The sequence below is a fragment of the Diadema setosum genome, chromosome 5 (assembly GCF_964275005.1).
Source record: "Diadema setosum chromosome 5, eeDiaSeto1, whole genome shotgun sequence".
Taxonomy (NCBI): Eukaryota; Metazoa; Echinodermata; class Echinoidea; order Diadematoida; family Diadematidae; genus Diadema; species Diadema setosum.
In genome coordinates, this window is record NC_092689.1 from 2,606,918 (window position 1) to 2,665,631 (window position 58,714).

The following is a 58,714-nucleotide window of genomic DNA, read 5'->3' on the forward strand; positions in this document are numbered from 1 at the left end:
TGAAAAATCGAAGGCTCACTCTCGATAGCGTAAAGTCTCAGCTACAACATATTAAAATCTGGGAGAAATTCACTGAAGGGTAAGTGAGCTAGTGCTCGATAAAGACAATCATGTCAGGATTCTTTCATCAAATTTGATGATCGAGTATGAGCACCGCCGCTAACATAATTTTAAGACACAAAGATTGTGAGATTATTCATCTTCTTTTTTCTTTGAGGGAGGTGGTATAGTCCAAGTAGATATGAGCTCAACAAAGTACCAAAAGAAAACGAAAAAGTATCTTGTAATATTATCAAAACAGTTTATTGCAAATTTAGGTACAACAAACTATGTTTTCTTCTTCCACGTTATTTGCGTTTTGCATATAAATGAACTTCGTTGCATCATAATCACCCGAACATAATGACATATCTGACTGGTTTTTGTATACGCCCTGTTCCACATTTTGGTGAAGGAGTGGCATATCTCTTATCTACTATGATCAGGGTGACCGGTGTAGGAACCGTTCAGGGTTTGACCCAACAGCGAGCGCTACCTTTGCCCCTTCCCCTCCCCTTCCCACCCACTCCTCTTCCCTCCCCTCGCCTCCCCCCCCCCCCCCACGCACACTCTAAACGACCCCTGCACAGTGAGTACCGTAGAAACTTTAGTCATTGATATCGATTGCGATAATGAACTACGAACTCGTTCGGCATGTGAGCTGGTTTCTAGTCACGTGATGTAACATCGGATCAGCTCGGTAAAAATGTGTCAGTCGATTAGATGCTGCTGACGTCCTGAAAACAAGGTATGTATGCAGCTTGTATGTACGTACTTCACGAGAGACATTGAAAAACATCAATTCTGTAGGTTCTTTCTGATAATAATCATCATTTCTAATCCAACACCTCCATCGGCACGTGATGATGTGTATGCCATATCATAATGTCATGCTTTCTCTCTTCTTTTTATATGTTATAATATCTAAATGATTATATAGTACTGTCACTATGTAACGAGATCCCTGTGATCTTTTTAGTATAATATCACAATGCCAATCACGTAAGTGAAAAGATGATGGTTATTATGAATGATTTTGGGCCGTGAATTCCATAGCCATTGTAGACGTGAATAATAGCATAGATACCCGCCTCAGAGGAATAGCATAGATACCCGCCTCAGAGGAGTGATGGGTAAAAAAATAACTAGAATACTCCCATACCGATTTGGCTTTGGCCATTATTTTGCCCACGCTCATCTGAACTCTCATAGATGCGTTATGAACCCGGTCAACTGAATGAAGTACAATGTAGGTCAATTCTCGTCCCACAAATATCTTGGCCTGTGAACTGTCCTTGCACGCACCGACAGGCCCGAAACCGCAAATTGACTGAAGTTCACGTACACCCCTCACGCCTGTTTTCCTGTAAACATTTCAGTTTTGTTTGTGCGATATCGAAGTAAGTGCAGTTATGGCTGGCTCGAACGTGTATGCTGATCTACCAAACGAAGCGAAGATCCCCCTCCTCGGTCTCGGGACATGGCGGGTAAGTTAAAGGGATCGTATAGTTTTGGTTGAGACCCAATTTAAGGTTTCTAACATTTTTTGGTGAGATAATGAGAAACCTCTTATGAAATATGAAAGAGCATGTAATTCTTTGAGGAATTCAACATTTATTTGATGAAAATTGGTTTTGAAATGGCTAAGATATCCAAAAAAGAGCGATTCTAATAAAGTGTGGGACCCACACTTTATTATGATCGCTTTTTTTTACTTTGTGTTTGGATGTTTCAGTCATTCCAAACCTTATTTTCGTCAAATAAACTTTGAATTCCTCTTAAAATGGTATGCTCTGTGATATATCATAAGTGTTTTCTTGGTATCTCGCAAAAAGTTAAAAACCCAATTTTCATCTCCACCAATACTGTACCATCCCTTTAAGGTATAATACGTGACCTGTTTTTACGGATGTTGCTGCTCCACGGAGCCCCAGTGTCATCTGGTGTTCAGGATCGAACACAATGTGATGCACATGCAAACGTCTCGGGAGTCATGCTTAGAATGTCAAGGGCCATATTTTTGAAAGAGCATAGTCTCCGCCAAACCTTTAGGAATCGCTTGATGGATACCTGATAGGTTTAATCTGTAGAAGAAATACTAGTAAAGGGGAAACATTCGAAGAGACTTAAACGCCCTTGTTATATACATGTAGGTCTTACAGTAACTATATATTTACACGGTCGTGGCGGATCAAGGAATTCCGTAAAAAGGGGGGGGCGGAAAAATATTCCACTTCTGGCACTTTCAGCTGACAAGAAAAAAAAAGAAAACCAGGCTCCCGTGCATTTTTTTGCATGTGTAGCTCAGTTGTATCGTTATGATATATATGTATTATATATCATAATATATAAATAATGCATGTATAAACATATAATGTTTGATATATCTAAATACAAAGATATAAACATGTGTATGTGCGTGTGTGTGTGTGTGTGTGTGTGTGTGTGTGTGTGTGTGTGTGTGTAGGATAGAGTTTAATAGCAACAAATAAAAGAACATGTAAAGCCATCGCAAACTTCATCACCATAGCTGCACTTGCCTGTATAACATGCCACTTTCTCTCATCAGCCGAGAGACGGTGACGCCTGTCGTGCCGTGGAGGCCGCGATAGATTGCGGCTACCGCCACATCGACACGGCCTTCATCTACGGGAATGAGACAGAGGTCGGCAAGGCGATCAAGACAAAGATCGACGACGGCACCATCAAGCGCGAAGACCTGTTCGTCACCACCAAGGTGAGTTGATGTCAATGTTATACTCATAAAAGTTAGATTCTAATTAAACATCGACTGCATGCATGCCAATCTTTTTCTGTCTACGAACAACGAACAACCTCATCTTCTTGCCCTGATTGACAGATTGCCTGTCATTGACGTAAACAGACACAACTTATTCAGTGTTTTAGTTTTGTTAAATCATTGGCATCACATTCTGGGCTTGACCTCAAACCATGGAGCTACTCTGTTAGTAGCTCCATGCTCAAACCAGCGACCTTCTGATTGGTATGTGAGACGTCATATCCACTAGCGATGACCCGGCGGATGACTAGACCAACGTTGCCGTCAAGCTCCGTCACCCATGGCACATTGCTCATAGCGTTGTACAGTAGACCTCCATATAGTTATACATTATAACATCCTTGTATTGTCACCTTTTACCTTGGCATTTGCCCTGGCATTTTTACTTATGGCATTTCTAACCCAATAGATAAGAGCTAGGCTCGTGTATGACATAGGGAAGGTGAAAATAAATGTTATTTTAAACTTACAGATAGCAAATTAAGGCACGGAGTGTACCTTTCCAAGTAAGAACTGATTCGGCATTCTGTGTAACAAGAAATGTTTCTAAGTATACCTGCATTTATATCTGCTCCTTCTTCTTCTTCTTCTTCTTCTTCTTTTTTTTTTGGGGGGGGGGGAACGTTACTCTGTTATCATCATGGGAAATCTATTCCTACACGGTGTTATTGTTATATAAAAGTCTCGATTCATCGTCAGAGGATGTTAATGAATTATAGTGACTTTTATAGTTTCCTTTCTTCCGCTTTCGGTTGTATGGCAGTCCTCCCTACCCACTTTGTCAAAAAAAAAAAAAAAATCCTTCGTTATTGTTGTGAACAAATTAATATCACATGATCTGTCAGCTTGATTTGCTCGTTATGATCTCATTAAGATTAGATGAAGGAAAGACATGACAAAATGTATTGGTTAAAACACGATTTATGTCATCATGCATGGAGATTGTATCTATGTCCATGCTTATAATCAAAATTATCCCTCTTTCCCCTTCTCTCTCTCTTTCTCTCATCCCACTAGCTGCATATTATATACAGTATGTCCCCCCCCCCCAAAAAAAAAAAAATACAATCAGATTTTTGCATTGAAAACTTCCAATATGATTAGACTGTCTAAATGCTACTTCAGGGTCTTAAAATGTAACATCTGAGCTATATTTTACAGAAAACCCCATTCAATTTGGTTAAGTTGTCACTGAGAAATGTGGATCTTTGGAAAGCATGTCATGGGTCTGATTCTTTCAAATTCAGCACTCATGGATGCTCTTAGCAGTGTATAATGTGTGAACACAATGGACAGAGCTTGGAGGGAAGGGATTCCTGACGTGCTCTACAAAACTCCTCATTTCTCTTTGACCACTGAAGCAAATCGGCTGGGGTTTTCAGTAAGATGTTGGTAATGAGTTATAGTTTCATACCCTATAATTTTATCATTGCGGAGGTTCCCTGTGTATTTTTTTTTTTGGGGGGGGCCATACTGTATATATATATATATATATATATATATATATATATATATATTACCAAACGGATATATTATATATATATATATATATATATATATATATATATATATATATATATAATATTTATTTATTTATTTATTTATTTATTTATTTATGCGTGTGTGTGTGTGCGGGCGTGCATGGATGGGTGTAGTGTGTATGTATAAATCTCATAATGTAACTTTCCATGTTTTTAGGTTGTTCGAAGACACATCGTATATCCTTTGCCATCTATAAAAATTTCATTTGCGTTTTGCTTCACACCAGGCAGTCCAAACTGTTTCCAAACTTGTATTTGTAAGCAATCAATATAAATAATCCCTTAGGTTTGCCTCCCGTATACTTTAAACATGATATAGGCCTACTAGTATTGTATACTTCTTACATTTTTTTTTTTAAATTCCATTTGTGCAATTTGAACGAGAATGACCACAACGTTATCGGAAGGATCCATTTGATGTTACTTGAACAGTACCAAGTGTTAATTTGAATGCGCTTGTGCATTAGGCATATACGTTACGTGATTTTGAAATTGTATGTAAATGTATGAAGTTGCTTTGTGAACAAATGATTTGATTATGACCTAGAGAAAACGAGTTATAGGACTGAATTAAATTAGATGGAATTAAAGTGTTTCTTTCTGTCCTTTCCCCCAGCTGTGGTTGACCAACTTCCATCCAGATCACGTGGAAGAGAACGTGAGAGAATCTCTGACCTCTCTTGGCCTGGACTATGTTGACCTGTATCTAATGCACTGGCCAGTTGCTCTGGTGGTAAGCACATACGATTCTTAATTCTATCACATTTGTTATATTCAAGTTTATTGCATATACGGTATGATTTCTTCACATTCATTCAATTTCATTTCAATTTAATTCAGTCAGTTCATCCGATTTTACTTGAGTTTGTTTCACTTTATTCAAGTTCATTTTATTTCATTTATGTTTGATTCATGTTGATTCATTCCTTTTGGTTTCTCTTTTCAAAATCACACATGCAAGGGTTCATAATGGAAAGGAATGATACAAGGTATAAGTCCTTTATATTTGGATCAATGACTTTGTAAACTACCTATTTCCTGATCTTGAAACAGTGAGTGTGATAAAACTTTTATTTCACAAGTCTCAGAGAAATACTAAAGGTGGCATTCATTATTGTTTAAATCTGGCAGCATTAACACGGTTTTACACTGCATTGTAATCTTACGGTTCTGAAGGTGTATTTATTACTATATTAGTATAGTAGTTTGGTCTGCTGGTAAAACTCATAAATATCTACAGCTATTTCACTTTTTTCAAGGAGAAATGGTCAGACAAAGTCTTGGGTTAAACTATTGTCGTGGGTGGAAAAAAAAAGAAAAATGAAAAGGCAAATTAGAAAAATGTATGTTTTTAAGTTCTCTATTTATACACTTTGTTTCGACTGATGTCATGTTTTCAACGTGTATAGGCCTACTTACACAATACGGATCACCGACTTGTACAACCTCCAATGAACACACAGAGAATATTGTTAAGCATGCGTGGGCCGCGGGGCGATTGAGCTGCCTAGTGATTGGAACCTTGTTTTTCCGCTGTTATCAGTGGTATTCGTAGCAAAATGAAGATCATCTTTTCAAAGTACATGTACAACCATAATAAAATGGGCCATCAATTGTACTACCACGAACAAAGCTTGTATTCACTCTCTAGTAAAAAAAAAAAAAGATACCGGCAAAGGAAGTTTTTCTGGAGCAAAGCTCCGGAAGAATGACACTATATTGTTAGATGAAGGTCATCAAACAGAAAGGAATTAGTGAAGATAGAACGGAGTTTTTAAAAAATATACATTTTATAAATATCATGGATATATATATATATATACATACATATATATATATATATATACATATATATATATATATATATATATATATATATATATACATACATATATATATATATATATATATATATATATATATATATATATATATATGTGTGTGTGTGTGTGTGTGTGTATTTATTCATTTCATATAAAACTACGAGCATTGCAAGTCATCCAAAAGTAACGCCCAAGGCAAAAACAAACAAACAAACAAGAACCAAACATAACCGGATTTTGGCTCACCAGTTAGTACACTTCTATTGAAGCATCTTAACCATCCTATCCATGATTCCATTTCTTTTTACTCGCAGCATGGTAAAGGCGCGTTTCCACTTGACAAAAATGGCGTCTTAATCGGAGATGACAGTGTTGACTATGTTGATGCGTGGAAGGTATGTTATGCATATACCTGGTGCAAGAGGTCAAAGTTATATTGGTCGATCGAAAATGTCTATTTCAACGAGAAATGGACAAAAAAAAAAGACTACTGTGTATTATGCAACGTCTTGTCTGAGTTGATACCAGTGTATAACATTGTAGTCATACCCTTCATTTTATGAAGATCTGTCAAAATAATGATCTCTTTAGTAATAGAAGTAGGTCCTATAATTCTACCCTTTCGACCAGCAGACGGGTCAGCAATAGTTATCCAGGTGAGCGGTGATGTCATCAGTTTTTGCTTTTCAGTATTCTCACGAATAACGGGAGGTGGGTTTACCATGTACCACATCTGCAGAAAGTTGTATATAATCAGAGACGATGGATTATTACTTAGTGAATTGCCGTATTTTCTTGAGTATTGTATTATACATTTTATTTTTGCTTCAATCCAATTATGATATTATGATGTTATTATTGATTATTATTTGCATTATATATTATTTGTCAGGGGATAATTTTCAATAAACCTCTATTTTGTGCTTCTCGTGATTCCCCGACTGGAAACTCATTCTCCTCATTTTCCTTATATTCTTCTTCTTCGTCTTTTATTCTCTGTCATTCCTTCTTGTCTTCTACTGCTACTTCTTCTTCTGATTCTTCTCCTCATCCTTTTCTATTCCCTCCTTCTCATTCTCCTCCTTCTTCTTTTCCTTCTTATACTATTATTCTCTACTATACTCCTTCTTATGATTATCTTCTCCTGCTACCACTGCTACTTTTCTTCTTCGTCATCTCCGAATCTTCAACTTCTCGTGCTAATTCTCTTGTACTTATTTTCCTGTGTGCAGGGAATGGAGTCCCTTGTTGATAAAGGCCTGGTGAAAGCCATAGGCGTGTCTAACTTCACCATCGCGCAGATAGAGCGACTACTCAGTCTGCCCCCGAAACACCCCATTTCGAACAATCAGGCAAGTCTAAATGTGAATTTTGGCAGGAATGGATTTCTGATTGATAACTGACATAATGCTCTTGTTTGAGGCTGACAGTTAACCAAGTCAAACGCGTGAATTATCAACACAGTGTTACAACGATTAGCACAATAAAAAAAAAAAATCACTTTTTTTTTCATTTCCAGCAGAAACATAATTATAATACTTTATAGAAGTTTAATGCATAGATTACATCACGATATATGATAAAGAAATGTATCAGTTTGCAAAATATGATAACATTTGTATGCCTAATGACCACTCAATTATTAAAAAAAAAAGTATCTTAAACAATTTACTTATGCAGAATAGTTACTATATTCTTTGTCTCTGGTAGGAAATTTCAAGAAATATATTCATTTTCATTATTCTCCCTGTCTTTATAACACGCAGGTCGAAAGTCATCCGCGTCTTACTCAAACAGAGCTCATAGAGTTTTGCTCAAAGCATGGTATTACCGTGACAGCGTTCAGTCCACTAGGTTCTCCGGAAAGACCAGAGTAAGTATCCGGGGTTTTCTGTCAGATCTTATGGAAATAAAACTGTGCTAAGTGCATAAGCCCTATCCTTATTGGCTGAGGCGAAGACATGATAACATAAACGCATGCTTTTCTCTTTCCAAATGTTTTCATCGGATGAAATTGTGTGGATTTTATTTGTTCCTCCTTTTTTCTAGGGAGAAGGGCAGACGTTAATGTCCACGGTTAACTTTTAGAAAATGATGGCATTTCATTTTTATGTATTTATATGTTTCTTATTATTGACAGAATTTTTCTTGACCGTGGTCCTTCGTTATCTATATAATAGACTCATATGTCCGAAATCTTATCTTTTCTTCTTCCTTGAATCTTCTTCACTGACTCAGAAGGACAGCCAAAAAAAGGTCTTACAGGAGACCTCGAGGTGCAAAACGTAGGCCCACTTTGTGTGTTGAGTACTAAACAATTAATAGTTTGATTCGAAATCCTGAGACGAAAAGGTGGCCACAGACGCATATTGACGCATAACTTCTATCAGTTGAAATTGTTTGTTTGCTTGTTTGTTTGTTTGTTTGTTTGTTTGTTTTGTGTTGTTATTATTATCATAATTTTGGTTGGTATGTTTGTGTGTTTTAATCCCTGGTTCAACGATAAACCATGCAGTTTACTCCACATCTTGTCCATTATATATTGTTGATCTGTGGTTCTTCAGAATTGTGGAATTGTGAAATATTTTTCTTTTGTTCCTATAGTAATACGCGTCATCCTGATGACCCAGTGTTAATGGAAGAACCTGTGGTGTGTCAGATAGCCCAGAGCCTGGGCAAGTCCCCCGCCCAAATTTTGATACGATACCAGATCCAGAGAGGTGTCATTGTGGTCCCGAAGAGCTTCTCCCCAACGAGGATCCGGCAAAACTTTGAGGTATCATAACTATATAGACAACGATTAAAAGTCATTACAAAGAGATCTAATACAATGATATACTTACACCATCACAAACTATTGTCACTGTTTCCGATGGAGTAGATTAATTTCGAATTATTGTTACGGCTCCTGATGAATCAGATCACGTCATAATAATACATAATCAGGGGCCGCGAAACCAGGTGGATGAATCTGGGACCGAACGTTTCAAAGTTCATGGATGTTTTGATTTTTTCCTCTTTTTATCCGATCCCCTTCTTTTAAGACCCAAAAGGTTGGCGGGGGGGGGGGGGTGGGGGGTGTGCAGCCCCCTCCCGGGTTCCGCGGCCCCTGCATAAAACGTTTGATACCCTGTATATTATTGTATGGGTGCATTTTGAAGCGGATGCAAAACAGCAAGCAATAAACAAGGAGATTTTTTTTTTAATGAAAAGCTGTTTAGAACAGGAACAGCTCGCGTATAGATGCAAAACAAGTGGAATAAGATTTAGTGTACAATGTAGGCTCTATCTTGCTGTCAAATCCGGCAGCTAATTCCCACTGAATAAATTTGTAAATTCATTGCTGTGGACAAAGTGAATTCGCACAACGTGGTCACGTCTACCAACGTGCGAACGTCAATGCCCCTGCTAACTTGCATGTCTATTCGGTGACAATATTCTAAACTTCAAAAAAAAAAAAAAAAATCCATGACCTTCTTCTTTCATTTTCGACTTAATCACTCTTTGTTTGCTTTTATTCAATTTGTCACAGTCCACTTGTGTATGGTGTGCAATTGTGCTTTAAAGATGGCAACTTTAAAATAGAAACAAACATTACATACTTTCACCCTTGGTTATGAAATAATGAAACTGTAAAAAGATAATGGCATAGGTGATATTAAATTCATGGATAATTAATTTTGTCACAATTCCAGGCACTGAATTTCACCTTGCCAGAAGACGACCTTCTACAACTCTCCAAGCTGAACAAGAATCACCACCTCTTGCGATTTGAGATGTAAGTTTTCCTCAGAATTAATATAAACGGAATTATTGTCCTAGCTTGAACGGATATTCCAAGTTATTTCTATCGTCTGTAAATTTGCCTTATTGCTTTATGTAAGGTCCAGTGGCTGATCGGGCCTAGTTTGCAGGCACAAACCCTTGTTGGTCGTAAAGGAGTCTGCGCCAAGACTACTACATGCACCACTTTGGCACTGTCCCATAGGCCCTGTGTTGAAACTGGTGCGTGTGTTAGTCTTGGCGCATGCAGACTCCTATACGACCAACAAGGGTTTGTGCCTGCAAACTACATTGGGGGGGGGGGGGGGGGGGCGCACAGGGCCCGCACCCCCTATATTTTTTTTTTCAAACAACAAAAAAAAAAAAACTTAAAAAGAAAAGAAAATGAAAGGGGCGCTTGCGCCCCCGCCCCTTTAATCTTTTATTGTAGTGGCACCAGAAAATTGCGCTGAAGCCCTTTTTTTTCGGAAGTGGCATGAGAAAAGGCACATGAGGCCTTTTTTTTCACTTTTCAGCTGATTAAACCCAGAAGTGGTATGGGCCTACCAGAATTTCGTTTTGAGCCCCCCCCCCCCCCCCCTTTATGAAATACCTGGATCCGCCTCTGAGGTCTTACAATACTGTCCCGTGATCACTGAAAATGTGTCAATTTGATGTTGTTCCATCTAAAGTTCCCCAAATGATACTAGTAAATTAATTGTTGCTGTATGACAACGACTTGAAGTTCATGATTTCGCATTACTGTACTCGTTCACAGACTACTAAATGCAGCAACACAAGGCAATAGGTTTTTTTTTTTTTTTTGGGGGGGGGGTTTAATTCGGAACATCCATGCATTGTACTTTGGGGAAAGTGACAAGATGGAATCTCATTGTTAGCATTACTAATTAGCGCACAATTCAGACATCTACATACAGGGTTCCTTGTCGCAGAGATATGAGACATTTGCAGATATGGGAAGTATATAGTGTACGTGTACTATACAAATAATTCTCATCTTGCGTTTTGGGGGGTTGTCAAAAAAATGGCGCTCATATGAAGATTAAATATTGCCGTCATGATGTGCATTGGTGAAAAAAAAAAGAAGATATTGTGCAGTTTTGTAAATTGTAATTCTTTTGCCTCTTCCACCTCACTGCCTCTTTAGGGCGAAACACTGCAAGAACTACCCTTTCTAACCTAGCAAACAGGGCAAGACGTACTGGAACCAGTGGCAGACAAGATTTGTAGAGTAGGATATCGAAAGTATACATTGTTGACTGAAATGACACTTAATGTCGTGTGTAGGACTATTTGAATGCACTTGCCCCTTAGAATCCTCATCCAATAAGCCAGTTCGCAGTTCCATTTTGCGCATTACGGAGCAGAACCAATAATGGTCATTCGTATACGTACGGGCATGCTGGCTTTTAAATTCACTGCGATAAGCATATGTGATGCGATGATTATTCATGTACATCTACCTGAGAGCAGAAGCTGTATGTGGCAATATCAGCAGAAAGAGATTGTTAATATATTCTATGAAAAATAATCATATATTATGAAATGGATGCTCTCCCAAATGTTAATTGACGGACCATTCCGGTCATCTGGTCTACGCAAGTTCATTCTTTTTTTGCACAGGCTTGATGAATCTCATAAATTGTTACGTAAACAAAGCTTATGCGGGAAAATTATACGGGTTAAGTGTCCCTAACCGACTGAGAGAAAAAAAGAAGAAGAAGATATTGGGTCCGTCGTACCATTATGCCCATGAGCTAGCTCCTAACTCGCTTGTTAGCCTGTAGTAGTATTGTTTTCGTTGCTTTGTTTCAGGCAGTAATGAAGTTACTACATGTAATACATTTGCACGTGCGTTAATTTCACAAACCTGACGTCACCATATCCTTCAAGTCACATCATTTGAGATATTCGGTGCGTAAATGAATATATATATTGTTGGTATGGCCTGTATGATCTTATGTTAATCAGGCGGCTTTCAAAAGCAACAAAAATAGTTATGAAAAAAAAAGTTATGAATATATATTGTCTATTAGACAATTTTATTTTGATCCCCTTATACTGTTGACGAGCACATAAACTGAGGAGCTGACGATCAAGGAATTTTGCCTGTAGTATCCTGTTTCATTGTATATGTCAGCCACGATCCATCATTTCCTCAAAATAATTCCTTTAATAACATCATACTTCTAGTGTAGGGTAAGTACTGTAGTTTGTGGGTTTTCTTTTCTATGTTTAGTCTGTATATGCGAAAGTATATCGTACTATTTCGGTATCGTTTATATACAAATAAGGAAAGATTTTAATACAAAATTTCAGCAGCGAGATGCTTATTTGCTTGTTTTCTCGGCTCTTTTTGGGGTTTACTTTGGGAGATGTGTCCAATTCATAAATGTATTCTCTCAATTTGCTGCTTTATGGTTTTTATGGCTTTTTCATGGTACATGTATTATATTGCTTTAAGTTTTATATTGGTTACACAGTCATTATGTACGAATACAGGGCTATTTCAAAAACAGGCTCTAAAACGACTACCCTGGTTTTTGTTGTTGTTTTTAAATAAGACGGAATAGAATAAACAAATATACATCAAAAAATATAAGTTGATAATACGCTGTACTGTTAATATATATATATATATATATAGTACAATGTGTAATATATTCATGAATATATATATATATATATATATATATATATATATATATATACATATTGTTGTTGTTGTTTGTTCGTTTGTCTTTGGCATGATGATGATTAATTTAGCGGTCATAAAGTGCATCAATGAACAGTCGCCAGACGCGAAAATAATGAGAGAAAACTCTATTGTTGTCAGCCATCTCCAATTATAGTTTTCCTTGAAATATCACACATTCTATCCTCTCATCTGTTCTCGTGAGTATACTCTTCACAAAACACGCTTTTGATGGCTGATTTTAATCCAGTGAATGTGCTGAGTCTTTCGGATCACCGCATTGTCTATAGGGAGCCTATAATGGGCCCCGTAGAGTCTATGGATATAATAATAATCTCTTTAATGGGCTCATTATAACAGGTGTGCCTAGTTATACGGACAAATTACACTTAATTATAGAGTGCTTTGACATCTACAGAATAAGTAACTGACCAGTTTTGATACATTGTGCACGAGGACGACATTTTATTCAATCTGTCAAACAATTACATTGTGTAATAAGACATATCATATCCTGGAATGATATCATCTAATCTAACAAGATTTAAAGGGTGTGTACAGTTCTGGTCAAGGTGAGGATTTAGCTTTTAACGTTTTGCGAGATATTCAGATACCATTCTGTGAGATGTCAAAGAGCATGCAGTTCTAAGGGGTATCAAAAGTTTATTCGATGAAAATCGGTTTTGAAATGGCTAAGATATCCAAAAACAAGGTGAAACAAAGAGATCCTAATAAAGTTGTGGCATGTCGCCTTTTATTATTAGCACTTTTTTTGGATATCTCAGCCATTTGAAGACCAATTTTCATCAAATAAACATTGAACCTTCTTAAAATTACACGCTCTTTCATATTTCATAAGAGGCTTTTCATTATCTCACTTAGGAATGTTCAAAACACGAATCCCCACCTCAACCAGTACTGTACAGTCCCTTTAAACAGCACATAATTGTATTCATTTTCATTTTATTGAACACACTTTTTTTTTCTATAGTCTGTAAACAAAGTAAAATATAACGTTTACATAAGACACTTTTTTTCACTCGGCAAGGTTTTGATAAATTCATGTAAACATGCAAGAAATATATAGAATATACTAGTAGTCTTGATTAAAGGACACACAGATGGAACATATAAGAGTGTCTATTATACAAATACACATGGTGAAAAACATCACCGTATACAGAAACTCTGTCACTAAAACCAACCATGGAACACTGAGAGCACCATCTAGTTATAGTTCTGCATGCAGTGACCTACCACATCTACTATCCACGTGATTCCATTTAAGACAACCTCGGTAAGAAACATATACAGCTGTATCAGGGTTATCTAGATTGCATGTTTGTGTATCATTACATGCAACAACAACAACAAAAAAGACATTCTGCCACCTTACACAACCCTTGCATTTCACACTTATTCCTTGAAAAGTGTTTGTTTTGTTTTTGTTTTTTGAATAATTGGAAAATAGCATTTCTGTGTCCCATTCTTTGTAATTTTTTCCAAAATACCTCATCACAAAAGCAAGCTAATATACTTTAATGTTGCAGGGATGATACAGAAATCAATCAATCAAGTAAAAAAGAAACAAGAATATGTGATATAAAAATCAAATGGAATGGAATACCCGTATATTTTCTTAATTGTCAACTGGAAAGCATGAAATCCCTGAAGAAGGAATTTGTGGTGGAGTTTCAAAACTTGTGCTCATGTTAAATCTGTGCACAATTTTTTGGCCTAACCTGATAATTGTACTACCTAAAACGATGAATTATTGGTGTGAGAGAAGTAAGGATGACATTAATCGACCTAAGCATTTCACATTTTGGACCACTGAAGGCTGTTGCTCCATCAGAAAATCCTGACGTAGACAGTGCAGATCTGGAAGACAGCCTACACCTGTCACGCCAACTTGGAAGTTCAATAAATACTAGAAAGCAGTACGGTAGTAAAAATGAGAAAATAGGTATTTCATCAATCCCCCTACTTTGGTACTGAAAGTGTCCACAAGGAAAATAACAAGTTGAAATGATCCTACATCTTTCTGGAGAAAATGGGAGTGTTCCTACTGGAAGGTTGGTAAGCATAGTGATCACATAGTCACATATTACTACAATGTATACATTTGGTTCAAGCTAATATGTAACAGTCAAATACCACTAAATATAAAACTCATGGTGACCATCAGGTGATTTGGATTATTCAAGTACATCTAAATACTAGACCCAACCAACATTCACAGTACATCAATACAGGGTTATGGTTTCAAACTTGTACATGTCATACTGTATATGTAGCACCAATTTAAAACTGTACACAGGAAGCATCTGAATCACGAAGGGTATACTGGTACTTGATAAACATCTATATAACTGAACCAAGAGGTTGTAATGGAGATGATAAGTTTTATAAAATGACCTCTTTTCACAAACATATCAGGAAAATATATCACAAAAAGGATCCTATTCAAGTATGATTAAAACCCATCCCATTCTCTTGCTCTGTGCATCTCTATTCAAGCCTCAAATTGACAGATTCTCAAGGTTTTTTGTTTTTGTTTTGTTTTTTTGTCATCTTGAAGAGCAGAATGGGTCAGTGGCTTTTCTTTGATGTCCATGGCCATGTGACAAATGTGTATGTCATCTCTTTCGGCTAGTGACATATATTTTCTGAGAGAAGACATTGTTATTCACAGCATGTATACTTTGGGTAATGACGTATTATGAAATCAAGTTTTTTTTTTTTTTTTTTTTAATGCAAGACAATCTAAAAAAGAATGAAGTCATAATGATCACTATTTTTCTGGCATCTATAAATAGAATGAACTCCCCCCCCCCCCCCCCCCCCGATACTACTTCATGACCTTTCCCTACCTCCACCAAGGGAGGATGCTATGTTTTGGTTACCGTTGGTTTGTGTGTTCGTTTGTTTGTCCGTGTGCAAAATAACTCAAAAAGTAGTTAACGGATTGGGGTTAAATTTGCAGGAATGGTTGAGAATGACACACGTAACAAACGATTAGCTTTTGGTAGTGATCAGAGAATTTCGGAGGAATTTATGAGGGATATTTGATATTTTGGCAGGTAGGGTCAATGAACTTGGGAGTTCAGGCTGCGCGTATTTGAGGTTTGCATGCGCGCAGTAAAGTGCATGCTCTTGTTTCTGCTAGGGCAAGGCGCGCCGTGCAGCTGAGGGTTTATGACGTAACAAAGGCTTCTATATTGGGAAATCGGGCAACTTTCAGCACACAATGCTATAAGTACATATGGGTGGAAATCACTGATATCTCTATGGAAGAACAAGATCAGTGGTGGAAATGAGCCGCATGCTTGGCAGAGGTCTGCGCTCTCAGAGTGCTTTTCTAGTTTATTAAAGGTTAAAAATACCTGTACAGAATGACTCTATTTCCAGTATGTTGGAAAACTCTTACAAAGTGTACATGATATGCAAACAGACAAGCTCACTATCAATACAAACACACACACACACATACAAAAAACTGTCAAAAATATAGTTTGTACGGGTACACAGTACTTTTTTCTTTTCACCACAGAGGTCACAAATGGATTGTTGAGACTTGGCAGAATAGAGTCCCAAACCATAATTATATTGCACACAGGGGTAACATGTCCAGCAAGACCGTGCATCATTTTACTTCACATTTTGAAAACCAGGAATAGGTATCAACTGCATCACACAGTTGCACTTCAGATCTCATAGTTACGAAACTTCTGGAGAGCATCACTGCCTTTCTCTCTAGACCAGCCGGATGGAAAGGATGAATCTGAAACAGGGAGAAAAATAAAATAGACAACACAACATCAAAACCAGGAGAGCACTTCTCTGTAGCGGAACAAGAAAGTCCTACTCTGCACACTCGTCACTTCAGTGACACATGAAATTTATCATAATCATGGAATTACAGTGCACTCCCATTAAAATGAATGCTATTATGACAAAAATTCTTGAAACAACAAATAAAAATCAGGTCCCCAAATTATAATCTATATATTTTTATATATTTCACTGTTAAGCTATAACAAAATTTCAATAAAATGGAAGAAAACTGGCAGTTGGAGGACTTCGTCATAATAAAGCAGTCACCTGCATAACAGTCAGGCAGCAATCATCAAACAACTGTTTGATGGATTCAACACAGGCAGCTATTCACTGATAGCTTTTAAGTGAAATACCACTCAACTTTCAGGTTGACTTTAATATTGGTAAAATAGAATATATTGTAAGAATCAAAGAAGGAACTACACAAAATATGGAAATTTGACATGGTGCTGATGTCATCAACTCATATTAATTCTCCCAAAAGTACTGTATACATTGAAGGATGAATTTTACGTGTTTAGCAAATTTTGCTACAACAACAAACTGCTAACCCTCAGAAGTAATCATTGCTATGTGATCATGATTCTTCTCTAATCTGACACGATGGATACAATTCAAAAATTCAATTTCTCTTCAAACTACATTGTATGATGCTTAGTGAAGTTTGTGTGCAGGTCAAATAGAGACTTTTGAAGCAATAGAATAATCAAATTACCTGACTGGCAAATTTTGTGATAGTCTTTGATATCATTGTTTCATGAAAGCTTGTTAAGTTCTAATATTCCCTTATAATTATTTTTCCTAGATTTCATGTACAATGTCTGACATTCTGTTGTTTTTGTCAAAGTTACACTTGAACACAAGTATCACTTTGCAGTGAGTCAATGGAGTGCGAGTTGAATGCAAAATTAAAATGAAGCCCCTATAAAAATCCCTGCCTATGTAGCATTCTGAGTTATATTTGTCATACTGCAGAGCTTTCTGTGTTATTTTTGTTAGAGTGTATACGATACAACTCACTTATCTAAAATTTAACTAAGGAAGCCTTTTCCATACTTTCAGTGGATCAGACTTCAGCTATATGGATTCACATCCAATTACACAAGGCTAAATCTGTACAGCTTCAAAATGGGCAGAAACAGTGTATAGAGTACCAAAGTGTTACATCATAGCCATTCGTTGCCATGGAAACTGGATTGAAAGTGTTACGTCATAGCCATTCATTGCCATGGAAGCTGATTCTAAACAATCTCAAGCAGCCAGAATATCTGTGAACACAATGGTTGCTAACCATGCTCAAACCGAAGACTGTGACGTCATCACTTTGGTACTCCATAACATATGACCACACCCTACATGTCCATACGCCACAAATTTCTCAGGTGAATTTAGATTAACGAGGTTGTGTGCAAGGGTGATTATATCTGATGACAGAAAGCATACACACTCTCTCAGTAGGGGGAAAAAATTAGCAGGGAAATCTGCTCACTAAGCCAAGTAATTCCTGTTTGGTGTACAACCCAAGTACAATAATGATCTTTATATGCAACATCAGTACAAATAATCTATCAAAATTAGAAAGAGAATTAATTTCCCAAACCAGAAACAGGATTATAAATGTTGAATGCCAGTATATTTGTTTTAAAAAAAATATATATATTAAATTTGAGCATTGATGAGGACTGGTATAAAAACATGGCTGACATGAACTCTTGAACAAAATCAAAGAACGAAACTTACACTGTGAGAAGCTGTTGGAAGCAGCTCTTTGGTCAGTACTGCCTTGGGCTTGGGCTTGTTTGGCATCAGGAACATCTTCTATCATTGGCTCTTTCTTCTTTCTCACTGCCCAGTGCAGTGTCTGGATAGTACACAAATAGAGAAGAACAGAATTATTTATAATCTTGAAGAGACTACTAAATGGGGTGTGATGTGATATGATAACACCTTCTCATTCAAAAATGTGAAAAATTTGCAATGCATTGCACAAAATTCATGAATGTTATCAAAATGATAACTCATGGCAATTCTATAGGATATGCCATATTTTCAGTTTGATTTTGAGAAATAAACCATAACTTTGACAAAATCTCTGAATTCTACTTTAGATGCAAATATGAAGTTATAGTGTTAAAAAAAAAAAAAACAGAAAAAAATCTACCAAGTTGCCAGTTCATAAACTTAGAGCTCCAATCAACATATAAAACTTCAATTCAACATTTCAGCATTTGAAATTTGGAGTTGCACCATCATGGGGAGAGTAGATTTGAAATGCTCACTGTATGGAGGGAACCCCTGGAGGACGTCCACATCTCGTAGGGAACGGTCAGACCGCTTCTCCTCCATAGGTCATAGTCCTTCCTGAGCTCCTCATCGGTCAGGGTGTCCCGAGCTTTCTGCAGCTTCTTGAACTTCTCCACCGCGGACGGGTCGTCCGGACACTTGTCGGGATGGACATCACGCACGCGGGCTTTGAACTCCGCATTGATCTGCTCGGTCTGTGGTCAGAGAGTCAAATCAGCAGATGCCAAGGGCACAATTATTTTGGTGTGTTTTTCTGGTAATTATGAGGATGCACTGAGGTTTAGATTTACAAACATACTAAGTGGCAATTCTAATCACATATAGTACATACATCAATACATCACAGAATGATTTTAGTGCACAAAGGGAAATAGTCGGGCAAAGGGTTCACTGACCAGTGTTAGCGTATGTCTGTGAATATTCCGATTCCCACTTGTTGAGGGTTACATTTTGAAGGACTTCTTAGAAATTGAGAGCACCTTAAATTTCTCCCTCTTTTTACCAGTTAGTCTTTACTCATTTCTTTTCTCACAAAATCAACATTTACCATAGAGCTCATTTTCCTATATTTTCTCCATGTGTATGATGGCTAGATTTTGCCTATTAAATGAAAAGGCAAACTAAAGACAGCTTCCGAATACTGGCCATACTCGATCAATATCTACAGTGGCAGTCTTCACAACAACAATTAACGAGCCCACAGCAAAGTCATCATGCTGTACAAACAGTACCAGATCCCATGCAATGCTCACCTTTAATTTCTATTCCTACCCGGATACATCTATACTAAGTAATAGATAGAAAAATCCATACGCCTGTAGGAGTTTATTACTAGCTCTGTTTAGCTTTGGGACTGTAATACAGTCCCCCTCCACAGGGGATTCCGTGAAGCCTGACATTTTATGATAGTCGCCGCATATTGATATAATATTCCAGACGATAAAAACAGACTGATCTTTCGGTCACGGATACAACTAGAGACCAGTAGAGTAGAGGACATCCACTATACACAACACTACGCAGTACACACGCTCTGTCCACACGTAGTGCTCCTCGACAAGTTAGCGTGGATGTGTCTTCGTGGATATCTTGCTGACTAAATCATACAGATACAGATACAGATACACAATCTCTTCCTAATCCTATACGCTGTAGATCTAGCTAGTATACAGACCACAGTGTCATCTGCCTGTAGAATGTCCTTTATACAGTTGGACCTCGATTATCCGGAAATCTCTATTATCCGGCAGTGAAGGACTTGTTTTTTCATCCAAAAATTGAGAAAAATCAGAGACTTTCATGGATCTATTTCGCTAATTTCATAAGATGTGCATGATAGGTTTCTCAATATCTAACGAGGTAAAACATGTATGATTTTCACATAAAGATAATACTTTATTTTTGTGAAGAAGGGACTACAATTTTGCGCAGGCTAGCATAGATTGCAACTGATTGACAAATTGCCCTACATCGACGTAAATAAGCACTGAATTGATCAGTGTTTTTTAGTAGTAGCCATGATAAAAAATCATGGGCGTACATACTCGAGCAGGATTCGAACCTACGACCTCCTGATCACCGGACAGGCGTCATCTCCACTAGACCACCGAGCTTTCGCCCGACAGCAAGTGTTGGTTCTAATCCTTATAGCATGCAGCGGGTACTGCTTTGTTATTCAAATTCATGAATTTCTTCCGTCGAGATGTTTTCATTGCAACTGATTGACAAATTGCCCTACATCGACGTAAATAAGCACTGAATTGATCAGTGTTTTTTAGTAGTAGCCATGATAAAAAATCATGGGCGTACATACTCGAGCAGGATTCGAACCTACGACCTCCTGATCACCGGACAGGCGTCATCTCCACTAGACCACCGAGCTTTCGCCCGACAGCAAGTGTTGGTTCTAATCCTTATAGCATGCAGCGGGTACTGCTTTGTTATTCAAATTCATGAATTTCTTCCGTCGAGATGTTTTCATTGCAACTGATTGACAAATTGCCCTACATCGACGTAAATAAGCACTGAATTGATCAGTGTTTTTTAGTAGTAGCCATGATAAAAAATCATGGGCGTACATACTCGAGCAGGATTCGAACCTACGACCTCCTGATCACCGGACAGGCGTCATCTCCACTAGACCACCGAGCTTTCGCCCGACAGCAAGTGTTGGTTCTAATCCTTATAGCATGCAGCGGGTACTGCTTTGTTATTCAAATTCATGAATTTCTTCCGTCGAGATGTTTTCATTGCAACTGATTGACAAATTGCCCTACATCGACGTAAATAAGCACTGAATTGATCAGTGTTTTTTAGTAGTAGCCATGATAAAAAATCATGGGCGTACATACTCGAGCAGGATTCGAACCTACGACCTCCTGATCACCGGACAGGCGTCATCTCCACTAGACCACCGAGCTTTCGCCCGACAGCAAGTGTTGGTTCTAATCCTTATAGCATGCAGCGGGTACTGCTTTGTTATTCAAATTCATGAATTTCTTCCGTCGAGATGTTTTCATTGCAACTGATTGACAAATTGCCCTACATCGACGTAAATAAGCACTGAATTGATCAGTGTTTTTTAGTAGTAGCCATGATAAAAAATCATGGGCGTACATACTCGAGCAGGATTCGAACCTACGACCTCCTGATCACCGGACAGGCGTCATCTCCACTAGACCACCGAGCTTTCGCCCGACAGCAAGTGTTGGTTCTAATCCTTATAGCATGCAGCGGGTACTGCTTTGTTATTCAAATTCATGAATTTCTTCCGTCGAGATGAAAACATCTCGACGGAAGAAATTCATGAATTTGAATAGCATAGATTACACCACCGTTTGCGGGGTACGCTACCTGCCTAGCTGCCAGAGCACTGGGACGGCAGCTTGGATGGCAGCTATATACACTAACATTGTGTCTCCCATATCCGGCCAATTCGCTTATCCGGTTGAGCGCCGGTCCCGACATGGCCGGATAATCGAGGTCGAACTGTACCTACATTGTAAGGCCTACAACAAGGTTATCACTGTATCAGCTCCAGGCAATTCCATGGCATCTATTGGCTATTCAGTTCCACTCCTACCTACGCTCTGTCTATGTGTTGGCTCTCCAGGTGATGAGAATCTTTTCACACACACCAATTTATTACTACGTGTTCTTGGGAACACACTCTCACCAAATCAAGTAAAATACAACAATGTAGACCCTCCTCTATGTCATACATGCATGAAAACTCAATAGCTCAATAACATGACTGCACCACTAGACCAGCCCATGTCATTATCACCGATTAATATGTTTGTTAGTGAGGCCCTGGGGCCTGTCTTATAAAGACTTGTGATAGAAATCAATCACAAGTTTTGTGTGTGCTGCAATGCAAGTTGCGATTGATTTGGGGACTTGTGATTGATTTGAAGGCTTTATAAGACGGGGCCCTGGTATCAAACACTGAAATTGTGTAAGAGTCAAGAGCTTGTAAATTTACAGCATAACTGTCACTAGTGTAGTGTAGTGTCAGTATATTTATATGTAACGTTACACTCACCGTCGATAGTTCATCACAACCCAGAAGCCAGTAGTAATCGTCCTCTAACTTCCTCTCCACAGCCCAGATGTCGGCCATCATGAGATTAAAAATCGAAATGTCGATCGTTTTGATGGAGTAAACAAGAGTGTGATCATCAAATCGCTTTCATTCTCTGATAGCTCTGTCTGTCTACTATACCGGCCCGCGCCCGAAAGCCGTACACTTAGCTGCTAGCTGCTGTGATGCTGCTGTCGCTGTGGTTATGTAGCAAGCTCCAGGAAAAATCTCTTTGGCAAGCTCCTAGCCTAGATCCTCACTCCCTGTCCACGCCCACACGTGACGTAATAACTCAATGCGCGATGGGCATAGCACCTGTTTGGGCAGCACAGGATCGACTCGTAGCAGCAGCAGCGTGCAGCACAGTGTACCGAGACTGGGCGGCCCGACTGGCCGCCGCGGACGGACTCGACAAGGGCAGCCGACTGGACGACTGGAGAAATGCTATGCTACCACCACCAGTAAGATTGACTAGTTAAAGAAGGAGCCTGCCTGTCATCTACCTGCATCATTGTTCTTTTTTTCTGTTGACCTTGCCATTTCTGAAAGGCATTCGGTTCAGAAAACATAGTTGCAGATACAGTGTCGGGGTTCGCTGCGGAGTGAGTAAGGTTCTGAAATAATTTTACAAGGTTGATTTGTTTACATTTAATAATGGCCCAATCTAACCCCGTCGCGGGGCGCTGTAACACAGTACGGTACGTATTTGTCCGTATGGGGTCGCTGCTGCGGTTAGGCCCAATCATGAAGTAGACAACTGCGTGAATGTGAGTATGTGGGACCATAGAAACTTACTAGAAATAACTGAGAAAAGAAAACGTGTTTACACAAAGAAACTTGTCTTGAATCTTTGTCTCATTTTTTTCACTGCTGAAAAGATAACATATTCATGACTGTAAAACTGTTTGTGTGTTTCAGATCACCGATCTATATCAACCAAACTAAAAATTTTCACTTGAGACTGAGGAGAGAAACAGAGGTGCATTCATTTCATCAAAATGATGGCTGCCACTCTTCTCACACCAAATCAGCAACTTCTGCCGATGAGGATGTGTGCCAGCTGTTATCATTTCTGCTTGACTACTGCTAGGCAGCTCAATGGAGGACCAAAAAGTAGATGCGCACTAGAGACTTGGCCCAGGGGCATGTCCCACTTTGAAAAGCAGTCTCGAGGCATCAGGCATCGTTTTCCACTGCTCCCCCTTCAAAAATGTCCAGTCATCAGGCGGGAAAGGACTAGCGCTGTTGAAACAGAAGCATTCGGATCATGTATGGCATTCCTCAGCCCCAAATCTGTCGTCGCTGCAAGGCAACAGCGGTCAGGGATATCCCAGTATGTGGCAGGGATGCGCCATCTTGAAAAACTGAAAGAGGATGACAAGCTTTGCGAGGATGCCATGGAAACGGGGCAGTACGCCATATTCTACGACCTCAAGGCACTAGTCCGCATGGATGAAGAGTCAAGCAGAATGTCACTTGCCTGGAGAAATGCTTCTGGCAAGTAATTGTGTGTGTGTGTGTTTGTGTATTTTTAATGAAATGGTTATTTGTATCCTAAGCAAATGATTGGCTGAGAGCAGTCATGTGACAAGTCTTTAAACTTTGCCTAGCATGCCGAGCGGGCATTAGTTTTTATCTTTGACTGCCAACCGATGAGACCAGTACTAATGATCGCTCAGAGTTGTAAACACTTAAAACTGCGGCTTCTGGTATTCACACTGTGACATCACAATTGGGTGCTTTAGCAATGCGCACTCGCTCAGTTACAAGCACACACTCTGTGTCAGTTTCAAGCGCACACTCAAATGCCTTTTTACCAAGGAATGCTAGAGTTTTGCCCAGGGAGGCGAGACTCGCCTCCCTGATTTTGCCTTGAATATTACATTCAACTTTGCAAACTTGACTCAATTTCAGATTACCGGTAATCAAATATTGATGTAGATTTTCATATTGAAAAAACAAAACAAAACAAGAAGAACAATCAATTGTATTCAGTCAGCTCTCCCATTACATACAATTGTTTTCAGGAAGTAAAATTTTGTATAAAAAGTGGTGTGTGTGTTTTTTTTTTTTTTTGGTCATTACTGTTGTCATCTTGGAGCATCATTCTTCATTCTTCACCTCTATGCAGATTGCCTTATTAATTACCCATCAACACGAACTGTGAATAGGTGCTTCACTCATCAGCATTTATTCTTTTTAAAGTCTTTCATGTATTGCTGTAATCTCTTTTTTTTTTTTTTTGCACAAACACCCAAGCAAAACTGAAAAACAACTAACAGAATCTGCATACCGCTGTAGCTGTCACTTTGACAGTGTCCTTGTTTGCAGTCTTATCAATTATGTACATTTCCTTTTTTTAACAGAAATTGATGAGATCTTAGCACTGTCTGGGGGCCTGAAGCTCTCTCATGCAGTACTCCTGAACTCTACCAGTCGCGGGTTTCCCGACCAGCCAGCCAAGTTTGCCCTCAACCTAGCCAAAGGGGATGAGACTTCCCAACAGTCACTAGAGAGTGCAATGGGTGCTCAGGTGTTGGGCATTAGGAGGGCTTTGTTTGGTGTCCGGAGAACAGACATTGAGGATCTTCTTCAGGTAAGTCTTTTTGATAGATGTAAAATGGATTGACATACATATTACATCTGATGTCTTATGCCATCCTTGTACCACAGTGTCGCTGATGATAATGATGATGATGGTATTAGTAATAATAATGATAATTACTTTCATCATTGTTGTCATATCTGTTACCTTCCTTTTATCATTACTACTACTACTACTATCATCACCATCATGCTTCACACCAATATTATTAATATCATCATTTTTATTGTTATCATCATTATCATTATGAATATCAGCTCAAAGTAACAACAGAACAGCCATTGGTGTATCTATCAATATCTTTGTGTCAGAACCAATGACCTGTGTCACGACTGATGACTTTTTGCATTTTGTTCCTCGTGTGCACCAGGCTAATGCTTTTTTTTTTGCAATGGATATATCCCAAGTGATGAACCAGTATTGTGTTATTCTAATCCATGCACAATGCAGGCATATGCCATTTTACAGTGGCACTCACTTCAGGGTTTCTGCTCCAAATGTGGTGGCGTCAATGAGAAGAACATGGCTGGGAATCGCCGCGTCTGCTCCAAGTGTTCAGAAGTCCATTACCCCACGGTGAGAGTTTTTCTGAACTGTCTCTCCCTCTCTCTCTCAACCCCTTGCCCCTCCCCCTCTTTCTCTCTGTCTATCTATCTACTGTAAATGTAAAATAGTTGCCATGTCGAAATTGTTGGAAATTTTACTTTCTCAAGAATTATCTTAAAATGATCACGTAACATACAAATATTTCGAGGAATATTGATTCATGCACTCATCTGTCAAATGGTGAAGTATAACGTGAGAAAATTAATCATGTGAAAGTTTCCAAGTTTTCCTTTCTCTCTCTCTCTCTCTCTCTCTTTTCCTATACATCACAATTGTTTCTAGTCCTTGCTAATTTCAACTTGACAAACACCCTGCCAACCGTTCTACTAGACAATCAAAAGTAAATGCTGCTTCTCAGCCATGATGCCTAAATTACCAAGTTGTGAGATGCTTGATTTTCTCTCTTTCCCATCATCCCACTTCCCTGCGACCTTGAAGAAAAGTTTGCAGAGCTGATTACTTACAGCAAAGATATTTGTTGCATCCGTAGGCAGAAGTTCCAAGAGACATTATATGCTCATCTTGTCCATTTATAAATCCCATCATCTTTCCAGAAAAGCACATCAGGGTTGTAGCAATGGCATCACTTTTGCTTGCTTACTTGTGCTCAGTTGCCTATTTCAATTTCAGCTTTTGTATTGAGAATGCAACATGCTGTGCCATTTACATTATCTCCTTATTGCTCATGGCAGATGAAACCAATAGTCATCACTCTAGTGGTAGACGAGGACAGATGCCTTGTTGCCCGGCAACCACAGTTTCCAGAAGGGATGTACAGTGCTCTGGCAGGCTTTTGTGATATGGGTATGTCATTCTGTAGCATTATAAATTTCATTGGGGGGGGGGGAAGATGCTTCGATGAAAAAACAAATGTATAAGCGGACTGCTTAAAACCATACTTTATGCATACGCTCACACACAGTAATACATGGCTATGACAAAGAAACACGTGTGACCATTCCTTATTGGTTGATGAGCAAAACAAAGTGATATTCTGAACAAAATTACTTGTCATTACCCCTCCCCTGCTCTCACTCTGTTTTCAAAAATTTTGACTGTGAAAAATTGAAGTAGCAGTGCCTCAACGCAAATCAGGTTACCTATGTCTTAATTTATGGCAATATGGAAAGGACCTATATTTGTTTGTCTGCTTGGATTTTTTTTTTTTTTTTTGGGGGGGGGGGGGGATGGTCAGGAGATACAGGGTACTTGGATTGTAAGATCAAAGCCTGATGACAATTTTGAACAATTTTCAAAGACTGCCTCCGCAAGACTTTTCCGTAGAGACCTAGACACTGATGCCACTACCCAGGAGAATGCAACACAGAACCCTCCAGCCAGGCAAAATAAAATCAACACAGTAGCTGCTGCAGCAGAGGCCAGAAGAATTGCTGAGCTTCAGTGTAATAGAGCAACCAACATTTCTTCTCCTTGTCATGAGTGTCCCACATGCAGCAGAGACTAAAGAGTCTGAATTGACCCCAAAAGCCATCTCCAGGCTCACCATCACAACAGCAACAAGAGTGTTATCTATAAAAGTTGTAATAATCTACCATACAAATGGGGAACAAATTAAAGGTGAATTATACAATTTTATGACATGTATTGAAAGCCAAGAATGAATTCTACCCACAAACATGACCTTCACCCTAATCCTAATCCTCACATTAAACTAAACCTAAAACCCTATCACTACCGTAATCCTAACCCTAAGTCCTTGGAGAAAATAAGACCGGAGAAACTGTTGCAGGAGCAAATGTCTTGTCACCAAAATACAATCCACCTTGGTCAAGTCGACCTTGCATAAGTCAAATAATCGCCTAAGTCAAAGATTTTTTTCCAGTCCTCTTCTCTTTATATTCTGTTGATTTTAATCCCTCATATGTCAAATTTTTTCTAAGTCGAAGCTATTTCTTCAGTCCAACTAGATTTGACTTAGGCAAGGTTGACTGTATACAGGTGACTCCCATTATAACGAAGTTCCAGTAAAGGCACTGGATACCAGTAGTTTTCTTTTACTACATCAAAATATAGCTGAACAAATAAAGTATGAAAAGGTTTATACACAGCAGATGAAAATTTTGGGACCTGAAGTTTCACTTCATTGCAATGAAATTTCATTGTAACTGTGTTTGTTAGAACGGGGGCACGCTGTATTTCACATTCCAGAAAACTCTCTCCATTTTATCTCTGTATGTCTCTCTTCAGGCGAGACCCTGGAGGCTGCAGTGAAAAGAGAAGTGGCTGAAGAGGTGGGACTTGAGATTGATAACATCACCTACTCCTCCTCCCAACACTGGCCCTTCCCATCCAGTGGGCTGATGCTGGGTTGCTATGGGAACCTCAAGGGTGATAGTGATGGTGAAGTAAGGATAAATATATAATAATGATATGATGATGTGATGTCCTTGCAGAATGTTACTAAACTTTTTAAGGGTGCCGGGGGGGGGGGGGGGGGGGGGGTTGCAACCCCCCCAACACACACACACACACACACACACATACACACATATTTTGCTAGTGGAAAAAAAAAGATAAAATATAAAATGGGGGAGAAATTGCAATTTAGAAAGGTTTCATCATGTGACATGATCATATCGCGGGGTATGTGCAACATAACAAGCCTATTCTGGCTTTCTACGCACATACCATTTTCTGATTAAACTACACACACAATGTTTATGAGCTTGTGTTCTTTATGTACCTATGCTATCTCTTATGCTATCTCTTTTTTGTAATCTTTCCTTGTTTTGTCAATGTTTTGTTTTATATTTACACTTTTGTACAACGTGCTCATATTTACATGTATTTTATATCTATATATTGAATCGGAAATAAAGATTGAATTGAATGTCTACAAGGAAGGGATACTATTGATAGTGATTTCAACTGATAATGCTATTTCATGATAACGTTTGAAGGTTAAAAATGTCCATAACTATATCTGTTTTCCAATTCACTGATGTTTAAAGGAAATCCAACTACCATCATCACCATTATGTGAAGATCTTCAGGAGAGTGCAAAAAAGCATCACTCTTGCAATTCATGAATTAATTGTGCATTCTGTCTTTCTTCCTTGAAATTCTTACTGTCAACAGCTGTCCATCGACAAAAATGAGCTAGAAGATGCCAGATGGATCTCCAGGGATGAAGTCCAAAACATTCTGGAGTCACGAGGACAGGGATCAATTTGGCTTCCACCAAAGCAAGCCATTGCACATCATCTTCTACGTAACTGGGCTTTCAGAAGTTGAGGATTACTCAGGAACTTTAACAACTGCAATATTAATTGGTATAGTTATTGTCCATCATTACACTCCTGTACAATGGACAATTTCTAACCAAGAAATGATCAGCACAAAGATTTGCACCCATGTACTGTGAAATGACACTTGAGTTTGCTATGAAATAGAATCAGTCCAGATTTTCTGTATTCCTATAATGTATGTATGTAAACATGAATTGATAAACAAATTAACAAGTGCATTTGTGTGTGTTTGTGTGCATATGTGTGTGTCTGTGTGTGTGTGTGTGTGTGTAATTTGTTATTGTATATGTCATTCATATAAAAAATAACACACACACCACCACACAATTCACGTCAGCAAAACTTGTCACATGAAGTCTGTGAAGATGTGTGTGCATAATTTGGGGTTCAATGATGAATACAGTATTAGGCCATACATACTGGTACAGTGTAGTGTGATGTCAGACTTAAGTTATGTATTTGCTTTTGTACTGTACAATGCAATCCATGTTCATGGTCTTGGTTTGAATGGAAATCTTAGTCTTCCATCATTCTCAGGGTGTTTTAAATGAATTAGTTGATAGAATATAATCTCTGATTAAAACACAAAAGTGTAAAGATCAGATGTACTGTTGCACATTGTGTTGACAAATTCAAGTGATATTTTGGTTGCACAAAAATACATTCATATTGCCCATACTGGTATTACTGCCACATTTGTGTATGCCATCTCAATGGTCATGGAATTTGCATATGTTATGAACCAATCCATGTCATAATTAAAGACCTCAGTGTCAACAGTCACAAGCAAATTATGTGTTTCATTATTGATTTAGCTTTGATTGCATTAAAATACTTTTTAGCTGTACGTGTACTCTTCTACCAAGATTTCCAGTACATGTTAGTTGGTACATACGTATACAGCATAATGACTTGTGCCCATTCGATGTGGTCAAGTGGTCCTGTCTACTCTTTTACGATGCAGAATGTCACACAAGATATTTCCAAGGTGTCAATCTACTGAATTGGTCCACTTGCTTGTAATCCTGCAGACTCTTCAGGTCTTTGGTAAAATATCTTGAATTAAAAATGGATTGAAATCACTGTGCAGTTGTGAGTGGGTCTTTGTACAGAGTGCAAACATGAAAGGTGTATACCTTTTCTCTTCATGTCAGTGCTGACGTGGCAAGTGTGATAATGCATTCATGTGTGTCCTGTTCAAATATTTTAGGAGTTATGTGTACTAGAATGTTATTTTGTTTATGTAGACATCTAATTTGATTATTTTGACTGGTGGGGTATGTCGATGTGTATTTAAAGTCACAGACAGACTCGCAAACCATATGTCAATGATGAATAGTTCTCCAATGGGTTCTGGTGACTACAGATTATGTGAAATTGCCATTACATTATCATCTCAAATCTAGCACTCTTCATACACTATTGTATGGGATAGGCTTTTTAGATCATTACACAGTGTACTCCTGTTATAATAAAACAGAATCGAAATTCAAGCGTCAAAATTATCATCAATAACATACACGTATCTTCATACAATTTTCATGTACTTTTCAACTATAACAAAAGTTCAGTACAGTTTATAACAAAAGATAACTGCCAGTCCCGAGGACTTTGTTATAATGGGAGTGCACTGTATGCACATGTTCATGTGTACATTTCAAACTGTATATTACCATCACTCACTGTTCACAGTAAATACAGCGACTCCCATTATAACAAAGTCCTCGGGACCCACAGTTTTCTTTCATTATATTGAAATTTCGTTATAACTGAACAAATAAACAATAAAAATACATAGAGTGGACAATGTTGCTGCCTGAACTTTGACTTGGTTGTAACTGGAATTTCATTATACAGTGTAACCATGTTTGTTATAACGGGAGATATCTGAGATTATATCTGCCGAAAATGAAGGAAAACAATTAAAATATGACAATTTTGATACATTATGTATCTTCTTAAATATTTGTTATGTAATGAGTGCAGAACCACTGAAGAGATTTATACTCTATTTGATGATGAAATTACTTAAAAAATAATAAATGGCATACAATTGTATATTAGTTTTACATTCAAACTCTTCATGTTCATGCCACTGAACATAGAGACCAGCAGCAACTTGGGACACTCAATTTTGCTTCTGTATTTTTCCATATTCTCAATTTAATACAGTAAAGCAATGCATACTGCAACAATAAAAAAAAAAAATGAAAGAAATGCAATTAAAAAAAGGCAAATTACATGCATGGGTACATGCCTACAAACATTTAATTAATTCAAAGGATAAAAGGCCACTGAGAAACATTACTGCCCATTCATTGTCTTAAAGATTTCTTTTCAATGCCAGCAACATTTTGACAGCACATTGATATTCAAAAGAAAATATTTGTGAATTCTTTCACCACAGTTACAATTCACTGGGAACATGTAAACAAATGTATTCATAGTTCAATAAATTATTACTTTCTGTTTCTTTGCATGAAAACTCACAACATTGTGCAGTGTAAAGTGCACACAGATAGCAAAGTTGACTTGCTTCGTGTTCACAGTTTTTTTCTTTCCTTTTGGAACCGTGAAATATAGCTCTGTACGTGTAACTAATAGATAATCATGATATCAATGTATGGGGTAAATGAACTAGAGCTGGACAGCTAGAACCACTGCAGTTCCTTTGTGAGATACAAGATCTTGTTGGTGTCACTTCATGTGTCATTGTATTATATGTGTAAGACTAGAAATATGGCACATTGTGGAAGGCCATGCATAGTAAGATAACTTGAAAATATGAACATTGTTAGGATGATTTAAGACTGTAACCACTACAGTGGACTCCTGTTATAACGAAGTCCTTGGGACCAGCAATTTTCTTTCATTGTATCGAAATTTTGTTATAACCAAATGAATAAACAATAAAAATACATAGAGTTGACAATGTTGCGGCCCTAAATTTTACTTCGTTGTATTAAACCGGAATTTTGTTATAACCGTGTTCATTATAATAGGAGTGCACTGTATTTGTCAGAATCTTACTATGCCAGATACACGTATTTGATTACAATTTAATCGGACTAAATTCAAGAGTGTTTGTCTGGCAATGAGGCACAATGTTGCCATTGTGTACAATATTACTGTAATGGCAGGAAGTGAATAAGCTCAAATACCAGTTGGGGAGAATTTTCAAATGTGCTATGTCAATGACATGCATGTGTATGCACCTTGTGCATGCCTACATGTATCAGACAGTTTTAGGTAAGCCTGATACTGACCTTACATGACAAAAGATACATGTATTAAGAACTATCATTTAAAATCACGTGACAAAGTTGGTCATGAATAGGAAAACGCCAACAATTCTTACAAAATAATGAAGCACAAGTATCCTAATCAAATGACTGTCCAGGCATTCATTTTGCCTAATATGTAATTTTGCTTTATATGACCAGCCATTCATAAAGTATAATAACTGATCATTAGCACTTACAGGTCGCATTGGTGACGGGCGAGATTTCATAGTTTTCTTTTCTTGCTAAAATGGCTACCACAGAATTTATCATGCCTACATTTGAAATTCTTTGGACTTAAGATGTCTTTTTCATCATTTTATAAAACAAATAACATACATCTTTTTTGTTCAGGCATTTCAGTACCTTTGACACAGTCCAAACATGATCAGCTATTGCCTCAGGCATACTACACTGTTCCAAAAAGTACCTTGTCTGGGTAATTCTTACTACCTGGTATATAAATGCCCTTAGTGAAGTATATTATAATGTCTACAAATAACAGGGCAGGAATGGAATCTATTTCTTTTTCTTTTTCCTTTTATTGCATCAACTGCATGCTCCTTCAGGGTCAGTCATCGAATCTGATGTGAGAACTCGCTTTTGAGGTCACCTGCTCAGCCTTCTGTAGCAGCTAATGAGAAAAGAGAGAAATTGAATAAAAGTTTCAGCTGAAAATACAGGAGTATTCCAACAGCATGCTCTTCAAGTTTCACATCCCCTATAGGGCCTACATGTATATTTTGTGACTGTGATTCATCTACACGTATTTGCTGTGCACTTGAGTGCACAGTGTGTTTTTACATTTTCTGTAATTAAACAAGTGATTAAAAATAATTTGATAATCATAACAGCAATTCCTACTATCATTACTATTTTCATCATTATCACTATATCTTCTATTATCAGCATCACCATTATCATCCCTGCTATCATATTTCCAAATCTCCTCATTGCTTGAGCATACAATAATAGGACATTTGATAAAAGGGGGCATTTACCTCCCTGGAATATTGACCATTAACTATCACCTGGATAAATCCTTAAATTCAACCAAAGACTTCCAAACATGATTTCTTCTTGCGTCAGAATTAGTTAGATTTCAGATTTGAGTTGAGGTGTTGGGGAAAAAAATTAAAGAAAATCTGGAAATGATTTATGAAACGGTGTTCCAATGTAAAGGTTATAGAAAATAAGTCTGAAGGCTACATGGACAATCCCAACACTGACTGAATCAAAACCAGAAAAACAACATGGGAAAGCAAATCAACAAAGTTAAAAAAAAAAAATAAATAAATAAATAAAAAATTAAAAAAAATCTTACATTATATTTCTGTAGATTTGGCTAAAGTTATTTCTGGGATGATATTACCTTGTTGACTCCTCGTGCCTTTCTATTCTTCTTTCTTTTCTCCTTGGAGTTGAGTTTGTTAAAGCGATCCAGCTTCAGTCTCTCCCAGTACCCCTTCTCTTCATCCCCTTCAGAGTAAAAGACAAAGGGAGATATGAGCACAACATCTACACAATACTACTGTAAAAGTGCATACTTTTTGGGCGACCAATTTTTCGCGTTTGGCCAGGTAAAAAGAGTTTTGCATGTTCTTAATTCCACAAAATCAAGACATCAACAACTGGAACATATGGCAAGCAAAAACATTCACTGCTTTTATTTTTGTGCTAGTTTCTGGTTGCGTGAAATGCGCACAAATTTCAACACCACTAAAATTTCCATTTTGCAGTAACTCGAGCACAATCTTTGTACAGTGGACTCCCGTTAAACAAAGTCCTTGGGACCAGCAGTTTTCTTCTGTTATTATCAAAATTTCGTTATAACTGAACAAATAAACAATAGAAATACACAGAGTAGATAACGTTTGACTTCATTGTATTGAATTTAATTCTAACCATGTTTGTGGTTAGAATGACGGGACGTAGACATAACGGGAGTGCACTGTACATCAAAGCATCAATGTGACAGTTAGGTTCGGAATTCATTCTTGCCTTGAAGTGTACACTCCATGACTTGGCATCAATCAAACAATGTTTAATGTTTTTTGTTGTTTTGCTGTTGTTGCCATTGTTTTTTTTTTTTCAATGACCGCTGGAAATATAAGTACGTGTACAACACATTCAATCCAGACTGCATAAACTGACCACCCCATGGATACATCATACAGTGCACTCCCGTTATAATAAACACGGTTATAACGAAACAATGAAATTTTTGATATAACAAAAGAAAACTGCTGGTCCTGAGGATTTTGTTATAACAGGAGTCCACTGTATTGACCTTTCAAGGCTCAGGATTAGACCTGTTTAATGGCCTTCTACAAGTCTTGGACTTCACTGGGTGTTATCAGAGGTCATTATCTACATCTTCAAGCCCCACCCCCATCCTCAAGCCTTCATCATTATAGCTCTTTTACTTTAATCATTATCATTAGTACAGTTTTATCATCATCATTGTGGTAACATGATGGTATGGACATCAGCATCAAGTTTGTCCATCCAAACAATAAAAAAAAACAAAACAGAAAATCACCTGAAGATCTTTGCAGTTTGCCCTCCAGACCTTACAGGTACCCCACTTAATCCTATTATCAGTTTTATTTTCATAATTTTCATCAATCTTTACATTACTGGCACAATTAGCACTTCATCAGTAATACAACAACAACAAAAAATCTCACATGCCGATCAATTCATAAATGGCATTTTGGGATAGTTTCAAAGATACCAATGTGGGTTTTAATCTAAACTGAGGAGCAAGGATGTTTTGAAAGAAAATACATCATAAACATGAATAGATTCTGGAAATTTAAGAAAAGGAAAAAAGAAATGGAATCCTCTGACCATTTCCATAGGAACCTCATTCTATTCTTAACATGGAATGAATGTGTGATGTAACTTGCACAATGTCCCATGTTACACATGTTGCTATCACATCTACTTTTCTTTTCTATTTGCATGAAGATATCAATTTCGTCTGCCAAAAGAAAAAGTGTGAGAAATGACAATGTCTTTATGCCTCCAGAGTATCCAGAGTAGAACTATGAACGAATATTTCTTTTAAAATGCTATTTTTGTGTACAGATATTTTTTGCGAATGAGAAGGACATATACATTTTCGGGAAATGTTGTTTTTGCGATTTAACACCAAGGCCACTGCAAGTGGGCTATTACCCCAGTGTATGGCGACATTTTGCCATGTTGGATTGGCGGTACAACGGTGATTTGCGAAATTCGTGAATATTAAACCCACGCAAAAATAACAGCCTATATAGTAGAACAAATTCTATTCAGACAAGCTGCATAAACAGAGATCAAATACCTTCTATGAGTGACATGGAAATTTGCAAGTCCTTGAGATCCCCCGTCTTTGACCCTTGGAGCACAGATGATGGTCCTTCAGCAGACTTGAACCGGATGTATCCTTGGCTCTCACCATCAGGTAGGTCAATGTAGGCCACGGGCGAAATCTTATCAACGTATTCCTGTGGAAGATGCATCAAAGTTCATTTACTCTTCATTTTTACCAACATATCTATGCAAGGACAAGCAAAACAACAGTCACAGGGTTTCTACTTGTTTTAACTTGCTGCCTGAATTGTGTTATCAAAACATAAAGTATTAATGAAAAAAATATGTAAAACACTAGTAAGTATTTAGATTCAGTAAGTAACTGTCTTAAAGGATGCAGATAGTCGGCGTGTAATGAATTATAAATCCGACATCCACCTACATGTACAATGTGTACACCTTATTTTTAACTACATTTATCTGTACATATTATTCTGAACTGTAATCCAACGATATACCTTATTCTCAACTAAATTTATCTATACGTATTATTCTGAACTATAATCCAACTATACCTTATTCTTCATCCATTTTACCTATTAATGTTGTGTTTCCACTTTGCTGTCACAGCAGCCCCGTTTGCCCAACACGTAGTGCACTATGGGGTTTTGGCTTTTTTTCTTTTCTTTTTTAACATGTTCCAAATTTTGGGCTTCACACCTTGGTCTCATCTTTTGTACAGATTGTAGAAACAGCAATGTGTTGTTCACCCCATTTACTACTTCCTACTAAGTTTCTCATTTGCATGATCCCGTGCATATATCTGTTTTTCCTTATAAAGAAACAATACATTTGTTAGGACATCATATCAATTCCTAATCTCAGTTACATATGTGTTTACATGGTTGCACATGATCACACTGATCAACAAGAACATGTAAACCATTGACAAATTAATGGATTGCTTTTTCTTATAACAAGCACCCTCATAACTCACCCTGATCTCTTTCCGGGTTGTCTCTGACTTGTGGCAGTGTATTTTCACTACAGTGCCCTCGACAAAGTCGAGCTCACTGGATTTGATTTGGGCAGACTGCTCTTTTTGTTGGGAGTCGGCCTGATGATGGGGGACCTGAATTCATGATTAAGAACAGAAGAAAAAGAGAAAGTTTCGGAATGGAAAGTAGACACTGGGTGGATAAAATGTTCAACAGTATTCAAACCTGGCTGAACGGCAATCCCAATATTAAGGACACATTTGTAGTATACATTGTACATTACCTGTGTGAACAGGAGGAGGAGACAGTAATAAAAACCAAGCAGATTCCTAGGTTGCTGTGAGAAATCTGGAACACAGCACATTCATACTGGCATTGCACAAGGAAGCCAATTCACATCCCTCCACATAAACCAGCCACATACACCAGCCAATGATGTCACAAGATGTGCATTATGGGAATATGAATGAAATGCTCAACAACAACAACAAAAACAAACAAACAAACAGATACGTGTGAATAATCTTAGCTCGCAATGTACAATACTTGTATCATGACACAGTTCTCTCTATGCAATGTACATGTATGCAAAATTTGTTTCCAGTCATGGCTAGTAATGGGAGAGGAATACAAATAAGAGATGAATACAAAGTTAACTTGCACCTCTTTGTCAACATCGCTTTCGTATGATTGTTGCTTGTTCCATGGTTTCTGTGAATCATATTCATCCAGTACAAGATTCAATAATGTACAAGGACATAATGGATTTTTCAACTATTGGCCAATGCAATCAAAGTTGAGAGAAGGAAATAGGGTCATACTTTATCTAAATAGATAGATAGACAGATAGGCAAATAGATAGATAGATAGATAGATAGATAGATAGATAGATAGATAGATGGATGGATGGATAGATGGATAGATAGATAGATAGATAGATAGATAGATAGATAGATGTAGATTGATTTGATATATATAGTGTATCACACATCACATTTCAACACTGTGAGTATATGGCATTGACATGCATGTCCACTTCTTCAGTTCAAATCCAAACACCTGTTAAATAAGCTCAATTAGGAATAGGAAACTGTTCTGACCTGTTCTCTTGTCTTGTTTTCCAAGAAAGACTGTCTCTTGCCAGTGCTCTGGTCCCTGAGAGACTGCTTCATGGTTGATAGACACTCCTTCTGAAGGGCCAAGTATTCCTTCCTCAGCTCTAACCATTCGTGTCTGCATCAACACAATACAATTAGCAACCGATTGGGATCTTGAAAAACACCAATGATAGGAAAAATAAGATGCCCTTGAGTAAAGACTCAATCCAACTAAACAAACAAGAAGAAGCTCTAAACCTTTGTCCTTCTGTCATCTACTCATCAAACACTTAATGGAAATTCTTCTGATCTTATATCTGACCACATCAACTCTTATCATGAAATAACATTTTATTGGGGGGGGGGGGCAGGATCAATGTACCACTGAATATACAATGGATCCCTACTTTGATGGGGAAAATATTCAGGTGGAATATTGGAGAGTCATAAGTTTGTGTTATTTTTGTTTATTATTTTCAAACTCAGAGTACCAAAGTAATTATGTCAGTCTTTTGCTAAAGCCAGGGTTCGAAATAGGTTCACGCATAAACACTTAGCCAGCTAAGGTTGTTTAGAACCAGTTTCTGTGGCAATGAATGGCTATGACATCACACTGTGGTACTCTCTTCTCATTTCTACAAAAGACAGTCACTAATAACTAAATGCTGTCTATGGAAACAATGCCACTCACTTTGATATGACTCTCAGGAAAAGCGATTCATCTTCCTCCTGGAGCTGTTTGGTCTTCTTTCTTCGGATCCGCTTCTTCTTCTCGATTTCCTCCAATGAACTCTTCTTGCTCGGCAGTTCCTTGGCATCTGCCTTCAGTGCTTTCTCTGCCAGAGTCTTGCGACCTCTCGATACAGAGTCTGATGGAATGAGTCTCATGTCGAAGAGATCACCCTCGCTCAGACTGCGTTTCCTTTTCATGATCTTCCTACTAGCAGCAATTTGTTCTGCTTGTCTCACCTTCAAAGGCTCTATGTCCTTCTCAGCTTTTTCTTTTTGCTCCTGTGTCACTTTCTCTCCATCTTCGCCACTCTCCTTCCTGCTCTTGGCATGCACAGAGATTTCTTCCCCACCCGGCATTGTAGTTGTTTTTTCCACGTCAGTGTGTCTCCTCTTTTGCCCCCTCCTCTTCTCCTCTGCTTCCTCTGCATCTTTGTCTGCCCTTCTGGAGTCCGGAATTTGTTTGCTTCTTGACCCTTCACTGCTCGCCGTGACGTTCGTCTCTCTTTTGATTGTGCCCATCTTTGTTCCCTCATTTTCCATGCTAGTGTGCCCAGCACTGTCTGCTTTTCTGCTATGGCACTTTGTACTGTCGATGGGAACATCTCTCTGACGGTCAGTTATCTTGCTCCTTGCCTCTGTTCCAGGCAAACATGCGTCCTTTGCGTTCTCATCCCCAGGGTCTCCCTTGATACTTTTCAGTTTTCTTTCTGATCTACCATCAGCCTCTCCCGCATCAATTTTTCTCTTCTGCTTCCCACCTCCCCCATCCCCACTTAAAGTGGATCCATCCTTGGAAGGCTCGCTTGATCTGGACAAGGCGACACCGTGCCCTGGTTTGAGTGAAACTTTGCTGTCTTCATATGCTTCCTTTTTTGTCTGCTCTTTTTTATTTCCCCTGGCAAATTCCAGAGGCATTATTCTCCTTCTTCCTCTTGTCTTTGGAAACTGACCAGCGCTGCATAGCATATCAGGGGGTGGGTTGTTCAAGATCTGAGTAAAACCAATACACAGAAACACAAACACATTCAAAGAATTAAAAACAAGACAAAACATAGTAACAGTTAATGCATTTGGAAAACGTTTATTTTCTTACATGGAGAAGTGTTTGCTAACACAGACAGCTACCATAGATATCATACAAAAATGCAGTCCAATTTAAACCGCAAGTGTTCCGAGCTTTCAGTATGTCACCATACCTCACATGCCCTGCTGGCCTCCTCTGGATGATCAAACTCAACGAAAGCAAATCCTTTGGAGTCACCTGTAGACTTGTAGCGAGGCAAGCTGGTGTACACTACGTTCCCACAGTAGGAGAACGTCTTCCGCAGCCAGTCGTGGTTTACTTTCTTTGGCAGATTTTCCTCAGAGAGAGAGAGAAAAAAAGAAGAGAGTTATCGAGAAAGACATTTAAAAAATACACTCTTAATATACAAAAACAACAGCAGAAAAGAAGCGCCCCTTTGGAGCAAAGTTGCTCTAAAGTCAGGTATCTTGACTGTTCTGGTAGGCCTACAGTGTGGATAAATTTAATATTTACAGACAAAGCTCATCCGCACCACAAGACACAAATTACTTGCTGACTAGCCACAAGCCACTAAAAAAAAGAAAGTCATATCTTCAACTACTACTCTGGTTTGTGTTCTTTTTTTTCTTCTTTTTTTTTTTTGCTCAAACATCAAGAACAACGATACTGCCATGCATTCAAGAGAAAAAAATCTGGATTTATTTTCTCTATGCTCTCTTCTGAGAAGCAAAACAACACCTGACCATTAACAATCATATCAACAAACACGAACAAATTCTTGCTGCACTAAAAGACTTGATTCTTAACTTAAACTCAAAGCAATTACCATGGAACCAGCATATGTCCTGAAAAGCCCATAAGTGTTCAAATAGGCATTCTTACCATCATAGTAAATCTTCATCCACAGATATCTAAAGGGATACTGATCTTAAACCTGTCTGCAAAGCTGACATAGCTTAATTTTGGAGAATGAGGCCTGTGTCTAAATGTTCCTGAAAGAGAGAAGACAGCCTCCTTCCTGGTACTTACAACATAAACAGTGCAATCATCAGGGTCATGTTTGGGTGGTTCTAAAGGTTTTTTCCTCCTCACTGACGTCTCATCATCACTGAGCTCCAGAAGAGACGATTGTTGGATTGCTGCGACGATCACCTTCCTGTCCTGAGTCATGGACTTCATCTTGTTGAAATTGGCAAGAACATCCAGGGAGACATCTGCTGACACAGAGTCATGCAACAACAATAACATAAACATGCTTAGATTTAAAAGTTGACTCTAATTGTACCATAGTATTAGCCTTGTGCTGTAAAGCTGATTTCATTTGCATGTTTAATCTGTGGCAGACCTTTACAAATTTTACTTTTAAAACAAGGAAAAGTAGAAATTATGCGGTGCGTAATATATGTCCCTGCCGGAAGTAGCATTTTGTAGCCAATGTACAATACAGGTCAAAAATCAAGGTCAAAGGTCAAAGATGTCAAAGGTCAAAATTCTGTGTAAAGTTTTGAAGCCCTCACCTAGTGCCATCACATAAAGCAAACGGAATCGAAATCGGGTTAGAAATGGCGAAGGAGTAGCATTTTGTAGCCAATGTACAATACAGGTCAAAAATCAAGGTCAAAGGTCAAAGAAGGCAAAGGTCAAAATTCTGTGTAGAAGTTTTGAAGCCCTCACCTAGTGCCATCACATAAAGCAAACGGAATCGAAATCGGGTTAGAAATGGCGAAGGAGTAGCATTTTGTAGCCAATGTACAATACAGGTCAAAAATCAAGGTCAAAGGTCAAAGAAGGCAAAGGTCAAAATTCGGTGTAGAAGTTTTGAAGCCCTCACCTAGTGCCATCACATAAAGCAAACGGAATCGAAAGCGGGTTAGAAATGGCGAAGGAGTAGCATTTTGTAGCCAATGTACAATACAGGTCAAAAATCAAGGTCAAAGGTCAAAGAAGGCAAAGGTCAAAATTCTGTGTAGAAGTTTTGAAGCCCTCACCTAGTGCCATGACATAAAGCAAACGGAATCGAAATCGGGTTAGAAATGGCGAAGGAGTAGCATTTTGTAGCAAAATGTACAATATAGGTCAAAAATCAAGGTCAAAGGTCAAAGAAGTCAAAGGTCAAAATTCTGTGTAGAAGTTCTGAAGCCCTCACATAGTGCCATCATATAAAGCAAACGGAATCAAAATCGGGTTAGAACTGGCGAAGGAGTAGCATTTTGTAGCAAAATGTACAATATAGGTCAAAGGTCAAGGTCAAAGGTCACAACTGAAATTCTGTGTAGAAGTTTCAAAGCTCCCTTGTAGTGCTATCATATAAAGCAAACAGAATTAAAATTGGTTCATAAATGACAGAGAAGTAGCAAATTGAAGATTTTGATCACACACGGACGCACACACGGACACACGGATGGACGGACGCACGGACGGACGGACGGACGGACACACGGACGGACACACACACGTACGGAGCCCGTTTCATAGTCCCCTGCTCGAACTCGTTCGGCGGGGACAAAAAGGGGGGAAGAAGCACTGTGTGGTAGAAACAACCTAAAGTCTAATTCAATTCTCCATTGTGGCATGTGTAGGACAAGTTGTTTAATACAAGATTATACCCTAATTCTCAGTTTGTGGCACTTTGCTAATAGAGAATAATTGACCTGAAAGCAAAAAATACATTCAACATATTTACAAACAGCTCCATTGTCTAGATATGCAGTTTTGGAAAGTTGTGATACACTGTATATCATACATTGTGAAGTGTGTCTGTTATTCATCACATTCTGTTTACCTGGTACTGCCAATATGAAAAAAAGGGATAAATATTCATCAAAAGGACTCTTATCACATAAATATGGAAAATATGTACACCTGCATGGGGAATGCGGGGTAGGGACAAGAAAATCTTTTGACCTGAACTTTACCAAATTAACCCCTGACAAGACCATTATTATCAACAACAACAACAACAACAAAAAGGAGGTGATGTGATGAACAATGTGTCCCCACCCCTAATCTACACATTCACTTCATTTTCTTACTCAAGGTAAACTTTCATGATTTCCTTTTGAAAATTATCACTGCCCTGAAGTACGAAACATTATGATGAAGTTTTGATCAACCATAAGGATACTAAAATGATCATAAATGGATATCATCGAATTCAGTTACAGTTCGACCTCGATTATCCGGCCTCCTGTTATCCGGAAATCTCTATTATCCGGACGCATTCACGCAGTGAAGGACTTTTTTTTTTTCATCCAAAAATTGAGAAAAAAACAGTGACTTTCATGGATCTATTTCACTAATTTCATAAGATGTGCATGATAGGTTTCTCAGTATTTATGAGGTAAAACATGTATGGTTAGCACATAAAGATATACTTATTTTTGTGAAGAAGGGACTACAATTTTGCGCAGGCTAGCATAGATTACAATACCGTTGCGGGGTACGCTACCTGCCTAGCTGCCAGTGCACTGGGACGGCAGCTTGGACAGCAGCTATATACATTAACATTGTGTCTCCCATATCCGGCCAATTCGCTTATCCGGATGAGCGCAGGTCCCGACATGGCCGGATAATCGAGGTTGAACTGTAGTTGTGGTTTTCTTTTCTTCTTTTTTTTTTTTAACTGAGAGGTTGATTTTTAAAATATTCCAAGTCATGGATATGTATACAGTGGGCCTACTATGATTATTGCTATCTTGTTCCAAAGAAAAGATATAAGCATGTATATCTTATTCTTGGCACTAAGTTAGCAAAGCACCCTTCAGAGTCTTACATCCTTTCTCTGTCTTTGACATCTCTTGCATCAGGTATCGGTCCTTCCTCAAGTTTGCATCACTGAAGTAGAATTCCACCTGTTGACAGATGTCCACTGTCAGTTTCTTCAGACGTTTCCTTGGTCTTTTCTCGGTGTACATCGCTACTTCTTGAGATGCCCTGGTTGAAGAAAATTTTCCTACCATGCATCAAGAGTAGAGAAAAATAGAAATGGCATATCATCCATAAGATATGCTGAACACATTTGGCCCTGCTACCTGAAAAAGCAAGGACATAATTAACAAATAATGTAGGAGAGAAAACCCATGGAGTTAATGAGAAACACAACATTGATGCACAGCAGACTAGTTAAAAGAGAAAATAATTGCAGTTTTGCAGAAGCAACATCCAACAAGGTTTGGTGAACAAACACATTCTGGAATACATTTTCTGCCACCATGTAAATTTCACTGGCAAGTGCACAGTGTGCAGTAACTCAATCATGCTTCACCACATACACCGTAGGGTCCTACAAGCTAGATACAGCTGGAAAGCTTTTAGAGTGGGTCTTTGCGACGACATGAAAATCAATGTAGAAATTGACTGTTCCCAATAACCGATTGGTTCAAAATTTATTTGAGTGATTGTATTTGTAAATAAGCTATTAAAGGACAAGTCCACCTTCATAAACATTAGGATTGAGAGAATGCAGCAATATTAGTAGAACACATCAGTGAAAGTTTGAGGAAAATTGGACAATCCGTTCAAAAGTTATGAATTTTTGAAGTTTTTGTGCAGTCACCGCTGGATGAGAAGACTACTGCAGTGTATGATGTCACATGCGTACAACAATATAAGGAAAATATAAAGAGAATTTCACAAAATTTCATCTTCTGAAAAAGGTACACATTCCCTTGACTCGTTACTGACATATGTTATGGGTAATATTATCCCCATTGCCTTTAGAAAGCAGCAAGTCAAGTGCTCTTTTATTATGCGAAAAAAGTGAAAATATGTTGAATTTTCTTTACATTTTCTTTATACTGTTGTACTCATATGACATCACGAGCCTTAGTAGTCTCCTCATCCAGTAGTTCCAACACAAAAGTTTTAAAAATTCATAACTTTTGCATCGATTGTCCGATTTTTCCTCAAACTTTCACTGATGTGTTCCACTACTATAATTGCTGCATTCTCTCAATCCTTATGTTAATGAAGGTGAACTTGTCCTTTAAGCTCGTAAACATACTGTATATCCTGTGATTTTGATGCAATCCAGGAGAGCAGAATTTGAGCTCCAGGTGATTACAAAAGTAAATTTACATTTTAATATTATAACGCCGAGTCTGGATCTTCCCCTCTCTAAATCTAATTTTATTCTACACTACATTTTTTCTACTGTAATTCTAGATAGATTCTTTCTGCCACTCTCACAATATAACATGTTAAATCTAGTCTAATAAAATCTAAACCAATACAATCACAATACTAACGTTAAATAGACAGGGCCGGGCTCAGCTCCGGGCCCTCCAGCTTTCAATCAGATACGCTTTGAAAACTATTTAAACTATTTTATGTCTGGAGTAGGCCTATATGTGTAGAAGTAATCAAAGACACCTAAAATTAATACTATGATCTAGAACATTCATGAACATGCCATCATGGCTACTTTGCCCAGTGTACACTGATGTCCTGCTAACCGCACCGCACCAGCAACCCTAGCCCGACCAGCCGCCGTGCTTCCCCGTGCGCCAGGGCTGTGGACAATATATTTACAGCGACCCCAACACGTAGACCTACGTTACAGCTACAGCTTACATGTGCAGCATGCTCCAAAACGTTAGATACAACAAACACATAATTTAGCACACGGGACTGTGCAACGTAAGTCGGCTGTCGTGAATGAATGTTGTCATTATAATATTGAATCTGTACCGACTCATATTTAGGATTTCAATTTGAGCTTCTTCTTCCAGTATGAAAACACTAAAGCTTACCTCTTGTGCTGCTTTTGAGAGGCTTCACACGTGTTTCTGTGCTTCAAAACAACAGCAGAACCCTGACTGACTTCGTCGTCGGCAGAACGCTGCTTTGCAAAGATCGTAAAGGATATGAATATTCATTATGCATTGATGATGAATATTCATTACACATAGCGATGACCGCATGCAGTCACAAAACGCCCCCCCCCCCAAAAAAAAAAAAAAAAAAAAAAAAAAATTAGTGTATCGGGGACAAAGACATACTGTAATCTTTTTCTCCTCACTTATTCATTATAAGCTCTTTGATCAGGGATGATACTACTAGGTTTTACAAAAAAAAAGCAAAAAACAACAACACTTTCGATCCTTAATTCGAAAACGTTAGGGGCCTACAGTACATCAGATAAAACTGTCCTTGATGAGCAAACACTTTGAAGCTCCTTGTTATGAGTAATGGCCGAATAGTGTATTATTTCGTTGGAGTTGAATTAAATATAAGAGCATGAATCTGTTTCGTAAAAATTCATGATTAATCTTAAAGTTAAATTTCAGATAAGGGAAAAGATGACCTCTTTCGGTGAACCACTGCATATTGATAAGCTGCAGCATTTTGATGATTTAAGAGCGAGGCCCAACAATGCTGTTGCATCTGATTGATTATCTTTTGATGTTGTACTTTGTTGTTACATGTAGTATTGAAGTGATAAGGTTAAAATCATCTGCATAGGAGGTAGTGATCCCTCTGGTATAACTACCTTTTAAACTATATCCGTGTTGTTATTTTAACTTAGACAAAAAAAAAAACAAAAAAAAAAACTTAATATTCGATCAGAGGATTGAACCATGCTAAAATTATTACCGGCGAAAGAGGGTCCCCCTGGAAAACACCTCTCCTAAAATCAAACTTTTCCGACGACCAATTACATCCAGTAACCAACGGCGTAAATCCGTACTGAGGAGTGGGGGGGGGGGGGATGGTCACCATCACCACGATTACAAGCCCATAACCGGACGGGGGGGGGGGGGGGAAGAAGCTTGGTGCCCCCCCCCCCCTCCACACACACACACACACACACTTTACAGGGACCGGATGTCCCACTCTTTTGCATGAAATATAAAGTGGGAGGAAAGTGGCAGCAAAAATATGAAGACTTTTTGTTCTTGTTGCTTTTTTTTTTTTTTTTTTTTGCTTGTCAGATGACTTTCGGCGGAAAATCAGACCTTAAAAGTATGAAGACATTTTTTTTTTTTTTTTAAATATCTGTGAGAGGGAGCGGAGCGACCGAACGGGGGGAGGGTGTGTAGGGGGGTATCCCTCTCCCACACGAGGAAGATTTTGCATTTTCAGACCTGAAATTCAGCGATCTGGTGCACACTTTTGGTGAAAATTTTCTTTTCTTTTCTTAAAAGAAAAATAAGAAAATGAAATATTCACAATATATTATTGAAAGACTAAATCGTGGTATTTCAGCTCTTGCTCCGCCTGTGCGACATCACTGTGAAGGCCTACTAAATAATAGGGCCTATCACCGGCGTAGACAGGATTTGACCTATAGGAGGAGCGGTTATATGAGGGAGCGAAGCAAACGGGGGGGGGGGGTATAAATCTTTTTGCATTGAAAATTTTGACATTTTACAGTCCAAAAACTGCCGTTTGTAGCTATATTTTCGCTTTTGAAATTAAGGGGGGCAAACCGGGTGCAACTGCTGTCAATCACTGGCAGCAACATGGCCGCTATTTGATAGCGATTAAATGCGAGCGAGCTTGAAAATTTTGACATTCTACAGTCTAAAAACTGCCGTTTGTCGCTATACTTTTTCGCTTTGGAAATTAAGGGGGACCGCGCCGGGCGCAACTGCTGTCAATCACTGGCAGCAACATCAGGAGAATGGCATAGCGGTTAAATGCGAGCGAGCGGAGCGAGCGAGCTTGAAAGTTTTGACATTTTACAGTCCAAAGACTGCCGTTTGTGGCTGTATTTTTTCGCTTTGGAAATTAAGGGAGACACACCGGGCAAAACTGCCGGCAATTACTGGCAGCAACATCAGGAGAATAGCATAACGAATAAATGCGAGCGAGCGAAGCGAGTGAGCTTGAAAATTTTGATATTTTACAGTCCCCCAAACTGCCCTTTGTGGCTGTATTTTTTCGCTTGGGAAATAAAGGGGGCGCACCGGGCGAACACTGCTGGCAATTACTGGCAGCAACATCAGGAGAATGGCATAATGATTAAATGCGAGCGAGCGAAGCGAGCGAGCTTCAAAATTTTCACATTTTACAGTCCAAAAACTACCGTTCGTATTATAGTTATATTTTTCGCTTTGGAAATTAAGGGGGACCGCGCCGGGCGCAACTGCTGTCAATCACTAGCAGCAACATCAGGAGAATGGCATAGCGATTAAATGCGAGCGAGTGGAGCGAGCGAGCTTGAAAATTCTGACATTTTAGAGTCTAAAAACTGCCGTTTGTAGCTATACTTTTTCGCTTTGAATATTAAGGGGAGCCGCACCGGGCCCAACTGCTGGCAATCACTGGCAACATCAGGAGAATGGCATAGCGGTTAAATGCGAGCGAGCGGAGCGAGCGAGCTTGAAAACTTTGACATTTTACAGTCCAAAGACTGCCGTTTGTGGCTGTATTATTTCACGTTGGAAATAAAGGGGAGCGCACCGGGCGAAAACTGCTGGCAATTACTGGCAGCAACATCAGGAGAATGGCATAATGATTAAATGCGAGCGAGCGAAGTGAGCGAGCTTCAAAATTTTCACATTCAGTCCAAAATTTACAGTCCAATAACTACCGTTCGTAGTTATATTTTTCGCTTTGGAAATTAAGGGGGACCGCACCGGGCGCAACTGCTGTCAATCACTAGCAGCAACATCAGGAGAATGGCATAGCGATTAAATGCGAGCGAGCGGAGCGAGCGAGCTTGAAAATTCTGACATTTTAGAGTCTAAAAACTGCCGTTTGTAGCTATACTTTTTCGCTTTGAAAATTAAGGAGAGCCGCACCGGGCGCAACTGCTGGCAATCACTGGCAGCAACATCGGGAGAATGGCATAGCGGTTAAATGCGAGCGAGCGGAGCGAGCGAGCTTGAAAATTTTTACATTTTACAGTCCAAAGACTGCCGTTTGTGACTGTATTATTTCACGTTGGAAATAAAGGGGAGCGCACCGGGCGAAAACTGCTGGCAATTACTGGCAGCAACATCAGGAGAATGGCATAATGATTAAATGCGAGCGAGCGAAGCGAGCGAGCTTCAAAATTTTCACATTTTACAGTCCCAAAATTACCGTTCGTAGCTATATTTTTCGCTTTGGAAATTAAGGGGGGCGCACCGGGCGAAAACTGCTGTCAATCACTGGCAGCAACATCAGGAGAATGGCATAATGATTGAATGCGAGCGAGCTTCAAAATTTTCACATTTTACAGTCCCAGAACTGCCGTTCGTAGCTATATTTTTCACTTTGGAAATTGAGGGGGCTCACCGGCCGAAAACTGCTGTCAGTCACTGGCAGCAACATAAATTTAGGAGAATGGCATTATGGTTGAATGCGAGCGAACGGAGCGAGCGAGCTTTAAAATTTTGATATTTTTACACTCCAAAAACTGCCATTTGTAGCTATATTTTTAGCTTTTGTTTGTCCCACTTTTATGGGAGAACCATCCCCCCCCCCCCCGATCGACGCCTCTGCATATGAGGGTGCTTTTGTTAAGTGAAAGATCTGCTGCACACTCTTTGATGAATTAGGTATATATACGTCAATGTCAAAAGTGTACAAAGTTTATCGAAAGGGATCCTGTATAGCGGAGCTTTTGCGTGCTTATGATTGCAATACAACGATCTGGTGCATAGTTCTGGGGATATTTGGACAATTTTCCATTAAGAAAGTTCGAGATTTGTCCTCATCTCGGGAATTGCTTGGGGGATAAATGATTTGTCTGCCTAAACACTTCCAAAGGGGCGGGGCAAATGCCCCTTTGCCCCCCCCCCCCCCCTGAGATAGATTTGACGCCCCTGATCTTCCCTGGGAATGCCCATAGATGTATCCTGACTGAGTAATCAGTCACTGTCGTTTCTCAGGAATGATTCAGGAAATGGGGGGGGTTCAATTATGACGATATAGTTTTTGTTATTGTTTGTTTGTTTGTTTGTTTTCGTACATATTTTGCAGATGGTCCCCAGTTACTCGCGTCATAGCATGTTTACATGTAGGCCTATACTATTTGACGTTGTCAACGTCTGAGCCATACCTTACAGTGACTGTATGTCGATGTTACTTTCTTCGCGAGCGAGCGAAGCGAGCGAGCGCTTGAGAAAATTATGTATACATTTTCCTACAAGATAGAATACTGTTCCGCTATGTTACCTGTCTGAAGGCCGGCGTACAAACGTCATGCAATAATTATGTCAAAATTGTTACAATCACATTTCTGCTTCCTCCATTTTTTCCCTCAAAATTCAGGGGGGGGGGATGATTGTACAGGCCATCCCCCCTCCTCCATTTCAGGGGGGATACATCCCCCCCATCCCCCCCCCCCCCCGGGATTTACGCCCATGCCAGTAACCGTACCCTGAAGTGTACTGTATAGGTTCTCAATATACAATACAACGTTGTTTGGAAAATCAAATCGTTTCATGCAGAGAATGGGTGATAAGATCGTGACTTACACTGCTAACGGCATCGGCTAAATCAAAGAACGTTGTATGCGCGGTTCGTTTGCTTGATCTGCTGTCAGCTATGGTTTCTTGGACAACTAGGTTATGCTCGATACATCCACATTAATTCTCCATTAATTCCAGTAACAAAGACTTTCTAAATTGATCTATCAATGAACTCATTATCCGCTAATGTGCTACCATCCGATTTGCTATAATCTGGAGGAAGACTTTACTTATGCAGGACGCAAGTGAGATCATTCGAAAGTTTTGAGGGAGGGGTGTGGGTACATATATATATATATATATATATATATATATATATATATATATATATATAGTGTGATGATGCTGATATTCCTACCGCACGCCTCTGTCATCTTAAGTAAAATTATAGTTGAGACAATGTAGATAACAGAAGATGTCGCATGAAACCGGCAGAGTTGTGAAGCTCTTATTATATTCAGTTATTATATAATGTGGATAGAAGGAATTATATAATCATATATGCATATGTATGTGTGTATATAATATTCATGTGTATGTATGCATGCATATATATATGGATATATATATATATATATATATACATATATATATATATATATATATATATATATATATATATATATATATTTATATACGATCTCACGAATATATATGAATATGAATTATGAATAGATTAATAGACAGATTGATAGACGTGTGCACACAAAAATTATACTGTGCGACACAATTTTGTTATATTATGTGATGGCAAGAGTATGAAGATTGTTTCAGCAATAATTTTGGTACATAAAATAATGTGTATATTGTATATTTCTGTGTTATGTACCTAGGGACAAGTGGCAACACACTATCCACTCTCTATCCACTCCCTCTACCCACTATCCTCTCTGTACCCGGGTTCCATGCCTGCTATTTTGATTGTAAGTAAATCAGCTATAAGGGTTAATGACCATGAGAATGTTCATTGTATCGTAATTGTTAGCAATCCTTTATCTGCACTGACACGACTGACACACTTGTAACACTGAACCTAATTCTTTATACTACCCCACTCCTGCCTGACATGCACCACCTCACACAAACCTTCCTCCAATATCACATGATCATTCACATCCCGCCACAAGACAGCCACAAGACATCCAGGCAACTCAAACGTCTGCTTAGCAGGTAATTATATTATTTAGTTTATTTATGATATATTATGTTTGATAATTTTTATTGTATGATATGTTTGTATGCTACATAAATACTCACTATACACTCATCTACAGTTATACATTGTTGAATGTGTTGCAAAGTGCCAAAAAATATTGCCAAGTATGTCATGTAACTATTAACTCATGCTCAACTTATATTTAATATATTGTGTTTATGACTTCAGATTTGTTATGCTCAAAAACATATATTTCGTTTCACAAACAGATATTAAAGCTGAGGAAGACCACGGTCGAAAGCTTCACAACTCTGCCGGTTTCATGCGACATCTTCTGTTATCTACATTGTCTCAACTATATATATATATATATATATATATATATATATATATATATATATATATATACAGTGTTTATCAATCATAATGTATAAGTCCAAATTATGAATAAACATAATTCGAAACCACGAACACATCTTGACAACAACAACAAAATTACATTACATACATATTATGTAACATCAAATGGATACTCAAAATCGCTATGTGATATTGCAAGTGTTCTGTTGTCGATCATCGACAATGGTTGGTTGGTTTGGTTTATTTCTGCATTTTCTTTCTCCAAATACAATAACAAATGAAAACAAAGTGATACAGTGTATGTAAAAAAAAGGAGAGTTTAACATACAAATCAATACAAGAAATGTCATTTTCATACCAACATCAGTCTGTAATGACGTATGAATGGAAACAACATATTGAGGCATACTGTATTTATGAACGAAGGAGAAATCAATACAGGGGACCGTCATCATAAGCAGAGATTGACGTGGATGAGGCCCTATCTACATGTGTAATACGAATATAAGACAACACCAATTATTAATCTACTCACAAAACTCTTAATCTTAATATACGAAACACATTTTGCTAAAGAAAGAAGAAAAAACAACAACAACGGAAAAGAAAAAAAGTGACTTGGCGCTTTGAAGAAAAAAAAAAGCACCCAGCACAATACTGGCATAATAGACAATTAGTGTAGATGTGTGCAAGTGACAGTGCGTCGTGTGTGCAGGTGACAGTGCAAGAGATAAATGATATTAATACGCATATTTTGGGCGTAAGGTATCAAAGAAAAGAACGGGAGAAAGGGAATGGAAAAAAATTGATGAACATTTTGTATGGGTCAGGGCTGACTGAGACTTGAGAAAAAAAATAAATACATTGATCAAAGACAACTAACTGGAAACATATTTCGATAACAGATACTTTTTTAGATGAGCTTGAAGTACATTGCTTTATTGATCAGGTAGGTTGTTCCAGACGTCGGGACCGTAATGTCTAATTGATTTCTGAGCTAAAACAGTTTTGGGGTTCACAAGGTGAAAGTCTGTCGAAAGGCGAGTTGGATGTGTGTGTATATTCGAGTTTAAGTGAAATACATTATGAAATAAAGAGGGAAGTTGATTTGTTGCGTATACATGAATATACCTGTTTGTAAAATGTGGATGTCGTGAAGCTTCAAAGTATTCAAACGATGAAAAAAGGATCTGTATGAGATAAATATGTAGAATTAATAATAATGCGAATGACACGCTTTTGGAGTAAATACAGTGGATTCCGGTTAGTAAAAAGTTTAGGCAGAATTAAAGAATTATAAAAGATAATCAGGGATCGTTCCGATAAAAGATCTTTCAACTTCCAGAGTACGCCAATATTCCTTGATAGGGTCCTTTGTAGGCAGGATGTAATGTCTTCGTTCCATGTCAATTAATGAGAATCGATTGTAATACCTAAAAATCTAATAGCCTGCTTTTCGCAAAGGGAAAAACCATCAATTGATATATGTATCTGAGTAGGGTTTTCTAAAATGAACAAAATTTGTCTTGTTAACATTCAAAGATAGCTTGTTCAATTTAAACCAATACAATATATTTAGTAATTCACTATTCAAACGATTAACAAGGGTCCCTATATCATGATCTGATGTAATAATGGATGTATCATCAACAAAAAGTATAAAATTCAAAGATGGGGAAGAATTTATGATATCATTAATGTGAATATTAAACAACAGAGGCCCTAAAATGGAGCCTTGAAGTACCCCATATTTGATATCGAGTTTCTGTGACTCATGAGACTGAAAACTAACATACTGTAATTGACGGTTTTGCAAATAATTTATAAACCAGAGCAGAGCGTGACCTCGTACTCCATACATATTAAGTTTATGAATCGATATTTTATGGTCGATGGTGTCGAATGCTTTCGACAAATTCATGTATATACTTATAACATGCTCCTTAAATCAGCAAAAAACTTCAATTATAATATTATACACATGTGAGCTATTGATTAATCAGTTGAATGTCCGCTTCTAAATCCAAATTGATTGAGTATTAATAAATTATTGGTTTGTAAACACCGATGTAACCTTTTATACACAATTTTTTCAAGAACTTTAGATATACTTGGTAATAATGATATTGGCCTTCAATTACTCAATAATTTAGAATCATCTTTTTTATAAATACGAATAACTTTGCAAGTTTGAAAGAGTTCGGGAAATGCCTGTTGAAAGAGACATTATTGAATACATGAGATGGGGGCTTTGCAATGTAAAAATTATTTGTTTCAATAAATGAACATAATATAAGACAATCATGCCCACTCGATTTAGTTGTTTTCAGATTTTGAACAACATTGATTATTTTGTGACCATTGGTAGGCGTAAGAAATAACGAACTTTCACAAGGATTGGATAAATAATCAGTAAAATGCGTATTACTTAAATTTATGTTTGATGCTAAACTGGGGCCAATATCAGTAAAATAATCATTAAATGAGTTGGCGATTGTGATAAAATCAGTAATTTCCTCATTGTCAATGATGACAGAGTTGATAGTTTCTTTAACTGTCTTTTCCATAAGAGCATTGACAGTTTTCCATAATGAAAAAGATTATCCTTATTTTCTTCTATATTAGTTGAAAAATACAATTTTCGGGACAATCTTTTTACCGATGTTAATTGATTTCTACATTTCCGATATTTCATAAATGAATAATTACTTTGGTTCTTTATTGCTTGCTTATATAACTTATTACGGGTTGATATCGACCGCATAATACCTTTAGTAATCCAGGGCTGTTTTTTTCTTTAAAGTTTTCCGTTTAACCAAAGGAATATTTTTCTGATAATGTATATGATAACCTGATGGTGATACATTTTTCATAAGCAATATCAGCATTGCTTTCATCAAAAAATGCATCGCCCCATTCTTCCTGCGCTAAATCAAATATCAAAAATTGATGTTACTTTCTGTTTCCATATAATAGACTTGAAATTTTTTTATTATCAAAATGTGTTTTATTTGCTGAAAAAAAAAGATATTATTGATGGTTAAAAAAAGGTAAATGATCGGATATATCATAATAGAATATACCATTTATAAATTCTGCGTTTATTACATTGGAAAATATATTATCAATAAGAGTTTCTGATGTACTAGAAATTCTTGTTAGGTTGCTGATATGTGGTTGAAATAAATAAGTTGCCAATAAACTTAACCACTGCATTGCATGATTATCAGTATCATTTAGAAGATCGATATTAAAATCTCCCATAATAAAACTGTCTTTCTTTTCCTGAGAAATAATACTAAAAGTTTGATCAAAACTTTCTAAAAAAACAATAAATATTATTTCTTAGGGACCTCTATATTAGAAATACCTATTATCATATTTTTGCTTTACTGTTCAAAATTTCAACGAAAATATCTCCAGTACCCTCGATATGAAGATCATGCCTGATTTCCATATCAATGTTATTTTAACGTATAGAAAGCAACCCCACCTCCCTTACCCAAGTAACGATCAGAACGATATATTCGATAATGCTCTGAAGTTGAATATTGGTGGCGAATTTATAATAAGCAAAGTTTCAGATATAGGGTACCAATTACACTAAATTGAAAGTTTTGTAAAGAGGAAAGAAATGATTCTATAGAATCAAAATACTTATTCAAACTTCTGGCATTGATGTGAAGAAGACTAAACAAATAAAAAAAGAATGATTAGAATTTATTTTGTTTTATCAGTGCATTAAACTCGGCAGTTGTGTAATAACCACTTTCGGAGTCATTCAAATTTTGATCATCAAAGATCATACCATGAGGGATTATTTTCGGTGTCGGGGTATGAATTGAAAGTGAAGGGTCGTGGGAAGAGGTTTAGTGCAGGTGTCTGTGTGTGCATGTGCGCTGAGTGTGCGTGCTTGTGCGTTCATCTTGAATGTATTGTGATAAAGAGTGCAGCGTCCAAACTGTTTACTTGAAACTAGAGTCACCGTATACAAAACTAGAAAAATATACAATGTCTGGAAGAATGAAGGGGGGGGAAGAATACTACCGTATTTTGCAGTCTGCCAGTGGTACCAAAATGATTAACTATAATACAGCAAATATTATCTAAATGATTGCTTTTTTATATATTTACGAGAAAGAAAATCATAAAATGATTGCGAAGAGAATCACAATACATACAAGCAGATAAAGATAATAAATCTTGACAAAATGATTCAGCAAACTCTGGTGTACCTATCAACCGTGTCTATAGGACAATGACTATGTAACACGTATATGCCTGTATAATCATGATATGATAGTTACGAATTTACTCTTGAACTTTATGTGAACCAATGATACAAAATGAGCCAGAGCTTTAAATACTCTCAGAAAGGGACCATGAATGTATAATTCTAGTAACGCTGTCGACACATTGCAGTGGAGTGGTAAGTGTTCATGGAAAATAAAGTAGCATAATGATTAGTCAAGTTTAGGAGCTGTCACATTACTCTCGATCAGAGGAGTGATCACAGTAGAGCAGCATGGTAATAGTGTTAAAAAAACACCCACCACCAACAACAACAACAACAACCTGTTTCATAATACAATGTACTAGCGATTAGAGGGGTAAATAAAAGAAGTGAGACTAAGCTGTATGTGAGTGCGTGAAAGCTTTAGAATATCACCTGAGAATCGGATTTTCGCTGATGTACACGTGAATAAGCAACCATAATAATGTAAGAGTATTGCCAAGCGAAAAACCGGCGAGTCTTATTGAACCGAGAGTGATTGAGCAAGGGGCTGTAATAGTGAAGTAACAATAACAATGACATTTGTCTGAGGAAATCAAGCTGGTATAACAATCTCAGCTCTGGAGAGGTACAAAAGAATGGAATTTGACAGCAAATAACCTTGTGTGTATGTGTACTGATTGTGAGCTATTACCAAACCAAAGTTGCTAATAGCAGTAAACAACTTAATATGGTTAGTGAACTGAGAGAAGCTTGATGGGCTTAAAGTCACTGGACAAGGGTCATCGCACTGGACTAGAAATCCTGCGCATACAATATACAGTATCATGCAAAGGGCAATTTTGTCGAATTTAGGGCAGTTTATCCAAATTGGTGTTTGCAGTACCAGGGACGGGATAAATGCACTGACACACTCACAAACAAACATCTTGTCTTTATATACTGTGAAAGTGCTAGTTGTTTCATTGCCTTCTCTTAACAGAGGGACACATAAAAGAAATACAGTTGTAGAACATGGCTGCACATGTCTTCGTATATAATGTGGAGTGACGATCGAGTTGTCGCCTTAGAGGATCGGAATGTTGCTACGTGGCATTAAACAACATACTGAGTTGAATTCTCCAGTGAAACCTGAAAGACCAAGAGTCATTAACCGTGGGCCAGAATAAAATAAAATATAACACCTAACGTGTTCGCATTACTTTGTCATTCAACATTTGGCCAAATAGATGTTTGTTGAATACCAAAAAGCACTACGATACTCTCGTTCAAACGTCTTGACAGTCTGAGCCTGGGTGAACATATGACATCTGATGGCTTCAGCAGATAAATACATGTCGCATAAATCTGAGAAAGAAAAGCATGCTTGATTGATATTTCGGTTCATTATGCCTTGTGGCTTTTATCAATCAACAATGTAACCATTAAATCAATAAGATTATTAAAGTTGGCATTATTATTGCCTTGAATACACTGTATACATGTACGTATTGCATTACTAAATCATGAACAACTGACTTCAGTCAATTCTTTCATGGGTTTATCCAATAACAATATTGTAATAGGGTTGATATGTATAAAAATGCACATGTTGGGTTTTGAGTTTAGATCGGGTATGAAATGGAAGCATAATATCAGCAAAATGGCAAAATAAATCATGCCATGATGTGTCCGAGTCAAGCTTCCAGTGTGGAAAAATGACGGACAAGATTTACCAAAGTATACAACTCCAATATGTTGCCACTTAAAACTTTTAAATGAGACCTCCGGATGATTTTCAGATTTTTGCATGTGAACGACTATAAATTAGTTATAATGAGTACAGAGTTTCAGTATTTTTAGTGATTGGGATGAGGAATGAGAATGTTTTCAAAATGTATAACAAATTACAAGGAACAAGGATGATGACATGGCAGCCTCACCATAAGAATGCATGAGTTGGGGCTCAAGGAAGCAGAACAAAAGAAGAAAGCATTCATAGATTTTACACAGGTGAACTTAAGCAAGTGGTATTTTAATGGAATTACACCGATACATTTCTGAAATAGTTATGTGATGCTCCTATGTCATCAAATTGCTCAGTATGATTCTTTAAACATTTTTCAGAGCATTGGTTTCTCTGCTCATGGACCACAAGAAATTCTACAAATCTGTACATAGAGCTGTCGATTTATGTACTACATGATGTGAAATTATGGAAATCGTCTGGAATGTCCCTTTAAGGTTTCAAGATATTTTCATTTATCAGTGTGCAATATTTATGTATCTATGTTTTAACCATGATTCCGAAAAGTTTATTAGATTATTTTAAGTTATATTATAGAAATCAATTGTAGATATAACATGAGAAATATTAATATATAAGCTGTTTCTTTTGCCAGAACCTTAGCGTCCCCAAAATCGATTTTTGTCAATGGACCTAAAATATGGAACGGAATTCCTCCAGATATTCGTAGCAGCAATTCATTACGATTATTCCAAAGGAGATATAAGTTATACTTTTAAACAATACAATTAATTATCTGATTGTTAGGCTGTTTGTGTGTATGTGTGTGTGTGCATTCGTATAGTCCTATAGGAGTGTATAATCTTGTTTTAATTTGCTGAATTTGAGATATTTTTATACATGTACGTATTTCTCAATGATACTTTTCAATCACATGATTCATGATAATAATCATGAATGTTTTGGAGACAGGCTTCAATATAAGGTTGTGCCTTCCTGCTTGTCTCCTAACACTATCCAACTATTTTGTTTTCTTGTATTTCTCATGAATGCTTTTATGTAGTCTTATTATTGTTTGTAGTGCTGTTTGTTTCTGTTATGCATTATGTTGATTTTCATGGAAGTGATAGATAAGCCTGAACCTGAACCTGAACCTGAATTTTCTAGTTCTCTCAAAGTGTATCTTGCACAAGTTTACATCAAATATTTGAAACTTTGGTACACTTTCTTTTTAATTGCTGAAGGAAAAAAAAAAAAGAAGCAGTGTGATCCAAATACCACGAATTTTATCTGATTTCCGCTGTTATTAACAAATTTGTCTGGCAGCACAATCTATTTACAATGACCTCAACGTGCGGTGTGCCACATCTTGTTTGAATCCCTTGAAATCTGAAGTTGTACGTCATCTTGGCAGCCAAGAGGTTGAACTGTGAAGAAGCAGTACAAGATTACTAATCAGAAACTTGTACAGTACATGTATAGTCTCAAAAATAGCACTTAACGAAAAATTAGGAG

General features: G+C 37.8%; 4 protein-coding genes across 6 annotated transcripts; 2 read left to right on the top strand and 2 right to left on the bottom strand.

Annotated features, from left to right (window-relative positions):
- The first annotated feature begins 1,451 nt into the window (after positions 1-1,451).
- On the top strand, positions 1,452-11,164 carry LOC140228995 (aldo-keto reductase family 1 member B7-like). Its single transcript, XM_072309258.1, has 9 exons — positions 1,452-1,526; positions 2,609-2,776; positions 4,997-5,113; positions 6,518-6,598; positions 7,436-7,555; positions 7,970-8,076; positions 8,808-8,979; positions 9,899-9,981; positions 11,134-11,164. The coding sequence occupies exons 1-9, from the start codon at positions 1,452-1,454 to the stop codon at positions 11,162-11,164; spliced, it is 954 nt and encodes a 317-aa protein (XP_072165359.1).
- A 4,966-nt stretch (positions 11,165-16,130) lies between these two features.
- Positions 16,131-22,552, bottom strand: LOC140228996 (dnaJ homolog subfamily C member 12-like). Its single transcript, XM_072309259.1, has 4 exons — positions 22,370-22,552; positions 18,801-19,019; positions 18,262-18,382; positions 16,131-16,465 (listed from the first exon to the last, which is right to left on the bottom strand). Exons 1-4 carry the CDS (start codon positions 22,448-22,450, stop codon positions 16,389-16,391), a joined length of 498 nt encoding a protein of 165 aa, XP_072165360.1. The 5' UTR covers positions 22,451-22,552; the 3' UTR covers positions 16,131-16,388.
- A 222-nt stretch (positions 22,553-22,774) lies between these two features.
- Positions 22,775-30,413, top strand: LOC140228515 (NAD(P)H pyrophosphatase NUDT13, mitochondrial-like). 3 transcript variants are annotated; one of them, XM_072308748.1, is made up of 7 exons: positions 22,775-23,014; positions 23,327-23,905; positions 24,775-25,004; positions 25,464-25,589; positions 26,312-26,423; positions 27,828-27,985; positions 28,719-30,413. In XM_072308748.1, the coding sequence occupies exons 2-7, from the start codon at positions 23,407-23,409 to the stop codon at positions 28,872-28,874; spliced, it is 1,281 nt and encodes a 426-aa protein (XP_072164849.1). In that variant the 5' UTR covers positions 22,775-23,014; positions 23,327-23,406; the 3' UTR covers positions 28,875-30,413. The 3 variants fall into 3 exon arrangements, with proteins under 3 accessions (XP_072164849.1, XP_072164848.1, XP_072164850.1); XM_072308747.1 differs by having other exon boundaries at positions 22,775-23,010; XM_072308749.1 differs by having other exon boundaries at positions 22,819-22,869.
- On the bottom strand, positions 30,277-45,156 carry LOC140228514 (la-related protein 7-like). Its single transcript, XM_072308746.1, has 10 exons — positions 45,071-45,156; positions 43,093-43,272; positions 40,350-40,534; positions 39,493-39,657; positions 38,256-39,286; positions 37,568-37,700; positions 36,467-36,601; positions 35,501-35,663; positions 33,542-33,648; positions 30,277-32,803 (listed from the first exon to the last, which is right to left on the bottom strand). The coding sequence occupies exons 2-10, from the start codon at positions 43,232-43,234 to the stop codon at positions 32,741-32,743; spliced, it is 2,124 nt and encodes a 707-aa protein (XP_072164847.1). The 5' UTR covers positions 43,235-43,272; positions 45,071-45,156; the 3' UTR covers positions 30,277-32,740.
- Positions 45,157-58,714: the final 13,558 nt, after the last annotated feature.

Excerpts from the sequence above, each read along its gene's own strand:
- LOC140228995 (XM_072309258.1), top strand. The coding sequence starts at position 1,452 with ATGGCTGGCTCGAACGTGTATGCTGATCTACCAAACGAAGCGAAGATC. Across the intron at positions 5,114-6,517 it reads ACTGGCCAGTTGCTCTGGTG|CATGGTAAAGGCGCGTTTCC; the intron begins GTAAGCACATAC and ends TTTTACTCGCAG. Across the intron at positions 7,556-7,969 it reads ACCCCATTTCGAACAATCAG|GTCGAAAGTCATCCGCGTCT; the intron begins GCAAGTCTAAAT and ends TATAACACGCAG.
- LOC140228996 (XM_072309259.1), bottom strand. The coding sequence starts at position 22,450 with ATGATGGCCGACATCTGGGCTGTGGAGAGGAAGTTAGAGGACGATTAC. Across the intron at positions 19,020-22,369 it reads GTTGTGATGAACTATCGACG|ACCGAGCAGATCAATGCGGA; the intron begins GTGAGTGTAACG and ends CTCTGACCACAG. Across the intron at positions 18,383-18,800 it reads CCAGGGGTTCCCTCCATACA|ACACTGCACTGGGCAGTGAG; the intron begins GTGAGCATTTCA and ends TGTACTATCCAG.
- LOC140228515 (XM_072308748.1), top strand. The coding sequence starts at position 23,407 with ATGATGGCTGCCACTCTTCTCACACCAAATCAGCAACTTCTGCCGATG. Across the intron at positions 23,906-24,774 it reads TGCCTGGAGAAATGCTTCTG|AAATTGATGAGATCTTAGCA; the intron begins GCAAGTAATTGT and ends TTTTTTTAACAG. Across the intron at positions 25,590-26,311 it reads CAGAAGTCCATTACCCCACG|ATGAAACCAATAGTCATCAC; the intron begins GTGAGAGTTTTT and ends TGCTCATGGCAG.
- LOC140228514 (XM_072308746.1), bottom strand. The coding sequence starts at position 43,234 with ATGTACACCGAGAAAAGACCAAGGAAACGTCTGAAGAAACTGACAGTG. Across the intron at positions 40,535-43,092 it reads GTCAAAGACAGAGAAAGGAT|ATGTCTCCCTGGATGTTCTT; the intron begins GTAAGACTCTGA and ends CTGTGTCAGCAG. Across the intron at positions 39,658-40,349 it reads ATGATTGCACTGTTTATGTT|GAAAATCTGCCAAAGAAAGT; the intron begins GTAAGTACCAGG and ends TCTCTCTCTGAG.